Here is a 72,089-nt window from a genome sequence, read left to right on the forward strand (position 1 = left end):
AAACAATTCAACTAACTTTAATTTTACCCCGACAGTTTTTTTTTTGTCTTTTTGGAGAGGCAAAAAGGCATTCACCTGTGTAAATAAAGGCTGCTGCATGCTTCTTGTGGTAAAATGCAGAATTTGTGTTATTCAAAAAAAAAAAAAAAATGTAGAATTTGTGCAAGTCTGGCTTTTTAAGTGTTTCCTTCTAATGATGCCTAGAGTGGGGCAATAAAAATTCTACTTGAATTCTTCCTTGACTAAAAAGTGCACAAGATAGTGGAAAAAACTCAAAAAGAGTCATTTACTTATGTGGATAGAAAAGGCTTGCTTTTAGTATGTTGTAGAGAACTTGTGTTTTATGCACTGGACTTGATGCAATACAATTATATATGTTGTAAATATCGGACACTTGGCTGTATTGTATTGAGTCCGGTGCATAAGACACTAGACTTAAGTCATGTCCTTTAAAAAATGCCTTCAACAGCTGTGCAATCAAAATTTTATTTGAGTCCTTCCCTTGACTAGAATGCAAGATAGATAGATACAAATGGTTATTAGGTTAGCACCTAATTAGCATTAGGAACTAATGATCTTACCCTTCACTTTTTTCTTACTATGAAAAGAAATGGTCAAATCAAACTCTACAATTTTTGGTCTATTGTACCTGTAGCAAATGTCATTAGACTTGAAGTGCATTGCCCTTAGGCACGAACATGAAAGCAAGAAATATATATATATATATATATATTAGAAGAATGAAAGCAAGAAATATAATTGCATTGCCAATGAACTCTAATTCAATTAGTCAAATAATGGTATCTCTTTTCATAGTAAGAAAAAAAGTGAAGGATGTGATCATTAATTCGAATTAAAACCCATAGATTATATGTGTAACGTAACTTAACTTCTTCTTTTTTTCTTTTTTCTTTCTTTAAAAAAAAAAAAAAGGAAACGGTAACTGTCTTTTAGCACCACCATCAAAACATAAATTCTAAGATTGCAATTGTTGGCCACGGGTCTCACCACCAAATGTACTTTGATGGGAATTTCCTTTTTGTAACCCTAAATCTACTGAAAAGAAAACAAAAAATTAACTGCTAAGTCAGGTTAAAGCATCAAACATGCATTTCACACACATTGCTTTGGTCCTTCAGAATACAAAGACGTTGCTTCCAAGACATTGTTACTTAGTAAATTATTTATCTTGACCATTTGATTCTAAACAAAATTCTGTATATATAACATTTCAAATAACATAGAGTGTTTCCCAAATAATTGTGAGGATGTTATAAAGACACAAAATATTAATTAGTGATTTAGTTTATGTAAAAGGACAAATTATAATGAACTTGTATAGTTTTTTTTTTTTTTTTTATTAAGATAATTACAATATGATGCTAACTCTACAATCTGAACATTTTCTCCCATAAACCTTCAAACACTTTGTACATGGAGAGGTGTTAATCCAGCTACAAGACTCTTGGCTTTTGTTTAACCTTAAAGTTAAATAGTGAAAAGACAAAAAAATGGAAAAAGAAAGTTTTAATAAGTCTATTGTCATAGTCATAGGGATTACAATAATTTGATTAATCACACAATTATTTGGGAATTGTAAATGGTACTATCGGCAGATAATAAATTCAAGACAAAAAAACCATTGGTGAGTGTGGCTCAATGGTAAGAAACCATCGAAAGCCCTTCTTGCTCAAAGGTTAGAGTTCCATCCAGCTCTTGCAACTTTATGTTATGGGTTGCTTCGGCGTTTGGTCCAAGCTAACTCAGCAATATAAAATATGGGTGCGAATAGTGGTGTGTCATGTTATGCACTGGTGGTACCCTTGAGCTTACCTGACTTGTACCTTAGGACGTGGAGCGATAATTATTCATGTGTGATAGGCCAAGAATGTATTGACCCATTTGGTAAATTAATCAATTAATTAACCAAGTTAATTAATTAGATTCAATTACATTCAATAAGTATGGTAACACAAACAAATCACCAACTAAGTTAAATGCAGCGGAAAATAAATTTGAAATATGTGATTTGTCGAGGCAAAACCCCACTGGGTGAATTTAAGGTCACCATTCTTGAGAATCCACTATTATCAAAACAAACGGTTACAAGTAAAAGAAATCTTGGTACCTAATACCAACCTACAATTGAACCTTTACCCCAATACCCAATTGAACTTGTAATGTAATGACAATCTCTCATTTCAACGGCTCCCAGTACGTGACTAACCATTCGATGCACATATTCAAGTACGTGACTAATACACTAACTTTGAGAAAGATGTTAGCAGCAAAGTTCTTCAGTTCATTCAGACGATAAAGATCAAGAAGCTCCTTAGTTACAAAACCCTCGGCGCAAAGACGCAATAGCTTCTACAAAGAAGATGATGAACTAGGGCAATTGTCTCTAGTTACAATTTGCATGCACAATGACTTTGCATCAAGTTGCATAACCTTGCATCACCTTTGATGACCCTTAAAATAATCCTTATATATGTCTAGGATTGTGAGAAAAGAAACTTTACACAAATAACTTGGATATGCGTGAAAAACAAATCTAAAAATTTGAATTTCGTAATTTTTGAAAGATACTGTTTCTGTCGAGCAGCGGTCAAGATTCCTTATTAAACTTGATAGATATTATCTGTCGAGATATTTGTCGAGATATTTGTCGAGCTTTAATGAACAACACTTCTTCACTTGTTTCTTGGATAGACTAGCATGGTTTCAATACTAGACTTGAACTATTATTCCTTGAAGTACTAAACTCATCCTAGATCTATCCAATTACAAGTAAGGTGAGTTTTGTCAAAGAATTAGTCAATTTATAATAACATATGTTCTAACAAGTTCCACATATGTCCTAACAATCTCCCCATTTGGCAATCTTTGAAAAAACCACAACAAACAAATAAACTATGAGAGAAGTCATAAAACACTAAACTCATAATCACTTGTTGAATACAATAAAATTTAATCCTAGCACAAACTTTTGAAAAACTCTACAAGAAGAGAGTTCATGGCATGATAAATTTTGACAACTTGTCTTTCTGAAACATTTTAAACAAAACTCATCAAGGCATCTTAGTATAAAACAGAAATAAAAGATTGCATACATTAATAGAAATACGTGTATAAAGAGAGAAAAGAAACAACATATAGAGAGATAGGTGAAATGATAACAACATCATCATATATATAAAAGATAAATAAGTACAATATTTGTTATCATTAAATGGTCATAAGACCGATGTACAAAAGGATAATGTAACTACAAAGAAAGAAAATAAAAGTATATATATCCTCACTACATCCCTCAAAAACAAACACTCCCCTTATAAAAAAATGTCCTATGCTAAGACTCCCCCTTAAAACATGACTACTCTCAACCCAAAACTACTCTTCTTCTTTTTTTGTCACGAATGACAAAGGGTAAGTCACTAAGAAGCGGTTATCTCCTCATCACTGGAAGAGCTAGCATCCTCATCCTTATCATCATTAGCATCACCGGAACCATCATCAGCATCCTCGTCCTCATAAGCCTCTGAAGAAGGAAAGGGAGATGAAGACGCGGCGAAGCCACCCATGCAAGCACGAGGCTTGGTAATGGAGTTATAGTGAGACAAATGATGGAGAACAAAAGTCATCACCATGTTTAGGAACCTCGGACCTTTTGCAAAGCCCGAGCATAAGGTGTTTTGACACTCACCCCATGAAGAAGGTGTCTCACAAAAAAGAAACAGAAGTTCGTCTTTGGACACAATCCTTAGATGTGGACAAGTAGGGTAATCAGGATGCGAAACTCGCGGAATATGTAGTATCTCAGAAATAATATCCGGAGTGACAACGATACGTGTACCTCGAACCTGCGTAACAAACCGAGGTATAGAAGTATTGAAACCATGCATATTGGAGTAGAACTCCTATATGATCATAGTGGGACAACTCACGGGTATCTCACAAAGAGATTCTCATCCCCAACTGTGAATGACAGTGGGTAGAGTAGTATTGAAAAAGTTCGATAGAATCACGCGACGTTCCGAATGAATCCCATATTTGGAGAAGTTCTCCGAGAAGTCCTAACAAGCCTTCTCATCATGGAACCGAACGTGAAGAGAAGTAGGATCAGAGGAAGATGCCCCGAAACGAAGAGGGTTTCGAGACGAAGTGGATTTGCGCTTGGGTGCCATGCGCAGACTATCCGAGAGAGAGAGAGGGAGGCAAACAGAAAAAGCACCATCACAACAGAGTACCAAAAGATAGAAAAGAAAGGGTACATTTGTATGAAAAATGCATGAACATGCGATATGCAAAACAAAATTGCATCATGAGTTCAACCCAATCCAAACCTATCAGCACACAATTTTCAACATATAAATATACATCTAAATGTATGAAACATTATGAAAATGCACATGGAATGCAATGTATGATCATAAAACATCAAATAAGCAAAAGCCAACCCAAAAATTCACAAGAATCTCAAAAGTTTTCAAAAAAAACCCAAAAATTTCAAGAAAACCCAAAACTTAGGTCTAAATGCGTGAAATGCATGGAGAGTAAAGGGTTTAGAACACTTACCAAGTGATTTGATCTTGGACAACGCCAAAATTCTCGTGGGTAAGGAGTTTTGAGAGAGAAAATAGTGTTTGGAGGGAGAGAGATAGCTTTTCTATTGAGAGAGATATGAAAATGTGAAAACTGATTTCGTGCTGAAGCTATTTAAAGAAATCACAACTCGATGGATTGAGGATCTGTTGAGCACTAAATCTCGACATATAGAATCTGAGAATCTGTTGAGGTGCTGTTGAGAATCTATCAACGGCAACAATACCTTGACAAATCGAATAGCTATTGAGCAGCTATCAGCCAGACAGAAACTTTCTCGATGAATTGAGAATCTGTCGAGAAGCTATCGAGACAAATTCCAAATAGCTCGATGGATCAAAGATGTGATAAGATCTATCGAGAAAAGAAGTCCAAGGGTCTCGACAGATAGCTATCTATCAAGGATCTGTCAAGAAGCTGTCATGCTAGATAAGAAGCAGTTTTACAAAGAGATAAAAAAAAATACACAAAAATGAATGCAATCAAGTAAGCTACTCAACCAAAGATCCAAACAACATTTTAAGCTTTCAAACACATCTCTCAACAAAAAAAAAAATGCAAAGCATTCATGATCCAAAACTCTCACACACACACACTAAACAAGTCTAACCAATTTTATATTTCAAAAACAAGTCAATACAATTTAGTGAGCACACATTTGTACATGTATCCCTTGTGATGGTCAAATCATATTGTACTTGCACATCTATCAAAAGTAACAAAGAATATGCGTGTTATGTGTGAAAACATCGCAAAAGTGCATAAGTGTCTCAAGTTATGACGATTTGAGATATGAGAAAATTAATTTTAACTCACACATAATCATAACTGCTTGATAGGGACTATCACTTTCAAGGTACATCCTATAACTCACACATCTCCTAGAAACACGTTTGCAACTATATTTAAAAGCATTTTGATTTTTTTTACTTTTATATTTCTTCGCATATTTATCTTTTTGAGCATATCATGCCTAGGCATATAAAAGAGAGAAGAAATACCCAATTATGTTAAGCTTTAAACATCAATTTTGTTATGCCGAAGCATACAGATGTTATTCATGATTGGTGGGTTTTAGTGGTGAGATGGTTATTTATACCTTTCTCTTTAGATTTTTTTAGTCATTTCCGTCAAAAAGAGTTATATGAGTGTTAAGTACAAGAGATTACTTAATTGTACTCATCACAAACACGAGCCACAAAACTCACTTGCTTAGTTGTGCATAGAGATGCTCATCTAAGTTACAAAAGATACAAAGTTTAGAAAATTTTGTTTCAATAACCATCTAAAGTACACAAGTATTAATGTACACAAAACATATACTGTTTTTGTATTTTTCTAATTTTTCAATTTTTTTAAAATTTTTATAAAAAACAAAATAAAGCAAAACTAAAAACAAACAAACAAAAACATATTAATCATAACATAGCATAAAACTAGACTCAAATGCATGAGGAATGAGGAGAAGGAGAAAAGATCACTCCATGGAGATCACACCAATGTTTTTGCATAGGAATTCAAATCATTTGCTATCGAGAGGCTTAGTGAACAAATCAACCTTCTAATCATCAGTGTGAATGAACTCAAGAGTGAGAGTACCATCTTTGACAAGCTTTCAAATGAAGTAGCGTCAAATCTCTATATGTTTTGTTCGAGAATGTTGAATAAAATTCTTAGAGATATTAATAGCACTGGTATTGTCATAATAGATGGTAAGATGTTCTTGACGAATACCATAATCAAACAACGATATATTTAGCCTTAGCAGTGGATAAAGAGATGGAATTCTACTTTTTGCTCATCTAGGAGATAAGATTATTATCCACATAAAAACAACCCCCGAAGTATTTTTTCTATCATCAGCATTATCAGCCCAGTCTACATCAAAATACCCAGCTAAGATATCATTGGTGTCCTTACTATACCACATACCGAAATTAGCAGTGGATTTGACATACTTTATGATTATTTTCAAAACAATCATATGAGACTCATTGGAATTAGCCTGATATCTAGCACACATTCCCACACTGTAACTAATGTTAGGTCTACTAGCAGTAAGGTAAAGAAGACTACTTATCATGCTTCTATATAGAAAAGAATCAACACTTTTTCCTAACAAATCAACAGTGAATTTAACATTTGGGCTTATAGGGGTTATAACAGAACTAACAGATTTCAATCCAAACTTTTTCGCAAGATTTTTAGCATATTTAGATTGAGATATGAATATACCTGACTCTTGCTGGCGGATCTGCAATCCAAGGAAGTGATTCAGCTTTCCTATCATGCTCATCTCGAACTCGGCTTGCATAAGCTCGGAAAAATTATGAGCAAGTTCATCCTTAGTAGACCTAAAGATGATATCATCAACATAGACTTGAGTAACTATCAACTCGCCATTTTCCTTTTTGATAAAGAGAGTTTGATCAATTTGTCCTCTTGTGAAACCATGTGAGACCAAATATTGTGGAAGCCGGTCATATCAAGCTCTAGGTGCTTGCTTTAGTTCATATAGTGCCTTCTTGAGGTACAACATATGATATAGAAAGTGTGGATCAACAAATCCTTTAGGCTGAGCATAGACACCTTCTTTAAGGAACCCGTTCAAGAATGCAGTCTTCATATCCATTTGGTAAAACTTGAACTTCAAGTGACAAGCTAGGGCCAAGAGAACCCTAATGGATTCCATACGAGCTACAAGAGTAAATGTCTCATCGAAATCTACTCCTTCCACTTGAGAGGATCCTTGAGCCACAAGGCGAGCCTTATTGCGGATCACATTTCCCTCCTTATCAATTTTATTGTGGAATATCCACTTTGTGCCAATGATGTGCTTTCCTTCCGGTCTAGGTACTAGGGTCCAGATATCATTCATTTGAAACTAAAGCAATTCATCATGCATGGACTCAACCCAGCTTTCATCCTGGAGAGCATTCTCAACCTTGGTGGGTTCAACCTGCGACAAATAGAAAGAATAAGACACAAAGTTAGTTACACATTTATCAACTGTACGCTTTCTTAGTGTAAATTTATTCATGTTTCTCACAATAACTTCAAGAGGGTGGTTCAACTTAATCCTTGAAGAAGGTCCTTTCTCTTTATGAGATTTAGAATCAAGTGAGGTAGGAATGTCTGTTGAGACTTCTACAACACTTAGAGTACTTGGAGAAACGGGCTCTTGATCAACTATTTCTTGAACAACCTTAGGCTCTAAGGGAAGAATTTCCTAAGGTATTTCCTCACCAATTTTCTCAAAACTAGAATCTGAAACTTCATCAATAACAGCATTGACTGTTTCCATCACTTTCTTGGTTCTTTTATTATACACCCGATAAGCTTTGCTAGTGGATGAGTATCCCAAAATTATTATTTCATCACTTTGGGAGTCAAATTTTTCCACATTCTCTCTATCCTTAAGAATGAAGCAAGTACTTCCAAAGATTCTGAAGTACTTTACATTTGGTTTTCTTCCCTTCCACAATTCATAGGGAGTCTTCTTTGCATCGGGTCTAAAATACACCCTATTAACCTTATGACATGCGGTATTGACTGTTTCTCCCCATAAATTTTTAGCCATATCCTTGTTGTGCAATATGGCTCTAGCCATCTCCTGAATGACTATATTCTTTCTTTCTACTACACTATTTTGCTGAGAAGTAATAGGAGCGGAGAATTCTTGAGATATATCAGATCTAGTGCAAAAGGATTCCATGTAAGAGTTCTCAAATTCTTTACCATGATCACTTTGAATTTGATCAATCTTCAAATTTTTCTCATTTTGCAATCTTGTACACAAGGCTTCAATGTGCTCAGGAGCACTTGACTTGGATCTTAGAAAAATGACCCAAGTATACCTGGTGAAATCGTCTACCAAAACCATGATGTATCTATTTCTTCCAAGAGACTCAGTTCTAGTTGGACTCATGAGATCTAGATGTAGTAGCTCTAAAGGTCTAGATGTAGCTGATGTCCGAGTGCTTGGATGTTTTGCTTTTGTTTGTTTTCCAAACTAACACGGTCCACACACAACATTGTTATCTTTGCTGAGTTTTGGTATCCCCAAGACTGATTCATGTTTAGATACACTTAACAAATCACTACAAGAAATCTGAGTTTAGGCGGCATTTTTTTTAGCGACGTTTTTAAATCCGCCACTATAAGTAGTATATTGTGACGTTTTTAAAAAACGCCGCTAAAGAGAGAGCCTTTCACGACGTTTTTTAAAAATGTCACTGTAACCCAAAACAATAGCAGCGTTTTCTAAAACGCCGCAAAAAGTAAGTTTTAATGGCGTATTTTTGATTATAGTGACGTTTTTCAAAACGTCGCTATAGTTATTAAAGAACACCCCAGCTCCAGGTCAAAAAATTTTGGGAATACATATAGTGACATTTTTTTGTAAACATATAGCGACGTTTGCAAAACGTCGCTATATTTTTCCCCATAATTTTATCCTTTTCCCACTCAAAAATTCGCTGAGTGGGAAAGTTCCTGCTGTTATTTTTTTATTTTTTTATTTATTTATTTTTTTTTGTGGTCTCTATTTTGTCCTTTCCCCACTCAAAATTTCGTTGAGTGGGAAATTCCCACCGTTTTTTTTTTTTTAATGGTCTGCTTTTTGTCCTTTTCCCACTCAAAATTTCACTGAGTGGGAAAATTCCCACCATTTCGTCATTTCTTTATTTATTTTTTTTGGTCTCGTTTTCCTACACATTTTTTCATTCCTTTTTCCTTCTTATCATTCCTTTTTTTTTCTCAGACAAACTTTCCTTCTTGCTTCTATATTCTCTCTACTCCCCACCTCCACCCCTATCACTTCTTCACACTTAGCCAACAGCAGCCATTGCTGCCCTTGCCACTGCTGACCCACCGATCTACAATCTCTTCCCTCTCTAGCCACTACCCACTGCCAGCTCCATACATTTTTTCCTTTTTTTTGGTATTCAAGTTTCTTTAAAGTGTAAGTCTTTGTATTTTAGCTTATAGGTTTGCTTTGATTTGTTTTTTTTTTAATGGGTCATGGAGGCTTTGTGTTTTGGTTTATGAGTTTGCTTTGATTTCGTTTTTCTTTAATGGGATATGGAATTTTTGTGCTAATTTTTGTTGTTTGCTTGTTTGGTTGGATTTTGGTACAGAAAACTCTTATTCAAATTTGCATTTTTGAGCAAAAAGACCTGAGCATCAAAGGCTAAATCATTGTAAGTTTATGTATAAGTTAGTAAATCTTGTATATTTTTTTTCTACAATTTTTCTATAATGAAGATTTTGAATTTTTCTATTGTACTTTGTTTTAATATTGTCATAGCTTGAGTGGTTGTTTTTTTTTTTTTTTTGGTGTAGGTAGACAAGTGTTTTGTTACAACCCCATTTATTTTGAAAGTATTCTACTTTGTTTAATATTGTCATAGTTTAGATGGTTTTTTTTTTCTTTTTTGGCAAGTAGACAAGTGTTTTGCTCAATTAAAGATGATACATGTATTGAATCTATGGTTAATGTGTTAGTGTGGACATTTGATATTGTAGAATATTGATGATAGGTATATTTGATCTATTATAAGCTAATTTTAGGCTTATGTTGAATTTTAAGTAGGTTTACATAGCATTTTTAATTTATTTTTTTTTTAAAAAATGAGCAGGTTTTGCGACGTTTTTGAAACGTCGTTATTGGTGTGATTATTTGCGACGTTTACAAAACGTCGCTAAATGTATTTTCTTACATTATTTACGAAAATGTTATATTATTTAGTGACGTTTTATAAAACGTCACTAAAAGTTTTTGAATGCCACTAAAGAGACATCTATAGCGACGTTTTTAGAAACGTCACAATAGACCTATAGCGACGGCTCTATTGCGACGTTTTTTAGTGTCGCAAAAAAAAAAAACGTCCCTGTAGACCATTTGTGTCTATAGTGACGTTTTTTTGGGTTTTTAGTGACGTTTTACAAACGTCGCCTATACCCAGATTTCTTGTAGTGAATGTTTGTAGCTTCCCATAATTTGGTGCCATAGATCTTTATTTGGCAAACGAATGCTGTTGCACATAATATCAGCATCAGGTACCAATTCATAGCAGTTATCTAAAGTGCGAACACCGTTTATGAGTTTCTTCCCAAACTTATTCAACACAAGGCATTTTCCTTTCGAGAACAGCACCATAAAGTCTTGATCACATATCTGACTTATGCTCAACAAGTTCACTCTCAGGCCTTCTACATATAATACATTTGAAATGTCTGGTAGTTCAGGTAGAGAGATGGTTCCCGTCCCTTTAATTTGTGATTTGCTCCCATCACCAAAAATGACATTTCCACCTTTCTTAGACTCAAAAACCTTAAAGAGAGAACGGTCTCCATTCATGTGTCTTGAGCATCCACTATCAAGGTACTACAAACATGTGTCAATTACCTTAAATGCAGATTTCATCATAAAGCACACCTCATGCTTACATGACAAATCAGTAGGAATGATTTTCTCTCTCATTTGCTATTTAAGAAGGAAGCCTTTAAGTTTCACCATTCTCAGACGAAATCCTCTGCACATTTTCATTCTGAGACAGCCTAGTTTCTTTTTTGTTATACTAAGACCTTTTTCAATAATTCTCAAGATAGCTTTCAAATAACTTTTAGACTTGCATTTTCTGAAACACTCGATCAAATAGAGATTAGAAAAGTAAGATGTATTTGAAATGAAAGATTTTTTCATGCCATTTGCTGCCATGACAACAAGTGTCAATAGATCACATAACAAAAATTAATCCTAATCAAAGTGTGCTCACTCTAATACCACTCGATAGGCCAAGAATGTGTATTGAACCATTTGGTAAATTAATCAATTAATTAGCCAAGTTAATTAATTAGATTCACTTATATGCAATAAGCATGGTAGCACAAAAAAATCACCAACTAAGTTAAATGCAACAGAAAATAAATTTGACATAAGTGATTTGTTTACGAATGAGAAAAACCACTGAGGCAAAACTCCACAAGGTGAATTTAAGGTCACCACTTCCAATAATCCACTATTATCAAAACAAGCGGTTACAAGTAAAAGGAATTCCAGTGCCTAATACCAACCTACAGTTGAACCCTTATCCCAATACCTAATTGGACTTGTAATGTAGTGACAATATCTCATTTCAATGCATGACTTCCAATACGTGACTAACCAATCGATGTACGGATCTAAGTACGTGACTAACACATCAACTTTGAGAAAGATGTTGACTGTAAAGTTATTCAGTTCATCCAGATGATAAAGATTAAGAAACTCCTTGGTTACAAAACCCTCAGAGTAAAGACGCAGTAGCTTCTATAAAGAAGATGATAAACTAGGGCAATTGTCTCCAATTACAATTTGCATGCACAATAACTTTGCATCAAGTTGCATAACCTTGTATCATCTTTGTCGATCCTTAAAATAATCCTTATAAATGTCTAGAGTTGTAAGAAAAGAAACCCTATACAAATAACTTGGATATGCGTGAAAAATAAATCTAAAAATCTGAATTTCGTAATTCTCAAAAGATACTGTTTCTGTCGAGCAGTTGTTGAGATTCCTTATTAAACCTCAATATATATTATCTGTCGAGATATCTGCCGAGTTTTAATAAACAACACTTCTTCACTTGTTTCTTGGACAGACTTGCATGACTTCAATACTATATTTGAACTCTTGTTTTTTGAAATACTAAATTCATCATAGATCTACCCAATTACAAGTAAAATATGTTTTGTCAAAAAATTAACCAATTTACAATAACATATATTCTAACAAGTTACACATATGTTCTAACAATGAGACACTTTTCATTTCTCAAAAAAAAGAAAAAAAGATAAAAAAGAAAAAGACAAGGGTGAGGAAAAACATGATCTAGGTGAAGTGACTTTTTTAGCGGACTTCCAAGTACGGATTTCTGATTTTCTTTTTACTGTGTATGGTAAGATCCTAGACACCGTAAAACCATAAGTTTACCAAGCAATCAGGACTGACATTTGGCACACTAAATCATGTTAAACAAGCCCTTGGGCTTCTGTCTCTCTCTCGGTCCCATTAATCCATTGTAAGAGCAGTAGTGGATGAGTATGATAACCCACCTTTCTTTTTGTCATTGTGCTTTCTGCTCATGTGGGCCTTTTCATCACATGCTCGATCGATCCTTTTGATTCGATCGATCACCCATTTTGGCTTCCTTTTTAGTAATCTAATTGCAGCCACAAATAACTGATTTTTAGCTGATAGTGGCACTGAATCTGTCTATCTCAGATTCACAGACTTTCTAATCGAATAGGATGACTGCAAACTGCTAAAGCTACTTGTAGCATTGCTCTTGGACTTTAGTTTGTGTTAATCAGCGCCTTACTTCGAGTACATAGGGCATCGCATAGTGGGTATCAGAACAGAAAAAAAGCATGATTTTTATGGTACTAATGTTATTATAGCTGTGGTCCTCTCATCGTCCCAAACTAGCCTAGTCATTGTTCTTTGCTTTTTGTGCTGAATCATGCATTGTCTTGGTCGTTAACTGCAATGACTCTTAAGCTTTATATGGCTCTTAGCTTTATCTTTCTTTCTTTCCAGCTCGTAATCAAAGCATTTGTCAACAATTGCATGTGCACTGCCGACTGCTGTAAGTTCCCATCATATTGTGCTTTGAAACACTTAACATGATCTTCTTTATTGGCAGCGTGTGACAGCAACTCCAATGAAAATAACTTTGCAATAAACTCATCAGCTTTTTCAACTTTGAATTTTGAAACAGTTTTCCATTAGCTGTCAATATTCATCACTACGTGAAAGACACATGGCAACAAGCGTAGAATCAAGTAGGAGAATCCTAGATTGGAAAGCTAATGTATTTATGTCTTAGCAGCCACATATAAAATGTGTGAGACTTTTTACGTTCATCATATATACAATGATCGATGAGTGGCTAGTCCAGAGTGGGTTCCTCAATGGCCCCATAACTGCCTAACTCCGGATCCCCATAGAGAGAATATAGTAGTAATCAATTCGAAGAACTCATCAACTAGTGTGAAAGTTGTGCTTCTTTACGCCGATTGGAAGCTTATTTTTTTTACAATGATGTAGCAAATAAACAAAGTTGATAAAAGGCAAAGCGAAGGAGTATCAAGTTACAAGTATAATGAATGCAACATTAACTAAATGATCGTGATAGCGGAAACTTTTATACCAGTTTGTTGCACAAAAACTCTCTAAAAGCACTCTCTCACATAAAACTGATTGTGAATAATTAATATAGAATTGAGACAGATCTCACAAACAAATAAAATAAAAATCTATAAAGAAAATAGACACAACTACACTCAAAAGAATAACACTAGCAATATTTTACATGCTTCGGCAATAGAAATGTTTATACACTCTGTTATCTCAAACTAATTCTAAGTCACTCTTTATGTAGTGAAGTAGGGTACATTTGGATTAAAGTCATCGAGCACATTGTGGTATCATCTTTTTTTAAGACCTCAATACATATTTCCTAATAGACATGAATTCTTCACTTACTTATTTGATAAAGAATAAACTTCTTCTATGCCAGAAAATTCAAACCAATTTGGAATAGTACTTTGAGAGTCAAACTCTAAGAAAGCATAATAGAAATTTGAGCATGGTGGAAAATTTAGGTAATTGTCTAAGGCCCCAAGATGGAAGAGGGTCTCATAATTTTATTTTTATAGTATAATACCGTACTTATATAAAATCTAAAATGATATATATTTCATTTTCCCCCTTCTCTATCTTAGAAATAATTATAACAAAAAGTCATTTCATCATTTACTAATTATAAAAAAAAAAAAAGTATTTTTAAATTTCAATGAAACTTTTTTTCTCTCAAAAAGTAGCTCTTACAACCAATCACCAAAAAACCATTAACACATACTGACATACACTTTCACTCTATCTCTAATTAAAGGCATTTTTTACCAATAAGTCATCACCAAATCATTCCTTTCCTCACTTATCCTTTACTTATTAACACAAGTTACATTTTAAGATCAATATGTTTATTTCATTTTTTCTATATGATTCTTTATCAAATAATGTGGAAAAGTCTATTATTAATTAGCTTTTAAGTGAATCCATCTTCAATGTAAATATTAAGGTTATTGAGTGATTTTATTGTTAAATTTTTACTAAAAATACCCAAATTGAACCAAAAAAAATACGTTTAAATTATCGCTTTAGACCTAAAATTGTATCTAGTCTATGCTGAATTTGAGTCAAACTCTAACAAGTACGTAGTAATGAAAAAGAAATCACGCTTCCCTTGTTTTCTTTATTTTTGTCTTTCTTTCCTTCCAAAACCTTTCCTCCCTCGTTGAAGTTAATTTAAAACCATCAAATGTTGGAGATTAAAAAAGAAAGTACGTATAACATTAAGCTATATCCAGATGGATATATGTCAAAGTCATTCCACTCCAACTAGAATCATAATCATTAAACAAATTATGCAAGCGAGTGTTGCAACTTGCAAGTCATTTTTGCATGTCTTACAAATGGGATATCAATGGGTCTTGGAGATCCTATGGCTCGGATTGACATAAATCAATGATAAAACCCTAATAGTGAGTGCAATTCAAAGTCAAAAAAAAAAAAAAAAAATGTAATTGGGCATTTAACTTTGGAAAAGAGCAACTATAATTGTCACAATAATATTGGTCAAACAAGGTGAACCTAAGCATTTGATATGTTGTTGACATGGTATTTTCCTTTTACACGCAAGAGTTTTGAGATTCATTTTCAAGGTCCTCAACCATACCCAGATGAAATGTTAAGTGTACTTGGCCATATAGAGAGCACACAATAATTGCGGTGATTAATCTTGAAAGCAAGCTCATGTGCATCTTGATTGTGATATTACTAGTCTATAGTGGATTAATGTAAATGATTCGGATAAAGATAAGTATAACTAAACTAAGAGCTCCTTTCAGAACCTAATCTCTGGCTAGGTGGGTCTGGGCACCAATAATGATTTTGCCTATTTGAAATTACTAGTAGAAATGACGTCTCTTTTCAGGATTACATGGGCGAGTTTAGTCCGTTGGATGTAATTTGTTGAAAATTGGCTGAAGTATATTTGTACTTGGAAAAAATGAGACTTTAAAAGATTATAAATAAGTTAAAAAGTTAAAAGAAAAATGTAATTTTTTTTTTTAAAAAAAAGAAGAAATTGTAGTGGGAAGCAGTGAACAATAATATAAGCTTGTTAATAGGCTGGATGAGGACCAGTTGGGCTCATTACCAAGCCTTTTAAAGCCCAGGGTAACGAAAGGGCTAAAACACTGTCCATTCATTGAGCTGATATCATTGTGCTCAACTCTCTTTCTTTCAACATATGATGCGAGTGAGAGTTTTGGGTTCACTTTCACAAATCTTTGTTGTAAAAATGCCATAGATATAACATTTACATGCTCTTTATAGGCATATACTTAAGTGACAGGAGAGTATCATCCATAGGCCATATTCACTTCGTGCATTTTGGTATGGATTTGGGCTTATATATAACCCAATGGGCTGCGCCTAGCAAAGCCCATCAATCGAAGAATACAGAAAGTGAACCCAAGCCCATGTGTACAAAGTAAGTCAACGTCTCGCTAATCCCAATACGATTACGACAAAAATTGACTTTCTAAAGCCGAACTTTATAATGAAAAAAAAAAAAAAAAAAAAAAAACATAAAGGGAACAAATATGCCAGCTTGAAGAAATCTGGGCCGTTCGTTGGGGAACGAAAAGTAGAGCTGGTCCAATTTCTTGGTTAGGGGCAGAATCGGAAGCATAGTTTAGGTAGGAAGCCGAGTTTGCTCTCTCTTCCTCTTTAAAAAATGCGCAAACTCCACAACAGTCCATCAACAAAGTGAGAAACAAAGAAAACACAAAAAACACTTTCATACACAGAGAGAGAGAGAGAAAGAAAGAAAACCATGTCTGGAGGTATCGCTCGTGGTCGTCTTGCTGAGGAGCGAAAGGCTTGGCGTAAAAACCATCCACATGTCCGTACTACTCTCTCTCTCTCTCTCTCTCTCTCTCTCTCTCTTTAATAATATTGTTGCATTTGAGGGAATTTATTTTTATTTATTTTAATAATTTGTGGTTTGGGTTTTTGTAATCTAGGGTTTTGTTGCGAAGCCAGAGACTCTGACCGATGGTACGGTCAATTTGATGGTTTGGCATTGCACTATCCCTGGCAAAGCTGGTGTAATCTCTCTCACCTTCTATATCTGAACCCTAACTTTTCCATTTCCTTCTTTTTATCTCAAAAAATATTCATATTCTCTTTGTTGTGTGCTTTTTATTTTGTGAAATGCTATATTTATGTTTGGTTTGTTGGTATATAATTAGTATGGGCATGGACTGTTAAGTTTGAATTGAAGATAATTTAAGGTCAAAAAAAAAAAAATTCATTACCTAGACTGTGAGATTACATGGTACATACTCTAACAGTGTTTTGGATCTTCACTTTGAATTGAGTGATTTTAGGGTTAGGGTGCTACAAATTTTGCCAAGTCAACTTTTAAACACAAAACATAAAGGGTAATTGAGGAATTTACTTATTCTGCGGTTGATGTGGCGATGCGTTTCATTGCCATGTCGGTATGTAAGCCTTTTATGGTTAAATTGGTAGTACCTTTAGCATTTTCCTTTTGAATTTGGTGGGCTTACTGTAATTTTGAATTTTGGTTTTGCTGCTCATTTTTAAAAGATAGAACCGAATCGATTCCTATTCTCACACACTGTTACGAGTCCAGGGAATCGTGTTTCGTAATCCAACTACCATGGGAATATATTTACCACAATTCTTCTTAATTACAAAACCCCAAGTAGTAAGTTCATCAAACAATGAACATAGTACTGCCTCCATCTGGAAGTGAGCATCTCTTTTTGAAGTCACACAATGTTCACTGAAGAAGAAAATGAACATGACTAAAATTAAAGATGAGCATGACTTCGTACTGAGGTTTTTTATTGTATTTTTTTAATGGTGAGGGTTATATCGGATGATAAATAAATGTTTTGACTCACTTTGTGAAGATGAACACTCAATTTGGGAAGGAGGGAGGAGTACAAGCATAAATCCATTTGTTTCTTCCCACATCCTAATAAGCATGCACGCTTATATATTGTATAAAAATTAATTGGTGAACCCTTTTTTTTTTTTTGGGAGAGCAATTTAATTGGTGAACCTAAATTATCCTCAACTCAACCTTAATGGTCCATGTGTTCAAAGAATATGATTTTTTTTTTTTTTACCTTCTGATTTTATTATCTTCAGATCTTTATCTAATTGTGTTCAACGGGTTTTTTTTTTTTTGTATGTACTTTTGATTTATGTATAATTGTATATCCTGAATGATTTATAACCATTTGATAAAGCATTAGCTCCTCTTTTGTACTATTACTGCATCATTGCCATGTCTCATCCTGTTGACATTTAGGTCATTTGCATCTTGTTGTGTAATCCATACAGAGGGAATTCATTCTTTGATAAATATGTCAGCTTTTCTCTGCAGAAGATTGCTGCTATATTATCTGAGAACTGATGGACGTCTGGAACGTCTGGAATTAATTTTGATCTTTGAAAGATAAGGTTGGAAATTTTTCCTTGGAACATTGGTTTCCAGCATGACAGGCTAAATGTTGCAGCTTTTCATTTGGATTTTGAAGCCCCCAAAATTGTCTGCAATTAAGCTTTTCTTTGGGGGTGGTGCAAAAAGGAAATTAAGTATGTTGCACTGCTGCTGTGTGATGTTTCATGGGTTTTTCATCTCATCTTGTGTCTGTTACCCTTAATATGTTCTTTTGGTTCTCTCTTTTTTTCATTTCTAATGTTCACTTTGGTGCATCCATGTCCAATCAGTGATCTTTATGGTTGGTGTTGTAGATGAGATTTGAAAAGTTGCGGACATACTCTTATTTTCGTGGAATTAACTAAAAAAAATTGGTGGAATGGAATTTTGGTATTGTTTAAGTTTGTGGGGTTTGCATTGGTGGAGGAAAGGGTTTAGAGCTTAAAGAATATTTTGTATTATAAAAAGGGCTTATGTCTTATGCTTGATTGTGGGAACATTGATAGAATTGGAAATGGGGCTGCAGGAAATTCTAGATGGCAGATAGTTTAGGGTGGGCTGTTTGGATATAGAGTAGACCTTAAGGCTGTAATACTGGAATTTTGTGATAGAAAAGTAGAGAATTTAAGGGCTTGTTGTGGTATAGTTGAGAGAACATTGGGCTTTAGAGAAAATAGCATGAAGAGAGTTATGAAGTAATGATGATGGCAACAATGCCTTTATATTCAAAAGCACTTAATAATTCCATTATTTAAAAGTCTAGTTTCCTTAAGAGTACAATAAAGCATGTTAGTAGACTCTTGGACATTCTTGGACTCCTAATTTGTTTACTTCCAAATAAACACATGAATAACTAACTTAAAATTTAAGAAAACACTCCTTAAGTATTTTAAATGCTATGAGAAAACTCTAGACCCATCTTTAATGTGAACAAATCCCTAAACAGGCTTAAATATTTTGTGTTGGATTCACATGATACTACAATCCTGCCACTGAATACCATGTGAATGACTCCTAAAACATTTGCTCCTTAAAATTGTTCTAACCCTATACTGCTTGTGACAAAATTTTGAAAATGGGCCTTGTCTTTATATGAGAAGCATGTAGGTCCAACACAATAAACTCAAGAATTCCCAGATTTGAAGCAATTATGCATGACAATTGACAACTGAATCCCTTTCTAAATGCTGCTTTTTAGTTAATGTACATTTGTGTAGACAAAGGAAACATGTCGAAATCGATTATATTGTGGCTAGTAAATTCATAATTCTACTTGCTTAATTTACTTGTGTGGAATCTCTTAAAATTTTAAAGTGAGGCAGATGAGTAGTAAAATTCTTGTGCTGGAAATGAAAGTGCTAATTTTCACAATTTCTTTTCTATTTTAAAGGGTATGACCTTTTTTTTTTTTTCCAAATCATGTAATTGCAGACTGATTGGGAGGGTGGCTACTTCCCATTAACGCTCCACTTCAGTGAAGACTACCCTAGCAAGCCCCCAAAATGTAAATTCCCTCCAAATTTCTTCCACCCTAATGTCTACCCATCTGGAACTGTCTGTCTATCCATTCTTAACGAGGATAGTGTAAGTATCTTTGGCTGCTCTAAAAAGTTTGTAGCTAGTGTTATTCATAGGGGTTAGAGACTAGCCATAATGATGAAGCCCTGGTATAACATAACAAACCTTCTGGTATATGTAGGGGTGGAGACCAGCCATAACAGTGAAACAAATTCTTGTGGGAATTCAGGACTTGCTTGATCAGCCAAATCCTTCTGATCCTGCCCAGACGGAAGGATATCACCTCTTCATCCAGGTATATATGACCTGAAGTACTTTCTGAATTTCTCCTTTGAAAATACCATTTTATTTTCAATGAGCCTCTGTGCTTCATCAGGTCCAGTCATACTATCTCAACAGGATACAAAAGGGACCATGCATTTCTTTCAGAGAGGCAAAGCAGGTGTAGTAATGATGTACATCTGTATTGTCTAGATGCAAAGTCGTCCTTGCCCGATGAGATATGATATGACTGGTTGATATGGTGAACCGGGGAACTCTTCTTACTACCGACCCTGTTCCCATGACTTATGTTGTTGCCAAATATGGGACAGTTGTGTTTAAGTGCAGAGAATTGAATCCATTATAGAAGTAACACATTATAGGGGTTTCACTTTCTGTTTTAATCTTTTCTTTCCCAAGTATATATTCTTATATAAGAGAAACACAACTCTCAACAGGATGCTGCGGAGTACAAGAAAAGAGTTCGACAGCAGGCCAAGCAATACCCACCTATTGTGTAAGGTTAAACCTATGTTTCAGAGACTGTATTATGGTAACTGAGTTGCCACCGCATGTTTGATGCTAAAAATGCTATTCTAATATATTGCTGGGATTTAGCAATTCTAAGAGATTGCATGCTGAAATGTTCCTTCTCTCTATCTAGATTTGCATTTCAGTTTTTATCATATTTAACAGTGTACCCTGGTGGACCAATGAGCTCTTTTTAGTATTTTGGGGATATTCCTGCTGTGTGAATAGGGATTTGCAGTGTGATATCAGCTTGCGCGCTGTGTCTCTCCCCTTGTGGATTTTATTTTATTTTTGTCCCTTTTTTATTGTGGTTCTCCCCGTGTGGATTTTATTTTATTTTGCCCCTTTTTTATTGTTGTTCTTCCCTTGTGGATTTTATTTTATTTTTGCCCCTTTTTTATTGTTGTTCTTCCCTTGTGGATTTTATTTTATTTTTGCCCCTTTTTTATTGCTGTTCGCTGAATACTGTTGAACATAGGATTTCTACCATGTTATTTAACTTCCATTTTGAGATATTGCAGCATTGGCAGTCTAATGCACTGTTTTACCAATTAATAATGGTAAAATGGCTGTGGACTATCATGTCTTAAACAAAGAAATAAAAATCACATGTAAACTTGGAAGAAGCTGATCTTCATATTGATAAATTATATAGAACTTTATTAATGCTAGCAAAATTGTGCAAATGACTTCCAAGTCTTATTTTTTTGGAAAAGTTCGAAGCCTTCTAAAAGCTAAGAGTTAAACCGCACAATAAGCTGGATATTCTTTCCACCATTCATCTCAGCTCCTACCACATTTTAGTGATGTTTGCTCCTTGATCATGCTCATTAAGTTGGACTGAGATGATCCGCTACTTTGTATGGCCCTCCTTGCTGCATTTCCGAGCTCCCTGGTTCAGTTCTTCATCTCTGCAGGATGGACTCCGCTGCCCATCAAAAAGATTACTGCCTTTTCGATCTCCTCCCTCTTAACCACTTCCCTGGCGTCTTCATCCCATTGTCTCCATTCTGTCACACCTTCATCCCATTGTCTCCATTCTGTCACACCCACGGGAACTCCAATTTTTATTACTTGTGTCACAAATTTTTCGTTGTAAAATTGCTCTGCATAAAGAGGCCATGTGATCATTGGCAGACCAGCAGTCGCACCCTCAAACCCGCCAATAGCTTGGTGTTCCAAAATCAGTAGTTGTGGTGCCCAGTCCCGTATTATCAAGCCCCTATTACTTTCTTTAATATGCGTCTCAAAGTCCTCAAGCCATCCTTCAACTTGATCCTTGTCCTTCTGCCTAACTACCCAGATGAATCGGTGACTAGAAGCATCAAGACCATGAGCCAGTTCAATAAGCTTAGCTGTTGAGAACTTGTTCAGGCTTCCAAAACTTACATAAAGAACGGAGTTGCATTCTTTGGAATTTAGCCAATTTAGCCATTCATTTTCTTTGGGAGCCACTTTGTTACCCCTCTCAACCTTGTTTGCTGCATCTCTGTTCACTCACAAAGAAACGGGTCCTACACTCCATGCCTTAATTCCCGTTATACTTGTATAATGCTCTTCATAAGCACTCTCGAGCTCATGGAAGCTATTCACCACTGCTCCATAGCTTTGTCTCTCAGACTCTCTGATTCTACCCATCAATTGATCATATCCGTCTTGGGTTCTAACCCAGCGTGGAAGTTGCAACGTTGTCATCTCTATTGTGTCTGGCAAATCAGGTAGTAAAAATGTGTCGGCATTAGAGTTTACACTCAAATGAGGTGCATACTGTTTGATGCTACTTGCAGCACATTGTGAGAAGTAGCCTGCAGTGTGAAATACTAGCCTTGGGATCCCAAGTTTAGCCGCAGAATCGACAGTCCATGGATAGAACATGTCAGTGATAATGCAGTCTGGTGTCATTTCCTGAAATAGTTGCTCAATTGGTTTTTGGAGCAATGACAATGCGTGATAGAGTTTATGGCTCATGCCATGGGAAGTGATCATGTTGAAGTACTCGATTCCTTCAGGGAGGCCGACTTGGGCAGAAGGGAATTCAAGGATATGAGTTTTGATTTGGTGGCCGGAATTGGCATCACGGTCAATGGCTTTCTGGAAGAGGAGGGCGTTGGCTGGGGTGGTAATAATAGTAACGTTGACACCATGCATGGCAAATAGCCTGGCCAGGTCTACCATGGGAATCATGTGGCCTGAGACCGGGAATGGAAGGAAAAAAACTTTTAGCTGATCAGCTCGAGAGTTCATGGTGATTTTCTCTGCAGATAAATGGTTCTCTAGGAGTAGTAGGAGGAGTAGGAGTAGGAGACGAAGGACGAGCTTTCTTCCTGTTTTTAAAAGCAAGAAAGAATCTCGGCAGTCATGTGTGAAGGTTGGGAGGGAACTTGGGCCAGTTCTCTTTGTTTCACATAAATTATATTCATAATTCGAAGCATGTGCAACTCATAAATCTAGGAGATGTATTTGTGAGCTACTGATTCTTTGTGTCCTTCCATTTCCAATGAGATACGGAATCACAATCTGCGGTTTTGGAACTTGGAGTTCTAGGGAAAGAAAAATACCATCGAAAGCTGAGTGATGGAGAAAATAGTCTTGTAATTTTCAATTTTCATTCTATTATCATGTAACCTACTTTTTCTTTCAATGGAATAAAGATGTATTTCATTTTCCACGTTTTCCCCCCCTTAATTAAACAAGTGGAGGCTCAAAAATATAGAACACTTGATCTAGTGGGTATAGTATTGTCAATTGAGTCATCACCATGAGATTCACTTAACCCGCTGAGTGGTGGTTCTCACAAATATAAAACAAATATTTAGCACTAATCTAAATAATAAATTTCCCGTTGTTATAAAATAAAAAGGAGATAGTAGTTGCAAGAAATAAAACAAAAAAGTAATAGGATTTTTGTATTTAAGTGGTCATCCACTTTCCCTTCTTGTTGCCGAAAGTACAATGAGTAGTTTTTATCTTGAAAGTTATATCGATCCTTTTTTACAACAATGCTCTTATTTATAGCCTTTTTGCATACAGTTGATCTTAACATATTTACTGATTCAAGTGGAATATCATGGATCACTTTGGTGGCACTAAGGACTGAAGTTTAACGCTAAAATTTACACAATACAGAGCTGAAATTGGCCGGTGTTCATAGCAAAGTCCACCTAGCACATTCAGTAAAATCCAGCTGTCAATTGTCTAAATTTCCAACACACATCGAATTATTTAACAAGACTCACAATAACGTCTCAATGTATAACATAAACTGAAATAGCTTTTATTAAGTAATAATACCCATATTCCTAAAAAGAATAAGTAATAATACTCATAAAACACGAGTCTTGTTTCGGTGTTTTCAATAGAAATATTCAAGGTTTTAATTCTCCATCCTCATTGTAACTATCAAATTATAAAATAAAATGAAAAAGTACTAATACTAAATAAAAACTAAATATGTAACATTAACACAAACCACAAATTCCAAACTAAATTATCTAACAAAAAATTAATATAAATAAACTATAAAGTCCTAATGTTTCCAACATTTAATTTAAACAAAGTAAAAAATAGAAACTTATTAATTGTAAGTAATTTTGTAATTACAAAAAATATAAAGGCATTTTACAAAATACACCCAGGGCAAAGTAACCAAAAAATCGATCCTTGCCTCAACTAGATGGTCACGGCAAACATTTGGTCCCGTCCCTACCCCATCATTATGTTGGAGAGGCCGAGTCCAGAGAAAATTGACATTCCTACCTTACAAAAAATGTTCAACTTCAAACATGTTTAGAGTCTTAAATTTCAACCACTAATAAAAAGATGACAATGTTCTTTGTCATGCATTGCGGATAAATTATCTTATAAATCACCTAGTAAGTTGGAGAAAGTGGCTCTGGTTTTAGTTTTGAGCTTTAAATAAAGTGCTAGTATGCTAGATGAGAAAAAATCCATAAAAAGAAGTTGGGTTGGTACTTGGTAGCTGTAGTTACATGGGCCTTTAAAAAAGGTGCCAAAAAAAAAAAAAAAAAAAAAAAAAAGGTTGAAGACCCAAAACCTAGAGCTTTCCTCCCCAGTCAGAATCACCACCGAATGGACGCCTACTACCCCCCTCCTCCTCACTACCCTTACTACCAGCCGCCTCCACCGCAAGCTCCTCCGCCTCCTCCGCCGAACTCACACCATCCTCCTCCACCTCCTCCACAGCACCACTATCTAGCTCACGCGCAGGCCCCATTCGGCTTTTACGTCCCCACTCTCCTCCCTCAGGCCTCGCACGACGCCGTTCGAACCCTGTTCATCGCCGGGCTCCCGGAGGACGTCAAGCCTCGCGAAATCTACAATCTCTTTCGCGAGTTCCCCGGCTATGAGTCCTCCCATCTTCGCACCCCTACACAAACCTCTCAGGTTCTCTCTTTCTTTTTCCCTAATTCCTAAAAATTAGGGCTCGTTTCTGTTTTGCTTTAGCCTAGTTTTCTCTTTTTTTGGCTAATTGGTGTTCAAATTGGAGATTGGGATTACTTATATGGAATCTGATAATGTGGCTGAGGTTTTGAACTTTGTGTTACTGTTACTTATGATTTAATTAGTTAAATTAAATAAGAGAAAGTTTTGAACTTTTGTACTGGCGTTGAGGACAAAGATGATGAGCTTGTTTCCTTTAACCGTTATAGTGCTGCACAAATAGTAAGAAACTTCTACTTCTATTGTTACAAGTTATATAGTTAACTAACTTGAATGGTGAACTGTAAACTGTAAACTTCCTTTCCCCATTGCAGTGTTGTACAATGCTCCCCATTATGCTATAAACTGCTTAGCCTGTCAGGGGTGAATGCCCCCAGATTACCCGGCAACTGGTTTTGGCGGGTTGGGTTAGTTGCTCATAGGTTTACTTGGTAGAGGTGAGTCCAAAGGGCTCTTCTTTAGAAAGGTTCCCAATGTTGCCGGGAAAAAAAAAAAGGTTAGATTGAAAAATGATTAAATGAACTTCACAAGCAAACAAATACGCACCACTCAAGTGAGTGAAACTAAGGTTAGGAAGTTATATAGGTTTTTCTAGCTAGAGGCGAGGACTTTTCTTTAGAACAATAAAGTTAGATGGGTAACTAACTTGAGTGGTGCGTATTTGTTTGCTTGTGAAGTTCATTTATTCATTTTTCAATCTAAGTGAAACTAAGGCTAATTCTCATGCTCAATTTCTAGATGAACTAAGTTAGAGTAACCCTGGCTTAGAAATAGTTAATATGAGAAATCTGCTTGATTGATATAAGTTGGCAGTTGACATAAAGTGAGCGGAAAATGAGAAGGAATTGAGTTAGCTTTTCAAATGTGTGATCTATTTATTTATTATTTTTTAACTTTTTGATAAGATAGAAAGAAATTTCTGTGAGACTGTGAGGGCTTATTAATGATGTTTAGATGTAAAATATCGATAAAAATAATTTGTAGTTGTCATGCTCATGGAACATTATTTTTCAAATTTCTTTATTGGTGGGGATATACTATACCTGTTTCATTAGTATCTAAAAATCATGTATGTGTTTTTTAAATTTATTGCATTCTTTATATGATCTGTTCTGACATGGTCTTGGATTGGTGACAGTCATTCGCCTTTGCCGTATTCACAGACCAGCAGTCTGCAATTGTGGCTATGCATGCTATGAATGTAAGTATACCTCACCATATACACTTCTCCATTTAGTAGTTGGGAATTGGTATATATAATAACTTGTGAAATTATAGCATCATTTGATATCTTTGTGAGGTAGAGTAAAGATGCCAATCATATTTCATGGTTACAAATGTATGTTGAAGAGTTTATGAAAAATAAAACTGGTTTTCCACTCAAGTTAAGAAACAGAGCACTATGTAGACATACAAAACATTAAGCACAAATAAAATTGAGTTTACAACAAAATGAATATGTATATAACCCTAAATAGCTGAGATATGGCTTGAGTTGGATTTGGTATAGTATTATCAATCAGAAGTGCACTGTTAATGGGTACATTTGTTAATTATGAATGGCAAGTTCGTTATATCATATTGATACTGACTGGTCATATTCATCTCTGATATAAACACATTAAGATTAATGAGGTATTGTGTCTTAATAGCAACTTCAAGGCCAACTCTAAAGGCAAGTTTCCTAACAAAAAGCATGTCCTATGGAGATCTGGCCAATGACTGACTTTATGGAGGCATTTGGTATGGGGTAATGTTTTAGGATTCCTTAACATTCTCACGTTTGGTCGCAAATCTCACAAGGTAATCAGATGCACGAGGTATCTTAATTTCCACTCAATCCCCTTTTTTAAGGGATGTGGATTCCCTTAAAAAAGGTGGGTATCCACATTTCCAAGCCTAGAAAAATTTTCTTATTTATAAATTGACAAATTTTCCCATTCTTCCCTTCCCTTTAACCAATAGAAATAAAAATTTGAAAAAAAAAAACTGCCTCTTCACTCTCCCTAGCAACATATCTAGGGAGGATAGCTCAAGAGGATATATCCCACAAGAAGATTTAGACCATCTAACTGACCTGTGCACTGCATGAGTAGATGGATCCTACTACGTGGGATTCAAATGAATAGATAGGCCATAAATGATCCCGTACGAGACTTATAATTAACTTGTAGATAAGTAGATTGTACATGGTCAAATATTAAAAGACGAAAAAAATTAGGAAGGAGCTAGACAAAAAAAAAAAAAATTAATGCAGATCTTCATTAGGGACGTTGGGGAAGAAAGGAGTTCACAAGGGTAAAGGCCATTCTGATTATAGTGTTTACAAATCTAAACATTGTCAGGTGGTTTTGTTATGGATTTAATGCTCTTTTTAAAAATTATTTTTATTAACAGGACATCATGTTGTAATTGCCATAAAATAAATTATGTTGGACTATAGTTTTTAATGAATTTATCATGATTTATAGTTTATATTGTGTTTACAAATCTACAGATAGTTTGGGAAAAATATATAATTCCTTTAAAATTTTTAGGAATATACCAAGCATAAGAACTCATATCCCCAGGAATCTTATTAGATTCCTAATCAAACAAAACATAGGAATAGTTACAATCCTAGGCATTCAAATTGCAAGACATCACATTCCTAGGATTCTAAATGCCGAGGATAATGTGGATTCACGCACACCAAATTTGTATGTTATGAACAATAGTTATTACAACTATACTTAAGTTCTATTACATTTGGCTGTAAGCAATATATGATCATGTTTGCCATATGTATATCTTTTGTAGGACTCTTCATCTATGTTTCAAGTTATGGTAACCTGTAATTGTCTTCTTGCCAATGAGCTCTAGTTCAAATGACATTCCTACTCCCGTAATAATGAAAGGGAGGGTGAGGTCATGGGTTCAAGTCCCACTATGTGTGTGTGTGTAATTTAAGTAAAAAAGAAAAGAAAAGGAAAGAAAAAAGTGTTCTGGAATTGCTTTCTGCTGATGATTTTTCAATCTAGGTGTGGTGGCAAAGCAATATGGTGCTTTAGCAGTTAGATATAATAACACGAACAGATTAACAACTGTTTTTAATTCTGAATCTTGTTTGCAGGGGATGGTGTTTGATCTTGAGAAGGGATCAACCCTATATATTGATCTAGCAAAATCTAATTCTAGATCCAAGCGTGCAAGAACAGGTCTATTGCTCGTTGGAATTATTTTCTTTGATTTATCTTTATTAGTAATCTATAGTTTAGCAGGTTTGAAATTTAATTATGTGATTTTGTTGATTATGACAATCAGATGATGAAAGATTTCACTCAGATAAAAAAGCTAGAGGGCCTGCATATTCGAGGGGCACTCCTGATTCTGGTAAGATTATTGACTGAATTTTTTTTAGAGATTATGGAAAGCTCCTTACGGAGCCTTTTTTTTCACACTCTTCTCCTAGTTTTCCTGGTGGGCAAAACTTAGTTACTATTTCTTAGGTGTTGTACGTTTAGTTCCCCAATTGAATTCAATTACATGGTTATATTGACCAATGCAACAAAAAACAGTATTTTCTTGTCCAAAGACAATTACATTCAACCATGTAATTCATTGGTTAATGCAACCACAAGGTTGTGTTTTATTGGGGAACCTAAGGTACAATACGTAATGAATTGTACTTAAGTTTTATCCTTCTCCGGCATACTTCATGCCATAGTCTCTATGTGTGTGTGTGTGTGTGTGTGTGTGTACAATTAACGTGCTTTTTCATTAGTTGTGGTGCCTTTTTTTGGGACATCTTACTTGGAGTACATATTAATTACTTAGTCACATGAAGGACACATACTTCGAAAAGCTCACATGACACATGTTTTGCACGCTTGGGCACTAGCAGGTCTTGGCAGCATTCACATGCCTGGAATGGGTAATTCTGCTTACAACACGATTGGTTATCCATCTGCACAAAGGTCATCTGCACTACTTAAGCACATCTTTATTATGTGGGAGTGATTACTTCTAGCTCTATAATAAGCACATTTTTAATTGTAAATGGTTACTTCTAGCTGAAAGGTTGAGGGCTTAGTAAAATCACTTACTAAATGCCCTGTTCCCAGAAGTTGGAGTATATAGAATCTGTGTTCTAAGTTATCACTTCTATTTATCTATTGGACCTCATCTGATAATTTATATACTTTCATCATTCAGTCATGGAAATTTTGATGGCAGAGCCGTAAATGAGACAGCAGCTGCAAATTTGGTAAGGTTACTTCTTAACACATTTCATTTTAAAGCTATATTCTGCTGTACCGCAAGTTATATTTGGCTGTACTGCTTACATTCTTTTTACTTCTGAAGACATAATAACAGCCATTGGTTACTCTCTAATGTGTACCCTGTAAACTACCAATCCTCCTCCTTTTTTTTTTTTTTTTTTTTTGGTAAAAACTTTTCACTTCTTTCTTACCAGAGTTGATCTTGTTTTTTCTTTTTCTTGAATTTTTTCATCTTCTGGATCTGAACACGAATTGCTTTGACAACCTGCATTATATGCAATAAAGTGACTATTTGTGATGATTTTCATATGATTATAAAAAGAAAATATACAAAATGTTCTTGACATGGAAAAAAGGATTTCTTACATTTATCCATGATTTCTAATCATTCATATATACTGTCAAAGATGCTTCTAGAAATTATTCCATACCCATCAAATTTATTCTTGAAGCAGCTTCAGTACTGACTACATGTTTTCCTGGAGTTGTGATTAATGATTGTTATGCAATAAATTCACTGTGCTGCTTTAAAAATTATTTATTTGAACCACCACTTCTGGATGGCTGGTTTCATTTCAAATTTAATGGCATATGATGTGCACTTGAACTATTCTCTAATTCTAAAATTTCTGGTGATGTCTCTTACACAACAGAATGGTACTTCAGCACCTCATGCTCCACAACATGCTAGCCCATGTCCAACACTCTTTGTGGCTAATTTGGGGCCAACATGTACAGAGCAAGAGCTAATTCAAGTATTTTCAAGGTTTGTAGGCATTTCTATTTTTGATAATTCAATGTCGAACCTTGGACATCTTCATTGAAAACATCAAGAAGTGCCAGTTGAGCTACAAGGCTCTTGCCATTTATATTTTCATGTATCTATTTGTAAAGTCTTTATAACTTGGGTGTAAATTTTTTTCTTTTTTTGTTTGCATTAGATGTCCAGGGTTTCTAAAATTGAAGATGCAGAACACATATGGGGCTCCTGTTGCCTTTGTCGATTTTCAGGTACTTTATTACCGTCTTTTTTGGTGTTAGGTATAATTTTGATGTGAATTATTGTAGAGTTTCTTTGATGATGGCAGGCCTGGTAACTTGATATTCTTCCTTTTCAGATTACTTAGTCTATATGCTATTTTGCATGCTGAGTAGATATGATTGAGACAAAAAGATGTGTGAATAGCTGACATTTTTTAATTAGTAGCAAATGACATCCAAGGGTAGTGCAATCGGTTGGGGACTACCCCTCATGAAGTGGAGTTCATTTGTTTTAATCTCCCTATTCCCCTCCCCTTGGGGCCAAATGTCACCTATCCAATAGATAAATAAAAGGCTAAGTTGTTACAGATTCTTTGTGCAATGCATTTATATTTTCTTAATTAAATGCACGCAATAAGAGGATAGCAAACATCTGCACACTCTCTCTCTCTCTCTCTCATATATGCTTATTGGCATGTGTGTGCTAGAGGCTCTTTTAAGATAGGAAGGAAAGAGAAATTATGGATTAGAAGAATGAAAAGAGAGAAGCTGAGAGAGGAGAAAAGAACGTGGAGATGGGAGAGAAAAGCTGAAAAGTAGATTGTTATACACGTACACACACACACAGACAGATGGATAGATATGTATCTTGATGTATGTCCAAATGTATTGTTTGATTAGGAATCAAACTGCAGCCCTCCCACAGGGGAGGGCTAGATGTGCCAACTAGCTGTGAGGCTCTTGGCCTTTTGGTTGCTTTGTTAGATTATGTGAGGACGGCCAGATTTATGTTCCTGTTACTGTGGTTCACTTACTAATTTAGTGGAGCCATCTCAGTTGTTTGATCTATTTTGGTCACTGCTAAGTGCTAACAGCATGTTACCATTTTGAAATGTTTGGTCAACTTGTTATCATGCAATAAACTAGTGGTTAGTCAAATTATTTCATGGAACAGTTGTTGCAATGATTCTTGCTTCTTTAATAGGTTGGTACTTTGCTTTACATTGGATCCAGAATGCATTCATTTGATCAATGACATAGCATTTCCATTGGATATTTTCTTTACTGCTTTCACAATGTATCTTGTGCTTCAAAAATTTCTAGTTTCCGTTTATGTTTTTGTACGATATGTGTAAAAGTCTAGTACTCAGCAATAATTGGATGTTGCAATGCTGACTTTGCTTGTGTACCAAAATCTGAAGGATACCCCCAGTTCAACTGGAGCTATGAATCATCTGCAAGGCACGATTCTTTACTCATCACCAGCTGGTGAGGGCATGCGGCTAGAGTATCCTTTTTTATAATTGATGCATTTTATTCTATCTATTTATTGGTTTTGTTTTCAAAGGTTTTGCTTAACAAGAGCTCCAGGTATGCGAAATCACGGATGGGAATGCGTAAGAAGTCAAAGTAAATTGCACAGGACAAGGAGACAAATTAGCCATTTAATTGTGCAATTATCTTGACTGTATGCTTATTTATAGTAACTTGGAACCTGGATAGGTTGCGTGAATTCTCAGTATAGCTGTTATCACGTTTTCATTTGCTGTTCATCACTTCATTGAATCAAATATTTCATCTTTTTGACATTAATTTTGACATTTTCATAATGGATAGACATAGAAGCATGTCAAGGAGATTCCCTTTGTGTGATGCTTCCTTCTTGTTCCTGCGTGTTGCAAACGATACAACAGAATTAATGAAGGATAGCAATAAAAATAAGGAATGAAAACAAAGCCAGAACGTTTTATTTCTGCTATAAATAATTCATTTGCCGGGTCAAGATTAACTGAGAAATACAGTCCAAATTCAGGCTTATAACTATATAAGTTATATCTGATTATTTCTGCGAGGGTTATAGAAATAATTCCTCTTTTTTTCTCATGATTTAGAGTTTATTAAATATCGCTTATTACTGAAAACTAAAAATTGAAAATACTGTAACAAAATAAATTTTAAATGTATAAATAATGTCATGGAACTTATTTTTAATGAAAATTTTGTTGAAAAAGAAGTTTGTGAGTCTTGTGAATAATGCACAGGACTCAAGTTTGGACACAAATGCTGGACGCGTTTGCTATCCAAACGCACACCGAATTACACAATGGGAGCAAGCGTTTTGCCTTCTTCTTTTTTCAACATTTCAATCTGTAATAGATGGAATTTGCTCAATAGGAAGGGAAATGCTTGTACAGTAAGGTAATGTGGAGAAATTTGGTTTTTACTTATTCTTCAATCAATAAGTAAAAATAATGTTACCTCTTTAACATTTGTTATCCCACCATCTATCGCTTTCACGTGTAAATGTGTAATCGATCTCATTATGTCTTTTAAAAATTTAAAGGCTTCATCATTTTCTCACACCTAACCAAAAGCCTTGGGAAATAGGAAATTATATGAATGAAATGAGTGGGGGCCTAAAATATGATTTATCAAAGGTCACCATTTGAGATTGTGAAAATAGTGGCATAGGCAAAGCCTAATTATATAAATAAATAATATATTAATTGGGATGCAATATGCAACAGATTCATAAGATACCATTTCCAATACATAATATATAGATCTGTAATATATATATATATTAAAACTCCGATTATATTAATTATTCATTTTATAAAACTTTTTATGAAAATTTGAAATAATTATAAAAAAATAAAAAGTTAAGTCACATTTTTTCATAATTTTTTTTTCAAAATAGTTTATATTAATATATGCCTTAGAATATACATTACTAAAACTTCTATATATATATATATATATAAAGGTGATTGGACCCGCATGTTACTCCCCTCGGCAAATTTGCTTCATTGCTAAATGACATGCGTGAATTTACACGAATAGAAAATTACTATATGCATCGCATGGTCCAGTACTAGCGGGTGTTTGTTTTTTTGGAGAGTAGTTGCGTGTGTTTGATGTGACTTGTGTTGTGTGTTAAACAACTTAAACTGCAAACTACTGTTTTTTTCTATTTACGAGGGAACACAGTTACACAAGTCCACCAACAAATAACAGAAACAAAGAAAAAAAAAAAGTCAAGTCTCTTAAAATCTTTATCTAGCTATATCCTATATTCCTATATATGTGTTAACCAGGAAAGTTCCTGGAATATGTATCAGCTTTACTACCTTGTTGTAAAACATGGATTCAATGTATATGAACAATTTTAAGAGTTAACTTTAATATGACAAGGAGTTGACTACAATTAAGTCTATGTATTCACCTAAATTTGACTTTAAGCTCCTTCATTGGCCGGCCATGTGTAACTCTCTGTGTCTCTTTGGTCATCCTGAAAATAATGTCTAAAGGCCTCGATCCCAAGATTTCCACACAATTCAATGACTTCTTTCTAGTCAGTACTCTCACACGACTCTCTCTATTAATTGACATGTGGTCTCATCATTAGGTTCAATGTTGATAATTATTGATCTTATCCTTTTTTGCAACTATACAAATTGCGTATAAGTCAAAATGCTTTTAAAACTTAAAAAAGGTTTTCTTCATTTTGGTCTACCTATAGCAGCTTCTACCATTGTACATTGTTCACGTCGTAATTAAACAACCATTGCATGCTTCATCATGGCACAAAATGTGGTTCATAAAACAAATGATTTTCTTAATCCACCGGACCATAAACGTGTGTCACGAAACTTGTCCTTTGTTGCACGTGCTTTTATTTATTTTATTTTATTTTTCTTTATTTAGTTCTTTCATTGCCCATTTCATGTTGAATCTGAATATATAAAAGATGTACTAACTCAGATATGAATAGAATTTTGATAGGGGATCATTTTAAAGTCATAGATTGTATCGATTGAGATTTGAGAGGCCAATGCGTCTTGTGGAAAGCCAAAAAAGAAAAAAGAAAAAAAATTGAAACTCTTTTTAATTTTTTAATCCTTTGATAGTCACTAGGATTATCAAAGGACATGATCATCTGGCTTGTTAAATATATGGGCGATAAAGAGAACAATTTGTCAATTTCAGCCATTATTATGTCCTTGCTTGATTGATTTAGTATATTAGGTATAGCTAAGGTGACTTTCCATAACAAATTTTAATGACATCAATTTCATCACAACTTTTTTTTTTTTCATAATTTATAGACTAAATTATACTAATTTTTATTTGTTTTTATTTTGGTTCCTCAAGTTTGAAGTGTTTTGCTGAGCTTACGTAGGCTTGTCACCAAGTGGGACATTAAAGTGATTAAATCTATGTATGAATTTCTAAGTTAGTATTACTAAACTGGCATGGTGGGATTTACCTTGTGTTAGTATTGTTGAGACCCAAAGTCCCCTGATCCTATTAGCTAAGAGCACTAGCATTGGCCCATTGGAGGTGTAAAAACCCCCAGATGCTATTTTAGCAACTAGACTCTTAAAAGCAAGCTCCATCTGAGTATGTAAACCCAAAAAATATCCATCCTAGCTACAGTAAGGTTGCATATTTGCAACCTTACTATTCATGAGATTGTAAAGAAAAAACTACTTTTTTAATCTCTCACACACTCTTTCTTCCTCTCACACACTCTCTCTCTCTCTTCTTACTTTTTTATTTTTTTATTAGGTAGTTTATATTATTTTATTAAGTTGTATGTAAAAATAAAAATTGCGATGTTGGGTGTATTGTTGGATACAAAGATGGCAATTTTGCCCCGCCCTGCTTAACTTGCCCCTCCCCGCTTTGCTCTATGCAGGTTTTCCCGCCCCGCAAAGGTAGTGAGGCGGGGATGGGGTAAGATTTGAGCCCCGCATCACAGGGCGGGGATGGGTTTAGACTTTTTAGACCTATCCCGCCTCGCCCCTCATTGCTAAGGGTTATAACTGTAAATTTTTTATACCCTAAAACCCTACTATTTAAACAAATATATCAATATTAGCTTATTTTATTCTACCCAATGTGGTTCTCTACCTTTATTTTGTTATATTTTATGCTTTGAGATTTTTTTTTTGTGATTATCTTGTTAAACGCTTAGATATATTATTCAATTTTTTTCTAAAATTTGATTTGATTTGATGGGATAAATTTAGTTGTAATTTCAAATATATTTTTATTAATGAAATAAGTTTCATTAAAAAAAATTGTACTAGTTGAAGGACAAATTAATAAAAAGTAGAGTTTTATGGGGTGGGGTGGGGTTTCACAGAGCCCCAAGAGGCGGGGATGGAGTTAAAAAGTTTTCCCCGTCGTGCAGGGCAAGGCAAGGATGGAGCAAGACAAAACCATGCGAGGCGGGCAGTGCCGGCTGAACAGTGGAGCAAAAAATGCGGTCGCCTAAGGCCCCAAGTAAAAAAAAGGCCCCCAAATTTTAACTAATAGGATTATTTATAATCAATAAATAAAATAATATTTTTTTACCAGATGAAAAACAAATAAAAAATAGAGAAAAATGCAATATTCACAATATTTTTTACAACACTTTTACAATTATGGTAAGTGGCAGGTTGTTACAACATGTTATTGATGGCAAAAAAATAATTATAGTTATATTTTCAAAGAAAAAAAAGGCAACTTAAAACTTAAGATTTGTTGTAAAAAAATATTGTGAATGTTGTACTTCTAAAAAAAATAAGAATAATAATAAGAGCTTAGTTAGCAAACTTTTACTAGTTCTCACCATAAGTCCACCACTAACACCACTCTTTTACTTACTATTATCAATCTACCATATCAACAAGTATGAAAAATTTTGTTAAATTTTTTCTGTTTATAAAATTTCTAAAAAAAGAAAAAATTCTACATAGTTTATGTTAATTAGTAATAATTTTGCATCTAAAATAAAATAATCAATTTTCGCCTTAGGCCCCTAAATATATCAAGCCGCCCCTGGAGGCGGGGACAAAGACCCCATCCTTCAACCCTGCTCTGCCCCGCCCCATTGCCATCCCTAATTAGATGAGTTGATAAAATAGATAAAGTAGTATTTAAAAATGTAAAATATGTGTTTTTTTACATCCCCATTGCTACACAGATGGGTAACAACCACAAGTTTGAGGTATTTTATTTTTTGTCCACCAAATTTGATTTTATTTAGAAAATGACTATTTCTCCATTGACTTGTAACTAGTTTGGCCATCAAGTTAACACAAAAAACACTCTCCAAAAAAAAAAAGTTAACCCAAAAAATAAAAAATAAAAATCATAAAATAAAATAAAATTAAGTGATGAGTAGGCGTGGAAGAAATTGCCCGATGCCTTACCATTTATTACCCTTTGAACAAACGGATAATCAGATCTCATTGTCAAATATTTTGACTTGCTTTTCTTCTTAATTAAACATATTCTTACTTTTCTTCCCTCTTTAATTGTTGTCTTTTTCCCGTACATGCATCAGACAAGGTGAATAGCACTATGCTTTTCAGTTTAATTTTATGTGGTTCTGCTGCCTCCTCGTCTACTAGATACGACCGGAAGTGTCCACAGAAATATGTGCATGCATTTAATGAAGAAGAACGATAAATCCCATACCAAATCACAAAGGCATTTCTTTCTTTTGCTTCCAACTTTCCATAGCCGAGCATTCACGTTCGTAAATGCCAAAATTTAAATTAAAAAAAAAAAAAAAAATTGCATTGCCAAAGAGTTTATTCTATATTCTTTTTGTTGGATTAAAATAATTGGGGTGGAATAAAATAATGGTATTTAATATATAAATAATGCTACAATGGAGCTATAGCTAGGCTTGTGAGGCCTCAAAATTTTTAAAAATTCTTTTATATTATGTATAAGTATTAAAAATTTTAAATACTTAGCTACAAAAATTGAAGTTGGTCCTCCCAAATATTCGAGCTAGTCTAATGATGTTCTTTAAAACCAATAGAATTTGTCAATCAATTTAGTAGTTATAGAGACAAGGTAGTTTTTGTTTTATCAAATTCATTTTTTATACATGTTTGATATCAAACTAGATAGCTTTTGTGTACTCGTTGGAGTTTGAAAGATAATAAGTGCCTTTAAAAAATTATCTTGCAAATATACATATGTGAAAATTGATAACTTTATATAATATATATATATATATATAAATTATGACCTACTCTAGTATCAAAATATTAATATTTATATGTGTATGTGCGTTTACGCATGTATACGTGCAAGTTAGATTTGAGCTTATATAAAGAATAAAATAAGTTATTTAACAGTACATCTACATGAAAAAACTTATGAGTGACAAAGGTACAAGCTTTGACATCACAAAGATTAGAAAAGAAGAAAGTGATAGCAAGAATAAAAATGACGCAAGATATACGTGGAAAACCCTAAGAAATGGATGAAAAGCCACGGTTTGAGCAAGAATAACATTCTTGCTCTATTCAACTTTGTATTATGTGAAAAGAAGAGGTAACTCTTGTACAATAAGGGTATTCTTCCTTAAAAGAGAGACCTTATTTTCTGCTTTCCTATCTTATTAACTTTCTACTCTCTTCTCAAAAGATTTACTTGAGTTCTTATCTTAAAAATCCAGCTGCATGTTCCTCTTATAATTTTAGGAATATGGCTTAAGTACAAAGACATGTGTTAAGTCATCATTTTCTTATTTTGGATCTTTTCATAGCTGTGGTATTATTAGGTGACTGAAGGAAAGAGAATGTGCCAACATGGCACTGTGGCTTGTGGGTAGGTGACTTTGCCATTGCCTGTGCATAGGGACATCCTAAATAATACGTGTCAAAAAAGTGGTCCAACATGCATTCAACCAATAACGGGTGTTCTCGTAACTGCTGATCTTAGAAAGTCACTGTCTCCCTTTTTGTGAGTGCTTGAGTACCATGTCAGGTGCATATCTTACTTCCTTCCCAAGACAGTCACGCCTTTAGCACAAACCAAGGATAGGATTTTGTAACCAACACTTCATCTTCCTTTGCTCACAACCACTTCATGTGTAAGGTCCAGATCCAACCACATATACATTCCCCCGTAACTTGGTTGGTGTAATGTACAACATGTGTGTGATGGTTTATCTTGACTTGTGACTACTATATTAGGAACAAAATTTGGCCCCTTGAAACAAAAAATCCTAGCTCCGCCCTTGGCTACAATAGACCTTTACTTTTAGATGTTAATTATGTTACTGTAGTAAAATGCAAAATTCTCAACAGTGATAAAACACCAAATGTATGTTTTTATTTTTATTTTTTTTAGCATTAAATACCATGGTAACATGTAAAATAGATTTTTTTTTTTTTTTTGAAAGGATGTAAAATAGATAAAAACACAAAATAGAGCAAGATGGGAATGCTCTTAGGTCTGTATGCTACTCATTGTCATACATCAATACCTAATTATGGCATCAAATTCTCAATATATCTATCTATAATATATATATATATATATATATAGATAGATAGATATTTGAAATTATTTAAATTTTGGTTAGCTTCATATAATTATAGGCGATTTTTGGTTCATTTGGCTAAAATGTAGGAGTACTGGATTAATCACCACAACAAATTGGCCTAGGGCAGAATCCACGTGTTATTTTCAGCTTTAAAAAAAAAATTATAGAAAAGAAGGATCCTTTTGGGACATAAAAAATTCATAACTTTCTCAAATTATGTCAAATTAGCCTATCACCTTATATAAGGGCCATTAAAAAAAATTTAAAATTACATATTGTGGTGAGTCATGTATGAGTTTTTCTTTTTTCTTTTTAAAATTAAAAAAAAAAAATTCATGAGAGGATAGTCATGTGTGAGTTAATAAGGTGATTTGGGAAATTATGAATTTGTTGTATCCCTAACTTAATTGAAAAAGAATCCACTTGCTATAAAAGAAATAAAGTTTTTTTTTCCTTTGTTTTTACTGAGAAACAAAATAAAATTTGAATGCTCTAGATAGCATGTGTTTATATCAAATAACTAGTCTGTAAGTTTAATACAATACGATTTTTCTTCTTTTTGTTTAAATATGAAATTTGATAATTATAGTAACTCTTAATATATATTTTATTATGACGATATTTGTTATGGAAGAATGGAACTATATATTCTATTGTTAGACGTTTGTTATAATTGTGTTTTGATAGGAAATTCTAGACTCAATTAAAGAAAACATGATGCACCAAGATTCATATTAGGGGTGTGCAAAAAACCGACGAACCGAACAAACCGACTGAAACCGACCGAACCGTTGCCAAATTTTCGGTTCGGTTTCGGTTCAGTTCGGTTTCGGTTTCATTTTTTAAAAACCGAAATTTTCGGTTTCGGTTTCGGTGCTGGATTTTTTCACCCGAAACCGAACCGAACCAACCGAATATATATATATTTATGTAGTGATAATACACAACTGATCAGTTGCCTTAATGGTATGCTCTTTATGATTCAGCTACCTGATCCCAGGTTCTAGCCTTCGCGCTGGACGTGTGGGTTTTTTTTGCTTCTTTAATTTTTTAAAACCCTAGTACTAGCATAAATACTGAAATACCCTTATTTATTTTTGTCCCTCTCTTTCTTCAGCCGCCCCTCTCCATTCTTTCTTCTCTCAATTATTTCTTTAGCCGCCCCTTTCCCCATTTTTTTTCTCTCAATTCTTTCTTCTTCAGCTTGTTCCCTTCGGTCCTTCCATTTTTTTCTCTCTACCCTTCGGTCCTTCCCCAGTTTTCTCTCTGGTCTCTGCCTTTCTCAGTCCAGCCGCCTCATTCTTTTCTTTTCTTTTCGCTCTCTAAGTCCCATTGGCCATGGCCATGATTTTCTCTTCTCTCTAAGTCACATGTCTCTGTTCTTTCTTCAATTCAGATTGAAAAATCATTACAGAGACATGGTGGTAGGCTCAAGCATGGTGGTAGGATCCTGCTATGGTGCAACAACGGTAAAGTTTTGTCTGGACCCTTTTGCTAATTAAAAATATTTTCAATTTTTTGTTGGATTCTGTATGTAATACTGTAAATTGTTGAACAAATATTGTTGGAAATTTTTCTTTCTCTGTCGTTCTGATTTGTTCATCAGCTCTCTCTCTGTTGCTCTGTTATTTTGTTTTTTATATGGGGTTAAATTTAGGGTTTTGAAAATCTCAATATCCCTCTCTTTGGAAAACCAATAACCGACCGAAACCGACTGAAACCGATATACACCGAAACCGATGGTTTTCCAGCCATTTCGATCGGTTTCGGTTGAGAATTTCACAAACCGAAATATTCGGTTTCGGTTGGCCATACCTATACAAACCGACCGAAACCGAACCGAGCACACCCCTAATTCATATGAAGGGTTAAAATATAGAATAGGATTTAAATTCAATTAAAAAATATATATTATAATAATGACATGTAAAATTGTGAAGTCGCCTATAATTATATGAAGCTAACCAANTGATGATTTATCTTTAATCTCTGTCTCGTTAGGAGCACGGAATAATTTTGAGACCCAACACTGTCATAATTATATATATTGATTATGACTTATGAGTTACTAACCTTTTTTTTTTTGGGGGGGGGGGGTGGTGAGAGAAAATGAGTTACTATAGCCTGATTTCTATTTATAGGGTCTCATGGCTTCTTGGAAATCAAACAAATTTTGGTTCATTTGGCTAAAATATAGGAGAAATGGATTAATCATCATAACAAATTGGGCCGACACTGTCATAATTATATTGATTATGAGTTACTATAACCTATCATTTCTATTTATAGGGTCTAATGGCTTCTTGGAAATCTAACAATTTTTGGTTCATTTGGCTAAAATGTAGGAGTACTGGATTAATCACCACAACAAATTGGCCTAGGGCAGAATCCACGTGTTATTTTCAGCTTTAAAAAAAAAATTATAGAAAAAGAAGGATCCTTTTGGGACATAAAAAATTCATAACTTTCTCAAATTATGTCAAATTAGCCTATCACCTTATATAAGGGCCATTAAAAAAAATTTAAAATTACATATTGTGGTGAGTCATGTATGAGTTTTTTTTTTTTCTTTTTAAAATTAAAAAAAAAAAATTCATGAGAGGATAGTCATGTGTGAGTTAATAAGGTGATTTGGGAAATTATGAATTTGTTGTATCCCTAACTTAATTGAAAAAGAATCCACTTGCTATAAAAGAAATAAAGTTTTTTTTTCCTTTGTTTTTACTGAGAAACAAAATAAAATTTGAATGCTCTAGATAGCATGTGTTTATATCAAATAACTAGTCTGTAAGTTTAATACAATACGATTTTTCTTCTTTTTGTTTAAATATGAAATTTGATAATTATAGTAACTCTTATATATATTTTATTATGACGATATTTGTTATGGAAGAATGGAACTATATATTCTATTGTTAGACGTTTGTTATAATTGTGTTTTGATAGGAAATTCTAGACTCAATTAAAGAAAACATGATGCACCAAGATTCATATTAGGGGTGTGCAAAAAACCGACGAACCGAACAAACCGACTGAAACCGACCGAACCGTTGCCAAATTTTCGGTTCGGTTTCGGTTCAGTTCGGTTTCGGTTTCATTTTTTAAAAACCGAAATTTTCGGTTTCGGTTTCGGTGCTGGATTTTTTCACCCGAAACCGAACCGAACCAACCGAATATATATATATTTATGTAGTGATAATACACAACTGATCAGTTGCCTTAATGGTATGCTCTTTATGATTCAGCTACCTGATCCCAGGTTCTAGCCTTCGCGCTGGACGTGTGGGTTTTTTTTGCTTCTTTAATTTTTTAAAACCCTAGTACTAGCATAAATACTGAAATACCCTTATTTATTTTTGTCCCTCTCTTTCTTCAGCCGCCCCTCTCCATTCTTTCTTCTCTCAATTATTTCTTTAGCCGCCCCTTTCCCCATTTTTTTTCTCTCAATTCTTTCTTCTTCAGCTTGTTCCCTTCGGTCCTTCCATTTTTTTCTCTCTACCCTTCGGTCCTTCCCCAGTTTTCTCTCTGGTCTCTGCCTTTCTCAGTCCAGCCGCCTCATTCTTTTCTTTTCTTTTCGCTCTCTAAGTCCCATTGGCCATGGCCATGATTTTCTCTTCTCTCTAAGTCACATGTCTCTGTTCTTTCTTCAATTCAGATTGAAAAATCATTACAGAGACATGGTGGTAGGCTCAAGCATGGTGGTAGGATCCTGCTATGGTGCAACAACGGTAAAGTTTTGTCTGGACCCTTTTGCTAATTAAAAATATTTTCAATTTTTTGTTGGATTCTGTATGTAATACTGTAAATTGTTGAACAAATATGTTTAAATGTGAGTTTTTTTTTTTTTTTTTTGTGTGATCCATGCATTTCCTTTCCTTTATCCCGTAGCAAACACAAGTTATTTGTGGAATCTATGGATTGTTTAGGTTCATCCTAAGATATTTCTTTACAATAAAAAATTAAAAATATGTCATGAAACCATTTATTTCATGTTAAAAAAAAGAAAAAGAAAAAAGAACTAGAAGTGGTGGAGGATTAAAGAGAATTACAGTTTTGTCCAATTATTTTCTTTTGATTCATCGATTGGTAGTAGTAGTAGTAGATTATGTAATGAGATTTGCCCTAAGCTTGAGAAACCCCTCATTTGTCATTAATAAATTTTGTATTATTATTATTAAGAACATAGACAGTTAGACTGCTTCACTGAACAAGAGACGTGAGATTACTGAAAATAATTAATCCTATTATTTTCCACAATGATGATAAGTTATGAACTTACCATTAGGTGAAGAGACATAGCAATAATCTTTAACCTCTTTTCGATGCCAAAAGAAATGTATTTCATTTTGTCAAAAATAAATATAAAAATAAAAAATTTATATAAGAGTTTCAAAAAAAAAAATGTAAGCATAAATAATTGAGAAATATTTTGTGCATAATATTTTACAATATTTTTACAAAAAAAATTTAAGTAACAAATTGTTATTAGTAAGAAAAAAATAATTTAAATAATGAATTCAAATTAAAAACAATAATAATTTACTGTATATAATTTATTATAAAAATATATAAAAATATTATTTTATTGATTTTCTAAATAACATTGCCGTCTCCTAAAATGAGAAGCGGCACTCCAGCTGACAAAGTGGCCCACAAAAAACGCGAAATGTCAAATCTCTCCCTTAATTGATCACAAGAACACAAAATTTCATAGGGACAAAAATGGTAATCCATCATATCGTTATTGCGTGGGGGGAAAGTCAATTCCTAACGGTATCTATCCACCGACCACCGACCTACCCCTTTGCTTGCTCCGAAAATATTATAATAATAATTTTATATAAACACTTACAAAAGCCTCAAAATTTAATAATGATAAAACAAGATAATATTATTACTAATCCTTTTCCTCAACCTCTGAATTCCACTTCACTTGCCCACAAAAAGACAATACACGTCGCACCACCAATGATGCCAACTAGAAAATAATATTCTTATCAAAAAAAATTATTATTATCATTATAATGATTAATATAATATTGTTACTTTTGCTATAAATAAATATATATATAAAAAAAAAATTCTAAACCAATTGCTTTTATTGGTAAACGGTGGCCAACAACAAAAACTCACACCCGTGTCAGATATGCAATAATGTTATACATAACTTTGACTTGATATAGAAATCGAACCAAATTCCTTTTCTATAAAGACATTTGGTGAAGAGCTAGCCCAAACAAAAAAGCCCACCTCACATTTCATATTGTCCAGTAATTTATCACGGCCTAGCTTAGATTTACGTCATGACAAATAGGGAAACATAAGCCTTAAAAAAAAAAAAAATTCACAGAGATTTTGTCGGTGAATTTGTTTTTTAGTTTTAAGTTTTCACTATTTGAATTTAGAAAAATTGAAAAGAAAATAAAAGAAAGATAAAAACAACGTGGAGTCTTTACCCAGATGACAGGTTTAGTGGCCAAGTAGCATGGACGAAACAAAATCCTCCCTCTCTCTCTAAAAAAAAAAAAAAAAAAGGCTCTTGCTTCTCTAACTCATCGTTCCTGTATTTTCATGAAGCTTCACCCAGTCCTACAGTCTCACAGTCACAGCAGTCAGAGTCGGTAATTCTATAATTTACAGAGAGTTCTAGAGAGAGAGATGGAGAGGGTTGGAGGAGAGAGAGAGGCGAACAGGAAGAGAGGGTTTGAGAACGAGAGAGAGAGACCGTACAAGGGGATAAGGATGAGGAAGTGGGGGAAGTGGGTGGCTGAGATTAGAGAACCCAATAAGCGTTCGAGGATTTGGCTCGGCTCTTACTCTTCTCCGGTGGCGGCGGCTCGGGCTTACGACACGGCGGTGTTCTATCTCAGAGGCCCATCGGCCCGCCTCAATTTCCCTGAGCTCTTAGCCGGTGAAGCCGGCTGCGGCGGCGCCGAAGACATGTCCGCCGCTTCGATAAGAAAGAAGGCCACCGAAGTCGGCGCACAAGTCGATGCTGTCGAAACCGCTTTACATCATCCTCATCATCAACATCAACATCAGCAACAACAACAACAACATCGTCCTTCGACAGCTAAGACGGAGTTCAAGAGTACATGCGGTAGCTTCGTGGACTTGAATAAGGTACCTGACCCGGAGAATTCAGATGGGGAGTGGGAGAGGAACTAGATTGAAAAGAAAAATATCTTAGGTTTTGGTTTTTTTTTTTTTTTTTTCCTTATGTTTCTATCTGGTACAGTAGTACTTCGTACGTGAATTTGAAGGTGGTTCTCGCAAACATGCGCCGGGGAGGTATGTCACTGACGGCTCAAATGATGAGGCTCTCTCTCTGTGTCCTGTTTTTTGTGTACTTTACCATCAGTTTTAGTTTTTTTCTTTTTTCTTTTTAGCCAAAAAAAAAAAAAAAAAAAAATAAATTTAACCAAAGAAATTTTGGCATTGTAAAAATTATAAATGTTATATTAGCTAGTTATCAGTAGATTTGGGGGTTTTTTTTTAATTACTGTTTTTTTTTTCTTTTCTTTTAATTTGATGCCTCAGAATTTGACCTAAACTGCTAAACTTCTTTATTAGAAATATCAGCCATTTTGTTTAATTTCTTAAGCGAATATATTAGGAAGTATCAGTTAAATTATAAGGTTTTGAGGTATTTATTGTTTGCTTGTTTAATTTCTCGGTGTTGGAATTTTGATTTTTCTTTTGCTATTTCGATGCCGTGTGAAAAGTAATTAGCAAGAGAAAATTGAGGTTGAATTGAGACAGAAGGTTGGTTTAATTATGGAATTGGATAGAAAGAGAGAGGAGTGGAGTGAGAGAATAAGTGGAGAATGGGAACAGCGGTGGCCTACATGCATCACACAGCAGTTGGGCGCAAAGAGCCATGCTATGCTAACCACTAAAGTTTCATATAACTACTAAAGTGATAAGATTTTATGAGTTAGGTATTTTCTGGTTTTGCACTATCGCTGATTATGAGCTGTGGGGCACCTGAGACTGAGAGAGAAAGAAAGAGAAAGAACTAGCTGTGGCTTGTGGGGGTGGTGTGGTTGTGGTTGTGATGATGATGATGATGGATGCACAGCTTGGTCGGTGTTGTCTTCACTCTCTTCTTTCATACCTGAGAATTTTTTGCAAAACTCGTGTGGGTCAAATCCCACCCCCCAAAATATCTCTTTCTCTCTTTTCTCTCTAAACAAAGAAAAAATTAGCAAAGCTAGCTAATACTTAGGAGGCTACACCCAGATCTGATGGAAAGTTTTTGACTTATGCTTTAGCTGTTATCCATGTATAGTTGACGATTTCTATGCGTTTTCTAGTACAAGACAAAGGTTTTTGTCCACAATTAGCGGGTGATTAAGCTGCTTTTTAGACATGTCATATATATTATTATACATTTTTTCATGTCATCATTGGAAACTGTGAAAGGGTATGGACTACGGAGATATTTTAGTGTTTTTTTTTTCTTTTTTCTTTTTTGAGAAAGGATATTTTAGTTTTGTTGAAACGAAAGTCATGATCCAAATATTATTGGAGAGGGTTCGATGCCTATAATAAGCTATAAACCGTCTTAATAACTTAGTATTATAGAGAGTTTGGGTTGGCAAAAAAACAATAAAACGTACTTCTATCTTAGACAGTTGCCCATTGTGTCCGGTTTGTTTGTGGGGAATATCTGGTTCCCAATTCTCTTCTCCTATTTTTGTCTGCAATGGATATTTGAACAAGGATTTGGATAGGTATTGCAGCCGGGGCAATTCATCTGTCCCCATGTATAAATATTTTTATCATTTTTACTTTTTAACTTTTTTTTTAATCATATTTTTTATTTAAGGATTTAGATTGAAAGTTGTTTTTTTTAATTCTCAATCTCAATCCTTGATAGCTATTACATCGGGTAAATTATTGCACCTGATTTTAATCTTTTCAACAACACTTTTAATCTTTTTAAAAATATATATATAAATTTTAGTACATTAATTGAAGCATTTTTTTTTAATACATCTCAATTTTGAAATAAATTTAAAATAATATAAGAAAATTTTCATGTTTGAGAAAACATTGAATATTTATTTGATTTATCTCTCAATTAAATACAAGACAACAAAAAAAGTGAGTTTTATGGATTTATTCCTAGACAATAACCAATTTAACAAAGTAGGTATGAGATATATTTTGTTTTACATTTTAAAGTATTGTATTAATTTTTGTATTCTACCATAGGACTAAATATAGGCCTTCTTATCATTCTCAAAAAAAAAATAAAAATATATATATATATATATATAGGCCTTATTCTTATCATTCTCAAAAAAAAAAAAAAATATATATATATATATATATAGGCCTTCTTATATTAGAGGATATTAAGCAAATGCTTAAGTGGCTTGGTGGAAGAACAGCCATTAATGGCTATGCCTTAATGATTTTTGTACACCACATTCATGCTTCCTTGTAAGGGTGTATACAGTCGAATTAAGTCTTAGGATAATAAAATTATCTTTGGCATGCCTAAGGGGAGAGATAGAGAGGGCCAAACAAATGTCATTTGACTAGAAATAGGGAGAGGAGGGAGACCCTTTGGTAATCAGGGTTTGCTGAAAGGAAATGTAAGATATAAAGTGAAGTTATATTTATCATTTACATTTTTTTAGGTTAATTACAAATTGCACCCTCTAATTTTGTCTAAAGTTCATTCAATTCAATCCTCCTGTCCACTTTCATTAGAAAATTGTCATTAAGTGTCCTAAAACGAGACCAAAAAATGACGTTTTAAGGGTTATTAACAGCGCAATTTTAATAGTAATTGATGAGATAACTAAATTGAATAAAATTGAAACTTAACTGACTAAATTGAATTTTGACAAATTTAAAAAGATGAATGTTATTTAGCCTGTTTCTAATTATATAAATAATATATTACATATTTTGAAAATATTGGTAAAATACTTAAGTCGAGTTTGAGTTGGAAGGAGCTAATACCCGAGTTGAAGGAGCTAATACCAACCTCCTCCTAAACCCATAAGGGTTGGGGAAAAAAACCCAAAAAAAAAAACAAACAAAGTTCACTCTTGAATCTTGAACAGCTTGGGGAAAGCTAGTCCCCATTCAGGGCGAGATGGGTCGGCCTGTTGAGCTGAAACACCATCCCAGCCGAAGACTTCGGACAATCTCATCATCTTCATGCCCTACGCCCCTTTTCTCCTTTTGGTTCAAAAAAGAAGCGGCAATTAAGGACCAAATCAAATCACTTCTACAGGCTACTCAACCACCGCACCTTCCAAATGAAAAAAAAAAAAAATACAATACTCAAAAATACTTTGAAGATATATAATAATGTTGTACAAATAATGGGTCTTACCGTGGATTCAATTAATAAGATCTACTATCGTGTGAGATTTTTTTTTTTTTTTTTTTACAATACTCAAAAATACTTTGAAGATATATAATAATGTTGTACAAATAATGGGTCTTACCGTGGATTCAATTAATAAGATCTACTATCGTGTGAGATAAAAAAAAAAAAAAAAAAAACATTATTATACTCCCATACTAGTGGATTCTAATTAGATCAACTAGTCAAATCTTTTAGCATTGAGATAGAGATTTGAAATCCAAATTTTGCTTATACTAAAAATCAATTAATGTCTTGATCTGGTAATAAAAAGTAATTACTATAGAGTAGGTGCCATAAATTAAAATTCTATCGCATATAAAATATAGAGTCATGCTAACGAATTCTCTTAGGACAATGGTTAACAATCCATTTTATGAAAATTTTAACACCACTTTTATGAGAAATAAAAAAGCTGTCAATTTTTTTTTTATATATATAAATTTTTTTTAAAAATAAATTATTAACTATTACCCTAAAAACATCCGTTAACATTTCTCTAAAATATATAATAATAATCATAACCATCCTACTGTATAATTACTCCTAAAATACTTCATTGCAAGGACGTATAGGTGCGCATTGGTTATCTGTTTAAATAACCAGTACAGCAGCTTTCATAAAGTCAGGTTTTAACTCTAGTATTTAATAGCATTATTCCACGCCATCCACCATTGGGTGGTCTAGAATGACGTTCGCCTTTATTATACTCAAAGCATAGCAGATTCACAATATTCCATTATAATAGCCTCTCTTTTGTTGTTTCTTTCTCATTTTTCCCCTTTTTTTTTTTTGGATGGAGAAGGTTGGAATGGAGGAGATAGTCTTGTGTAACGGTTACATGAAACCGATCTTTAAGCTAATTCTTCTTAATGGAAAGATTCAAGAGAATTATTGGTACCTAACTGGCTTTGGTCATTGGATACTACTCAATTTTACAAAGAACACTCACATTGATGTCTCATACATACATATGCCAAAATTGTTCATAGAAAGAAGCTGATATCCTCTGACCTCTCTCTCTTTATACTCTCAGTGCTTGCAAGAATTGACTGTTCCCTGCTTGCCAATTTGGGCCACCTCAAATCCACATGGCAATGTCTAGATATTATGCTTTTTCGCTAGCACGTTTTATTTGAAGGGCAGCTCTAACAACATTTCCTCTAGTGATAATCCCAACCTTCAAGTTATAATTTATAACTAATTAAGAACCAGAAGAAGCAAAACCAATAAAAAGAGAGAGAGAATGGATGGGAAGTCACTTACCAGCTTACCATCAGCATCTACAACCGGAAGTCGACGATATTTTGTCTCAAGCAATATCCTACATTAAATATGCCAATTCAGAAATGTCATCTTTTAGCTGCAGGTACTCAGGATTGCATGTGGAACTCATGGAATAAGCAGTAGTAGAGGGAAAAAGAGGATAGAAAGAACATTGGAAAAAGAAGAGGAATTAAATAACCTAGCAGCATCCTCAAGATTAGAGGTTTCACGAACAACAACTGGGGCAGGCGTCATCAGATCACCAACCACTTTCCCATTGGTTTTACTGAGCAAATTCTGTACCTCATTAAAAGTCTGCAATGGCATATGCAATTGGAGAATTACATAGTTGGACAATCTAACAATTGGGGGGGGGGTTGTTGAGGGAAGGAAAAAGCCAAAAAGGAACTCATTCAGGACCGTAAAGTTTCTCTGTTTGCTAGTTAACAATTAGGCTGTCCACCCTAGTATATGGTTCTATAATCAACACCTTAATTCAAGGTAAACTTGCAACCATTAATCCATCTAAAATCAGTGTTAAAATCAACAAACTAGTGGGCTGATTACAAACTAAAGAGAAGTAATATGTTAATTTTGACATATTAGTTTACTCCACCATCCATTAAGCCCACTAATTTGCTAAATTTGACTCTATTGAATGATGAGATAGACATTGCAAACAAATCTCAAATTAGGTTGTCAATTAAAAAAAATGTAGTTTGAGGTGGACATTGCAAATGAACCTACAGTTTAAGGTGGATAACAGCAAAGTAATCCTAACAATTAGAAATAATACACAACCAAAACATTATGCCTTCCCGGTCTTATTAGTACGTTGATTGTGTTAATGCATTTCTTTAACAAGGTCACTAGATCATGATGCTTCACCACACTGCTCTAAACCACAGGAAAGCACAGATTTGAGACATTATGTTATCATTGCAACCCTATCTTCTGATAATGAGATGCAGCTCTCAACTTACAGAGTTTCTTTATCAGGTTCCTTCTACACTACAGAGCCCTTTAAAGCTATTTATTATGTTTCCTTAATCATTCCCATGACTGACAGCACTACAAATAATCTAACAGAATCAAACGACTTGAGGACTCACTACAGCAGAGGGACTAGACAAATTAGGCACAGAAAGAGCTTTAGTCAATTTCCAGAGAGAGAGAGAGTGCGTTTTAAACGTCACTGAATCTTCAGGGAAAGAGTCTGAAATGGAACTTTTGCTACAAAAAAACCACATGATCTAACCGTAGTAAGGAGGAATGACTTCATTCAAGTCAACCACCCCCAAAAGACTTTAGGAAACCCAAAAATAAGGTGGCACATGGCTAGAGAAGGCGTGGATGTAGCAGATGATTAAAGCAGCAATCATATAGATACCCTAAATACTCAACATTTTTTTTTTGATTAGTAAACCTAAATAGTAACATATAAGGCACTATTTGAATTACAAAATGTTTTGTTATTCAGGTCAGATCCACATCAATAAAATACCCCCCCCCCCCCACCCCTTTTCCTAAAAGTTTACAGGAAAAAAGTGATGGAAAGAAGACCAAAACGGAACCTCAAGTCCTCAACACAAAACCTCTTTATAACTTTGGGGTTAAAACCACAAAATTCATTTGGTCAGACCCACATCAATGAAACACCCCACCCCCTGTTTCTAGAAGTCTAGAAGGAAAAAGGTGATGGAAAGAAGACCAAAACAGAACCTCAAGTCCTCAACACAAACCCTCTTTATAACTTTGGGGTTAAAACCACAAAATTCATTTGGTCAGATCCACATCAATGAAACACCCCACCCCCTGTTTCTAGAAGTCTAGAAGGAAAAAAGTGATGGAAAGAAGACCAAAACAGAATCTCAACTAATCCAACCCTAGAATCAACCCTACAGAGTTCCCTGTTAGGCAGTTCTCTACTGGTCTGGTTGCATGGTCAGGGGCCTTACTGCCATCAGGTCAATAATGTCATCTGATTTAGCAATGCCTGTGCTGCAAGTCAATTTTTCTTTTACCCCTAAATTCTGCCACTATTTTTCCAATTTTCCTGCCCTCATGATTCTATTTAACAAAAAGCAAATTCTTGAGAATTCTCTTTTGTCTTATGTGGAACATTTAGCAAAACGGCAAAACCCCCTGGTCTTTAATTGCCTCTATCAAGATATGCAAAAGACAATAATAGTTCTGCAAAGCTAATATTCATCAACCTTTAATCTTTACCCAATGTAAAGATTGATTTTATGAATGCCAATTATAAACAATATAAAATAAATGTAAAAAACATGGAAAATCATGAAAAGAGAGTTTATTTCAGAGAAATAAAGTTTCTCACATACTTTCCAAGTGCTGTCAACTTCAGGAAACATGATAGTGTCGCTTCGTGTGCCACCTAATTAGAATATTGGAAACTTTTCCATCACATATGAAATCAATAAAAATCGGTGTACACACAAAATTTTCAGTTTCAGGACTGTACAGAGTTCATTCAAAAGGTAAGATGTAGCTTGAAATTTTGAATTTACCAGATATGGAGTCCAATGCTAAGAGGTCATAATCTGAAACTAGCCCAACCTGCAACCAAAGAGAACCTTGCAAAATCATTCCCACAATATATTGTACTAACACAATGGAACCTCTTCAGGTCACTTATATAATGTGAATTTGCAAAAAAGACCCAATGGTGGCGTTAAATAGAAGTCAGGGTGTTCATGAACACCCTGACTTGCCCAAAACAAATTATACTTGCGAAAAAAATGTATATACATAATTATTTTTATATTAAGCTATCCTGACTTAAGAATCTGAAGAAATTGGGTTCAACAAAAATAAGAGTAATACTCACAAAGAGAATCTTGGCCCCCCAAACATAATTCTTAACCCATTAAACAACAACAAATGAACAAAATACTCAACAAAAAGCTCATTCAAAATAAAAACCCCTAATCATTCAGATTCGTTACTCGTTCAACCCATTTAATAAAAAAAAAAAAAATCATTTCTAATTTCATTTTTCCTAAATAGGGTATCAAGAGAGATAATGCGGTTATGACTTCTCCTCAGCAGTGCTGCCAGCTTTGCTCTCTTGGGCTTCGCAGTCACAGCTAGAGAGAGAGAGAGAGAGAGAGAGAGAGAGAGAGAGAGAGAGAGAGAGAGTCTCCATTTTTATCTTCTCCATCATCACTTCAGACTCTAATTTTATTAATCTCATCTCAGCATTCTTAGTTTTTGCATTTTAATTTTATTAGTAGAAGGAAATTATAAAACTTCAAGTATTTGCGTTTTTTTATTTTTTATTTTTTTATATATGTCAATATATTCAAATTCTCTTTATTAAATTTTATATAATTTAAGTTTCTTAATGAATATCCTAGAAAAAATTCCTAAAGCCACCACTGAGAAAGCCAACAAGGAAAAGTCAAGAAACTGAAATTAGCTATGGAAAGATGTGAAAACTTCTAGAAAAGAAAATGCATGATTATAGCTACAAAAGCAATAGAGGATTTAAACAATAATCTGGAGTTTGGATATTTGTTTCAGTACAGCTAGCAGTTGTGTCACTATGCTGAACTAATTAAAGTGAAGCCCCTAATCCCAATGAAGCTAAGCTATTATTTTCAGTAGTTCACAAGCTTTATTTCATTGTTACTTTCAAAGACATGAGCTGGCCACTGACCCTCAGATTTGGGGTCCACTGGGAACAATTTCAATACCTAATCCTGGTACATGACTGATAATGTTCTCAGTAATTAAGAGATAGTGATGTATGAAACTATTACAAATTAGTAAGAAGTTGTTAAGCCTGATATTGGAGTTTAAATCATATATAATACACGAATCAGGAAACTGATTATAGCCAAAGACTGAAATATACTAACAAATTTCTGCCACGTCAAAAAAGAACAGAGGGACTCACAAAGCAGCGTATGCAAATCTTACCAATTTCCAGTTGTCATCAATGACAGGAAAACCAGTGATTCTGTTTTCCACAAGAGCTTCCAGTGCTGTTGGCAGAAAGGCTGATGCATTAGGGAATCAAAACTGTACAACATAGCCTGAGATGAAACCCAAGTATAACAACTACCTTCATCCACAGTTGTTGTAGGCTTTACCACATGCAAATCTTCCTTTCTTGTCATAAAATCACCAACAGTGTATACTCCATTTCTTGGCTGAAAGTTAAGAAGTCAATGTGACAAACAAAAAGATATGGAAATAATACTCCTTTTTTTTTATAAGCAATAAAACTTTATTGCTGAAAACTTAAGAGCAACAAGCAATCCTTCTTAGTACACAACACAGGTAGTATACCAAGGAAGGATAGGAAAGGACATTATACTCTTTAAATGGATCTTGATTGAGTATTTGTTACTTCTTTTGTGTATATATATAGATTTAGTACTTCACGATTAATTAAGGGAAAGGAAAACAAAATAACATTTGTCAACTACAAATCAATCTGGATTCAAAACAAGATGCATACCACTCCAACACCCCCCAACCTGGCAAAAAAATCATTGGCTGCAAATGGATTTACAAAATCAAATACAATTCAGATTGTTCTGGGGGAAACCACCACCACACCTCCCCACGCACGCGTGCGCGCACACACATAGACTGTGAGAGAGATCACATGACTAAATAAAGCGTGTTAGTATCCACATCCCTAACTTAAAATATATATCAACTATTTTCTGAACTTAATTATATATATTCTATATGATCAGTCTCGTCAATAATTTGCGCAATAGTTAACAAAATCCTTTCAACATTTGTTTCAAAAAATATTTTTTGGAAAGGCAAGTGCATAATTTCATTAAGAAAGCAAAAGGGGTGATACTCTTGTACACAGGGTGTGTACAAAGGTGACCCAAAAGAAAATTTTAACATCTAAAAAATATGAATCAGAATTCAATGCAACTTCTACTAGTTTTATCGTCACCTTCTTCCAGTTAACAAACTATTGAATAAGAGCGAATTCTGCAATACTCCAATTCGAATTCCAATAATAAGTTACCAAAGCAGAGACCCTTTGCCATGGCTCTAAACCAGAATTCAAATTTCAAAAACTCTAAAACTTATAGTACATTAACAAACATAAAATTTGGTCAGAGAGTCATAGAAATGTTAAACAAAACAAATTGATAAAGACATTGCCAATCCCCTTCCTATATTAAAAATATCGATCTTAGCTTAGATTAATATCCGCTTTCTAAAAGGCAAAGAGTCGTTAATTAATGCAAAAAAAAAAAAAAAAGCCAGTACGAAATTTGACAAACATAAACACGCAAATTTAGAAAGATAAACGGAGAAGACAACAACGTACGGGTACCGAATTGGCCGTCAAGGTGCCGCTAGCGGAGACTGAGAAAGAGCCGCGGGGGCCCGAAACAAGTGTCCGCCAGGGACGCGGTGGTACCGGACACGGCAGTTGGTAGCTGAATGAACGGAGAGACACGGCGGGGGTGCGGTGGTTTGCGAGGGCTAGAGGAGGTTCCGGGAGAAGAAGAATTGAGTCCATCGTGTCCGGTTCGGTTTGTTCCTTGTAATTGACGAAGTTTTTGGGTAGTTGAAGTGGAGAGAAACTGTGGACTGCGAAGGTCGGAGAAGCCGAAAACAATATTAAATATCAATGGCCCCCCTCTTTTTTTATCTTTTCTTTCATCTTCATCTATAAAAGGGGTCCAAATCTTCTGTCTCATCAATTATGATCCACTTCATGCTCCATTAATAAAATTTGGATAATTAGCATGTTTCATTAAATGAGATAACTTTGACTTTAATAAGAGAGGCTAGTTGTCTCATTTAATGAAAAAAGTTAGTTGTCCAAATTTTATTGGTGGAGTATAAAGTGGAGCACAATTAATGAGACAGAGGATTTTGACTCGTATAAAAGTGCCCAGGCCGACCCAACCTCATTATTTGTATTGGACCACGCATATCGTGAGAGAAAACATAACATGTGACCGTTTAATAATATTGTTTCCTTCTTCTTTTTTGTCCGATGGTAAAAAACTATTATCAAAGATAGGCACTATAAATTAAAATTTTTTATAAAAAAAAATTACTTTATATATAGATTTATTGCAACATCAATAATGGTCGCTTGCAAACAAATCAAATCACTAACCCTCTTATGCTTAAGTAGCAAGATAAGATTTTTATTTTTCGACAGTTTCAGATGTGTACCAGTGTTGTTACTTATGGAGGACCGTTAATGTGGTATATAACAGTTATAATCGTTGGCGTGATTACGGGGTCCTAATTAATATTTAGGTTGATTCGTCTGTACTCTATAGGCCTTTTGAAGCTTTTGAGCTGAAGTGTTTTAATGAGCTAGTAGTTGAGCTAAGCAGGTGATAAGGTCTAACCAAGCTGAGCAAATGATGTAAATCATGCATTCCCGAGTCTAACATGTCTCATTAAGAGAATCGTATCGCACAGCATTTTCATGGTTACATAACAGTAGTAATCGCCTATGTATATGGAAAGTGGCAATTTATTGTGTAATGTATGGATGATCACGACCACATTTGCTTTAGTCACATTTTTCACAAGGTCTTTTCTTTTTTTCAAATTTTCTCATTTGGACTTGCTGAAATATTCCCTCGTTATTATTTATTCCAGAAATATATTACAGTAATGAGGAACGGATCTTCATTTATCGGTGATGACTGATGATGCTTGATGCAAAAGATGATTTTAAAGAACTAAAGTGATTTAGGTGTGTGTGTGTGTGTGTGTGGTGTGATGTATGTATGCTAAAATATATAGAACATGTGCATAATGAAAATTTGTAGTGTGAGGAAGGAAGCTGAAACTAGGAAGCAGAGGCGGCTCCCTAAGTATGTGAAAAATAATATCTTTTCAATATCACATACCTTGTCTCTTTATAGAAATGGGGGGTCCCTCGTTTTCAGGTACCAAAAGTTGTACTAAAATAAGAAGTTTAGAGTATAGAGTTTTATCTAAGTTTTACTAAAGTGCTTATGGTCAAACTTTTCATATTTTTAAAGTATAACCTTGTGCATATATACGAGTTCAATTAAACATAATTATAATTACATATATATAAGGTCAAATTATACCTTGTATAAAAATTACATATTTTATAAGTTATATATATATATATATACATGAGATTTACTCTTTCTTTCATATATATATATATATATATATTTTGAAGTACGCATAAGTTTACTCCTTTTTTTTTTTAAGGGTAAAATATCATTTTCGTTCCTAAACACTTTCTTTCATATATATATATATATATATATTTTGAAGTACGCATAAGTTTACTCCTTTTTTTTTTTAAGGGTAAAATATCATTTTCGTTCCTAAACTATCACAAAAGTTCGTTTTTCGTCCCTAAACTTTCAAAAGTTCTATTTTCGCCCCTAAACTTTTCCAAATGTATTGATTTTCATCCCTCTCACATCAGCACACTGTCAAAGCCACGTCAGCATTCCGTCAGACAGAGGGACGAAAATCAATACGTTTGGAAAAGTTTAGGGACGAAAATAGAAATTTTGAAAGTTTAGGGACGAAAAACGAACTTTTATGATAGTTCAGGGACGAAAAATGAACTTTTGAAAGTTTAGGGACGAAAAACGAACTTTTGTGATAGTTTAGAGACGAAAATGATATTTTACCCTTTCTTTAATTATTAGGTTTTTAATGGGTTATTTATATTAGACTCTTCTTTTTTTGCACCACATTAACTCACCTAGAACAATTTTTTTAAAACCAAGAATTAAAAAAAAAAAACTTAGATAGGACATACGGTGCAAAATTAAAAAAACAATTGAAATCCAATTTAAAATCTAATTAGAATTTCTCTCAACTTTGGCTTTAATTTTATATATATATATATATATTTGACTTTGACCTTTTCCCTTTTTAAGAAGGGCCTTGTTATTAAGTATCATTGGGGTATTTGTTAATATACTGTGAAAGCAAGAAATTAAGCCAAGCTCAATGACTTGGCTAAGAGCACAATTAATTTAGATTATGAGCTTATAACAATCCGCAATGGGAAGTTTGAACAAAAATCTAGAATTTATCTCATTTTCACACAAGTATGTTCAAAAAGAAAATTCTTATTTATATCTTCCTCCTTTCATTACAATTTTCTACTCTTAATCTTTCAGACTTAGTATTTTCTATGCCCTTTTCATTTTCTCTATCTCTGCCTTTATATGAGTCATCTCCTTCTTTTTTATGTTTTTGTCATTATCCACTTAGATAACTTCTGGTCTTATCGAGCTATTCTTTCTTGGTTTTTCATCATTTACTGAGTTTTTCAAGGCTTCTTCTTATTGTTCAGGCGTCCACCTTGATAACTTCTGATCTTATCGGGCTCTCCTTTTTTGGTTATTCATCATGGATTGAGACTTTTGGGGTCATTCTTACTATTCAAACTTGTCCCTCTATATTAAATGCGGTGATGCCAAGTTGGTGACCTTCTTTTAATGCGGGGGTTGTTGTGGAAGTATCTGGAAATCTCAGACAGCTTCCTTGGTGAAGTTGATCTTCTCTGGTGCTTACCTTGGTAGTTCGGACATTACCTCAGAACTAGGCTAGGACTTACCTTGGAAGTTCAAACATTAGTTAAGAAGTAGGTTAGGAAGGTGACTAGGCTTAATCAATAGTCCAAGGTTCTGTATCTATTGTTAGAATGGGCCGGTCCATGTTGGATTTGTTTCTTGCAATTAGGCCACAACTTGAAATGGGCCCAATATTTATCCTATTATAATAAGGCCCAATGTTTACCCCACTACATATACTATTTTAGGGAAAATTTTATAGCATTTTTATGAGAAATATAATAAGTTGTCAACAAAGTCAGTTAGTACTTTTTTTATTTTATTATAAAGAGTTTCTAAATTATCACATAAACTAATGTCTTAAGGGCATTTGTTAACTTTACCATTTTAAAAGATGCTTAAACCTTTTAAGCATGCTTGGAATTTATCTTTAAATATGTTCTTCTATGATTCAAATTATAAGTGATTACAATAAATGCACTATCCACCAGATATATACAATTATTTTTACATTATCTACATGAAATTATCATGCACATGCTTTGTCTACCATAATTAAAATGAACAATGAATAAGATTCTAAAAATAAAAATAAAAATTCATTCACAATTTTAATTAATCTTTTTATTGACAAGTCAACTATAATTTTAGATAATTATATGCATGCCTGCCTATGGTAGGATTATGGATCAACCAATCATATCTGAGCATTAATAATAAATAAATAAAATTGCATTATTTTAAACACAAAAGGAGACCAGTCTTCTTGAGGATATGCACTGTGACCGCTTGTGACTTGGAATTTATGGTCAAGGTAATCTTTGAATTTGTATATATGCAAAATTACCATTTTGCCCTTAGTGCTTAAAAAGTGAAAAGCAATTAAAATAAGGGACCATAAAAAGTGTTTCAAAATGAGGTGTCTACACATATAAGTATAATTATATCTATTAATAACCAAAATAATTTTAAACAAAATAAACTAATAATAATAAATTACTCCACACGCACTCATGTGATTAAAGTATGGTTGGACAGTTACCTAAATGCGTAGGTAATAAATTTGAAGATATTTTATAAGGTTGAAGAGATAGTTCAATGGTAATGGTATTATTTGTGGTTTGAAGTCCACACTGGCCTCCTCCATTGCACACACACACACATATATATACACATGTATAATTTATAACTTTTAATTTACATATAATCTAAAGTGTTTGACTTTTTGTTGACTTGTTCATATTGTGCCACATAAGTTTTGAAGGTCTTACAACTTTACATCATTATATATAAAGTTCTGTACGGCACTGGGATATCTAGGCCCATTTAGGCCTTGAGCTCCAACTTGACAGTATAACCCATACCGCCCTTAGGCCCAGGCCTCAGACCACCTTAAAGCCTATTGGGCAAACGATCTTAATTAGTACGCACTATGCTTTATCACCCGCATCATGCCCGGTGAACCACTTACCGAACATTAGGACAGCTGCTCGGGTTTACCTCTTCTTGGCTGCCTGGCAGTGCCTTGGTGAACATCGCTGCCGAGCAGTTCTACTTAAGTGGGAACCAGTTCCAATGCGTTCTTACCACACCCCACTCTCAACTAAACACCCACTTAAGGTTAACAACATTGGACTTCTTTTCCCACTAACCATGAAAATAATCATAACTCCCCACTAATTTTTGGCTATAAATATGAGAAGCCAAGGAAGAAATGGGGGATGAAAAAAGTTCTAACAAAGATGAAGAGAGGAAGAAGTGAGAATTAAGTTCGAACAGTAATAGGAGGTAGAGGCAGCTCCGTTAGGTCTCTGTATAAGGAACTACCTAAGGTAGGAAATCCAAAGCCCACGCTACAAATAGATTGTAAGCCCAAGTGAAGGTTGGCCCATTAACCTCGCTTTTGGCTCGCACAAGTTCATTACATCATCAAAATGTTGTCGTGTTATATTTCCTTTAAATGATATAATATATTGTTCCTTATATGAATATAATCATAATAAATACCTATCACAGTAGTTCAAATAGTTAGCACCTTTTAGTGTTTCCATTGGGTCCATTGTTCAAAAACCCAATTTCCATTATTGTAACCATTGAATTTAAAAAACCCACAATTATCCAATTTCATAATTCCTATTAATTACTACCACAATTATCAAAAGTCATATTATAAAAAAAAAAAAACAAAAAAAAAAAACATATATTGTTAAACTTTTCCATGCATTGCACAAGTTATTGACTAGTCTATAATTTATAATATATAAAATATATAAGACTGAAGACCCTAATCTTATGATATTTTGTCACGTAAGCTTTTAAGGGAAAAAAGAAGAAAAAGAAGCTTTTAAGGCTTCACAATTTTATACTTCAATATTCAAGTATATTTATTTTTAATCGAGTTAAATTATATCATATATTTAAACACTCATAATAAATACCCATTAATAATTACATAGTTGTATATTTAATAGCTCCATATAAAACACAAACATAATAAATACTCACTAATAGCTACCATAATGGTCAAGTTTTATATTTAATAGAATTCCATATACAGACACAATAACAGTAAGAGAAATGCTAAATTGACTGTATTTTTACAATAAATTTCAAGTGTCAAGTTGTTATTGGTTAAAAAAAAAAAAAAGGCAATTATGAACTCAAATTAGAATTAATAATAACCTACCACCTAGGAGTTGTGAAAATTTTATAGACATATCAATAACTTTTATAATATCAAATTTCATATTTACATAAAAAATAAAATAGAGAAAATAAAATTTTAATTTTTTTGAGGAAAAAAATGATATTTTATTAAACGATAAAAGGCCAAATAAATTTAAATTACAATGATTAGACCTAAAGGTAGAAAGAGAAAGAAAAATGGTAAATTACATAAAATGCCATTTATACAATTATAACCTGTACGACACTCTGTACACGAACCCATTTGGGCTTGAAACTCTGATACGAAGGTGCGGCCCACGAACCTGACCTCCTTCTACCTAGAAGCCCAGCCCGAACCCACGCAAACTGCGACCAAAGTTTTGCCATCTGATCCTTGCTTGGCAAACCTTTCCTGAGCAATGAAGAAAGAATGACGTTCAAACACAATATCCCTTGCATACTCGGCACTGCCTTAGGGAACGTCACTGCGAGCATATCTGCGGGAGTGGGAACCAAGTTCCAAGGCCACTTTCACCACATTCCACTCCCACCTAACCACCCACTTATGATTAACGGTATTGGACCTCCCATTGTACTAACCATGGAAGTAATTATAGCCTCTCCACTAATATAGAGCTATAAATATAAGAAGTGGGAGGAAGAAAATGGTTGTTGAAAGGTTCTCAAAGAAATAGAGAGTAGAGAGAAAAGAATGATCCAGAGAGAGAGAGAGAGAGAGAGAGAGAGAGAGAGAGAGAGAGAGAGAGCTTCATCGAGTCTCTATGCCGAGAATAACCCAAAGTAGGAAATCAAAAACCCACTTTACAAATAAGTTGTGAGCCCAGGTGAGGTCAGGCCTAACAGTCTCATTTTAGGCGCGAACATGACCTATTTTAGTTTAGGTAGCATTTTATAGTTTTTCCCATTAAAGTTCCAAACTTATAAAAATAAAACAATGGCATAATCGACTGGTTTTGTTTTTATAAAAACAAGAGATGATAATTTAAGACCAAAGCATCAAAGAAAGGAAAAAAACCCATCTAGTTTTCAAAATGGGTTAAAGAAGAATCCTAGATAAATTAGTAGGGAAAAGCAACAATGAGAAGTTTCAGAAAACAAAAACAACATTTGAAGAGGAATGAGTAGGCTAACCTCCAGAATATACTATTACAGAGAAGAAAAGGGGGCAGAGCACGAACAGAGCAAGATGACAGTTAGAGTGATGAACGAATGGGTTTAACTTTTGTGTGAGATCTGGCTTTGAGTTTTTAGGCATGTTTGTTTCGTACGGTACAACCTTTTGCATTTTAATTGTAAATGTGGTAGAATTTTAGATAGACTTTTTTCCTACATGGCAACATAGCCTTAATTGTAGGAAAAGACTTTTGGTTGAATCAGTGAATATGGGCACAAATGGTTTGGGGTTGCATTGTTTCAGAGTTTGTTTTTTTGAGTGTGACTATTTTTTTTTTTTTTCCTCCTTATAAAGAATCCTCAAACAATGTAAAGTGCGAGCTTTTGAACCTTTAAACTGTGTTCGCGACAAATTTTTAGATGGACAGTTTTCTTATGTGCCAGCACGACCTTAATTGCAGGGAAAGACTTCTGCTTTTATATATAGTATTAGATTAGACATTTCAATTTGAGACCTTTGTGCATACTTATTATCATGGGAGGTAATGAAGTAGAGAAAAAAAGAAAAAAGAAAGAAAGAGAGAATCTATTAATAAAACATTACATTTCTTAGGTAACCAATTTTGATTTATGGCCAAGAAGATTCATTTTCATTTTTTCATAATAAGATAACCTTTTTCTTTTAGTTTAAACAGAGTTTTATATCCTCCATGTTCAATTGTTGCAAAATCAATTTACAGACAAGTTATAGATGAAATGCACAATATCATCAATGATTTCTACATTTTTTTTTAGAAATATTTTGTCACTCAAAATAACAAAGAGGATTTAAATAATAGAGATGGACATAACGTTTAAAATAAAATCATTTACCAAAAAAAAAAAAAAGAACCGGCTTCATAAATTTGAGACTTAAAAAAAGTAAAAACCAAAAACCTCCACGCTAGTGCAGCATAGATCCAGCAATGGGGTGGGGCGGGGCTGAAGATGGGGTCTTTGTCCCTGCCCCACACGGTTTTGTCTTGTCCCATCCCCGCCCCGCCTCGCATGATGGGGAAAACTTTATCACCCCATCCCCGCCCCTTGCGGCCCCACGAAGTCTCGCCTCACCCCGTAAAACTCTACTTTTTGTTAATTTGCCCTACAACTAGTACAATTTTTTTAATGAAACCTATTTCATTAATAAAAATATGCTTGAAATTACAACTAAATTTATCCCATCATCAAATCAATTTTTAGAAAAAAATTGAATAATATATCTAAGTGTTTAACAAGACAATCATAAAAAAATAAAAAATAAAAATCTCGTAGTATAACACATAACAAAATAAAGGCAGAAAACCATATTAGGTAGAATTAAATAAGTTAATATTGATATGTTTGTTTAAATGGTAAAGTTTTAGGGTATGAAAAATTTACAATTATAACCCTTAGCAATGCGGAGCGGGGCGGGGACGAGGAGGGGAGGGGCGGGGCGGGTTTAAAAGGTTTAAACCCATCCCCGCCTCGCCCCGTGGTGCGGGGCTAAAATCTTGTCATATCCCCGCCCCAGCACCTTTGCAGGGTGGGGAAAACCCACGCGAGGTGAAGCCAGGAGGGGTGGGTTAAGCGGGGCGGGCACGGGGCAGGGCTAAAATCTTGTCATATCCTCGCCCCACCACCTTTGCAGGGCGGGGAAAACCCGCGCGAGGTGAAGCTAGGAGGGGCGGGGAAAAATTGCCATCCCTAGTGCAGCACACGCTAGTCTAAGATAAATTAGATAATAGAAACATCATGATTGGGAGTGATAAAGTCAGGTGAGACCATGTAAAAATATCCAACAGTGGAGATTAGGTCATTGGATTCAACTAATAATATATTGTTTGTTGTATAAAAACAATCATAATACATACATATTAATAATTACCAGTTGAGTTTGATATTCTTTCCATTGGAGATATCCATGGTTCAATTAAAAAAAAAAAAAAAACACAATTATCCAATTTCATAATTCCTATAAATTTTTGGTACATATAATTCCTATAAATTACTACCATAATTATCAAAAGTAATATTATAGAAAAAGAGGGGGGAAAATCATTTATTGCTAAACTTTTTCATGCATTACACAAGTTACTAAATACTAAATAGTCTATACTGTAGATAGTATTTTGCGTGAAAATTAAAGAAACATTTTTACAAAGTTTTGCCCTAACTTAAATGTAGGGTTTAGGAGTATTTTTTAACAAAAAAAAAAAAAAAATCCGAATCAAATAGGAGAAGCCCTTTAAATAGCAATATAGATTAAAATCGAAAACATTTAACTTTTGGGTGACCTTATGATATTTTGTCGTATAAACTTTTGAGGTTTCCTAAATAAATAAATAAAAACTTTTGAGACTTCACAACTTTACACATCAATATTCAATTATATAATCTTGATAAGAAATGTTACGTTTATAATATTTTATAATAAATAGGGTAAAATGCAAAACTAACTCTCTTAATTTCTTTAAAATTTCATTTCAGTCCTCTAACTTTGTGTTTGTTTATTTCAGTTCTCTAACTTTCAAATTTATTCAATTAATATTTGTCCATCAACTTTTGTTATATGTTGTGGTTAATTTTTCAATTTTATAAAATTTTCTTCAAATTTTTAAATTAAAAAAATTCAATTAATAATTGAAAAATATTTTCCAGATTTTTTTTCCAAAAATTTTAACAAAAGTTAACGGAAGTGCCTTAATTGAATAAATCTGAAATTTAGAGGACTGAAATGAATGAACATGAAATTGGAGGATTGAAATGAAATCTGAAGAAAGTTAGTGGGTCAGTTTTTCATTTTAGTCTAATAAATATATAACAAATCTTACGTGGTCAGCTATTACTAGTGGGTAAAATAGTGATGTTAATGGAAGGTCATATTGAAACCAATAACCATTTGTCACTTAGAATTTGTTGTGAAAATGTTGTGGATGTAGACTAATTTTTAATCAAGTTCAATTATAAGTGCAATGGTCACTCTATAAGTATAAGTGTTTATGGTGCGTGAAGGTAAGAGCTGTGGCACAAGTCTCTAGGAGAGAGTTTCACACATATATACACTTAGATTATGCTAGACTAAAAAAATTTATCTTGTATAAAAAAAAAAACACTAATAATAAATACCTATTAATAATGACCATAATTATATATTTAATAATTTAATGTAAAACACAATTACAATAAATACTCATTAATGACTATCATAATAATCAAAATTTTTATTTAATAGTATTCCATATACAAACGTAACTAGAATAACTTATTAATATATATCATAATAACAAATTTCATATATATATACAAAGAGATTAAATTCTATAAGGACGTGGTGTAAAACTCATGTTTTACCCCTCCAATCCCAACATGCCACATCATCTTATCACATATTTAAGAATAAACACAATCACACTCAATCAATTCTAATACCCATATATAAATCCAACCAAATTAGAAATCTATCGAGATGTTATTAGGTGTGGTAGGATGTATTGAATTTTAATAAATTATAAGTAAAATGTTAATGTGACAATCACTTATTGGATGGTGTAAAACATAGGTTTTACACCCCATCCTTATAGAATTTAATCTCATATACAAAATAAAAGAGAGAGAAATTTTATTTATTATTATTAAATGATAAAGGCCAAATAAGTTTTGATATAAAATTGAAAGATATTCATTCAAATTTGTTTAGTGTTGGTTTAGGAACAAGCTATCTAGTTTTTTTTGCTAAAAGCATGGTAGATTAGAGGCATATGCTAAATAAAATAAGTAGGAGACGCATATGAGACCCTAAAATAGTTGAAAAAAATAGTTGACTTGTAATCAAGATTCAAGTAGACATTTAAAGGAGAATTTTATACTAAAATTACCAAATTTATATAGTGGAAATTAGAAATGATCAAATAGACTTTGATTACTGCGATTAGATCTACAAATAGAAAAAGAAAGAAAATGTTAAATTACACAAAAGGCCATTTATATCCCATTTTAGTTTAGATGACATTTTTAATTTTGTTCTTTAAAGTTCAAAACTTAAAAAAACCGTTCTAATTTGAGATCTAGTACATTTCGTAGGTAACTAATTTCGATTTATGGCATAGAAGAATTTGTTAATCACTTTCTCTCTTTAGAAGTAGTTTTATTTTTCTAACCTTCATGTTCAATTGTTGCCAAATCAATTTATGAACAAGTCAAAGATGAAATGCACATATCATAGGCTCAATTTCTACAAAACTTGTTTATAATAAAAATATTTTGTTACTCAAAATAACAAAGAGGATATAAATAATAAAGATACACATAATATTTTAAAATAAAATCAATTTCATAAATTTGAAACTTTGGGTCTGGTTAAAATCTGCTTATTTTATTGGAACTGAAATTTTTTTGATGGAAGTAATGTAGATAAAAGTAAAAATTAGTTGAAATAGTACAGTGAAATTTATAAATAGTATTAAAAAGTACAATGAAATTCATAAATAGTAACAAAAATAAACTTAAATTAATTTTTTAATTTTTACCAAATACTCACTTCCCGAAAAAAAAAAAACCCAAAAACCAAAAACAAAAAAAGCGTGATAAAGTCTTATCAAAAAAAAAAAAAGTGTGATAAATTAATCAGGATCAGGAGAGATAGTGGCAGGTGGGGGCCACGTAAGAAAAGATCCAACGGTGGAGATTAGGGTCATTGGACATAGCTAGGGTTTGGGTTGAATATAAAAGCAAGGCTTGTGTAACAAAGCCGGTGCGGTGCCGCTAGTGCAGCCCTGCCCCTCTCTCTATAGTTTCTTTCTATCTATATTTTTCTGTCTTATCACAGTGCGTCGTCTTTATCTCCGACCACTTATCCCCCAAAAATCACTAAAAATCAAACAAATCTAACAAAACCAGAAAAAAAATACAGCAAAGACCAAACACAAACACTCATTTTTCAACCAGTTTGTGTTACTATCTCTTTTTGTTGCTTCATTTTTTATTAGGAAAAAAAAAAAGAGAAAAAAAAAGGGAGAGAATTTTTAGGGGGTTGAAAGTTTTTAGAAATGGCTCAGGTTCAGGTTCAAGTTCAGGCTCAGGCTCCTCCGCCTCAGCCACAGGCTCAGGTGGTGAATGGAGTGGCGGTGGCCAATGGGTCGGGCCAGTTCGTGTCGACGTCGTTGTACGTTGGAGATCTTGACCAGAATGTGACGGACTCGCAGCTCTACGACTTCTTTAACCAGATGGGTCAGGTCGTGTCGGTTCGAGTCTGTAGGGACCTCAGCACTCGCCGCTCGCTCGGCTATGGTTATGTCAATTATAGCAACACCCAAGATGGTTTGTCTCTCTTTTGGGTCTCGTTGTTTGGATTAAAGATTTCATTTTTATTTGGGTTTTGTATTGATTTGGTAGTGTTCTTATTGGTTACTTAGTTTGTGCACTTATAAGTTGAACTTGTGTTGTATTTTTGCCAAGCCTTACTTTAGACTAAATTGGGGTTAGCTCCGTTGGTATGTTTGTTGAACACCCAAGACGGATTCTTTTCTTTTGGGTCTCATTGTTTGGGTTAAATAGATCATTTTTGTTTGGCATTTGCATTGAGTACCGAATTTGTGCACCTATACGTTGAACTTGTGTAGTATTTTTTGCCTCATTTTAACTAAGCCTTACTTCAAACTAAATTGGGTTTAGCTCCATTGTTATATTGTTTTAACACCCAAGACGGATTCTTTTCTTTTGGGTCTCATTGTTTGGGTTAAATATATCATTTTTGTTTGGCATTTGCATTGAGTACTGAATTTGTGCACTTATAAGCTGAACTTGTGTAGTATTTTTGCCTCATTTTTACTAAGCCTTACTTCAAACTGAATTGGGTTTAGCTCCATTGTTATATTGATTTAACACCCAAGACGGTTTGTCTTTTTGTCTCATTGTGGGAGTTTAATGTTTCAAACATCTGGAATGTATGCTGTGTGTGTAAATATTTAATTCGTGTTTGGCATTTGAATTGATTTGGAACTATTCTTATTAGCAACAAATGTTGGTACTGAACATGTACACTTTTAAGCCTTACTTCAATCTGAATTGGGTTAATTCCATGGGTTTATTTATGTTGTTGTTATCTACTAAATTGGGTTTAGCTCCATTGGTTTATATATTGGTTTATTCTCTGTGCTGTTTGGTGACCGTCTATGTTATATGTAATTTTTTTTTGTACATCTATTGTTGTTGATCACAGCGGCACGTGCGTTGGATACTTTGAATTTTACTCCTCTCAATGGCAAGCCAATTAGGATTATGTATTCTTATCGTGACCCTAGTATCCGTAAAAGTGGGGCAGGGAATATATTTATTAAGGTACTTGGAGTTCTAAAATTTTGGTTGTTACTTGACACTCTACTCGGTTTGTTAGTTTTTGTTTTTAATATGGTTGAATCTGATGTGTGGATTCTGTATTCTGTTACGAAGAATTTGGACAGGGCCATTGACAACAAGGCACTACATGAGACATTTTCATCATTTGGGAATATCTTGTCTTGCAAGATAGCTACTGATCAGTCAGGTCAATCAAAAGGATACGGTTTTGTGCAATTCGATAATGAGGAGTCTGCCAAAAGTGCTATTGAAAAGCTGAATGGCATGCTATTGAATGACAAACAAGTATTTGTTGGACCCTTTCTCCGTAAGCAAGAAAGAGATTCTGGGACAGATAAGATCAAATTCAACAATGTCTATGTCAAGAATCTGTCAGAATCAACCACTGAAGGAGATCTGCAGAAAACTTTTGGTGAATATGGAACTATTACCAGTGTTGTAGTTATGAGAGATGGAGATGGAAAATCTAAATGTTTTGGATTTGTCAACTTTGAGAACCCAGATGATGCAGCTCTTGCTGTCGATGCTCTCAATGGAAAGAAGGATGAAGATAAGGAGTGGTATGTAGGAAAAGCACAGAAAAAATCTGAAAGAGAGAATGAACTGAAAGGACGAATTGAGCAAAATTTGAGGGAGAAGGTTGACAAATATGAGGGGCTGAATTTATATGTTAAAAACCTAGATGATAGCATCACTGATGATAAGCTCAGGGAATTGTTCTTAGAATATGGTACAGTTACTTCGTGCAAGGTTTGTCTTAGCTCTTGATAAGGAATTCAATCTGTTCAATGTTGTGTGAATCTTTTTTTTTCTAGTTGTAGCTTATCTCTCTATTTCTATTGTTTGTTTGATAGGTCATGTGTGACCCTAATGGTATAAGTAGAGGATCAGGATTTGTTGCCTTTTCAACTGCTGAAGAAGCATCTCGAGCTGTGAGTTATTTTTTCTGTTTGAATTCTGTAGATTAAAAAATGAACCATTTTTCCTGGTCTTGTTTACTTATTTCTTTGTCCTCCTTGTACTTTATTGCTAAATGTATAGTTTATTTCTCCTTTTTATGGTTGCAGCTTCAGGAGATGAATGGTAAAATGATTGTCAGCAAACCATTATATGTCGCACTTGCACAACGTAAAGAAGATAGAAGAGCAAAGTTGCAGGTATTTATTCTAAGTATGGTAATAAGTCATTGGGAGATATTTACAGAGCTCACTCAACATTAATGTCACTAAGTAGTAATACTGTAATTGCTATCCCTTTCATTTTGGGAAAAGGAAGGGGTGCAACAGACATGCATGTTATTTAGGGGAGACAGACTCTTTTCTGTAAGGTTTTTGGATAACAATTGAAACATAGTAATTGATACATATTTCCTTTCAAAGACTGGTCTTGCTGCTATGGCGTACCTGCTAAGATGGAGAATATTACTGTTTTGTTTCTCTGTTCTGTGCAGGCACAGTTTCAACAACTGCGTCCTTCTGCAATCGCAACTCCTGTTGCCCCTCGGATGCCCTTGTATCCCCCAGGTGCCCCAGGTCTTGGACAGCAACTATTCTATGGGCAGGGCCCTCCTGCTATTCTCCCTCCACAGGTAATTGCTATTTTCCTCAGTCAATTCATTTTTATGTTCAATTACTGTTTTATTTTTACACCTGGGAATGTTCTTTTCTACCTATTTCCCTTTATTTTCTCTTGGCTCAATATTAGTTTATTATTTTAACTCACTGATATATATCAGTTGTATGTTATTTATTAAATGGTTTCCTATAATTTCTCTTTCCATTGCATACCTGAAGTTCAGTTACACTGACTTTTTTCCTCATCTCAATGTATTTTATGCCATTTAACATATCATCTTTTGGGTTTAGTGGCGGTGTGTGTAAATTATTGGAGTAATCTTTTTATGTTGCATTTTTTCTGTTCAACCTATTCTAATATTGCTAGTTTTATCATCTGATAGGAAAAAGGAGAGGTGCTTGCTTGTGTTTTTTTCTTGTATGTGTGGGGGAGCACATGAAATTGATTTAGTTCTATCACATATTATTCTGGATTTTTTTTCCAGATTTATTAGGCGGTTAGTAGGAATATCAAGAAAGATAAGATACAAAATGAAGATATTCGATTTAAGATAAGGGTGGCTTTAATTGAAGAAAATTTGAGGGAGTTGCTTGAGATAATTTGGGTGCAAATGATAATAATTAATGAACCATTGAGGAAAACTGATTTGATTCAAGTCGAGGGAACAAAAGAGGTAAAGAGAGACCTAGAATATTGTTAGTAGTAGTAATAAATGACAGCAAATGTGACTTTAGATAGGATAAAATGATAGAGAAAAATACATGTGGTTGACCTTGATTAGTTTGTTAAGGATGCATAGTTGACTCCAAAAGTCCTGGGACCAATTTTTTGTTATTGTTAGGCAATGAATTCATTTGATTAGATGAGTTAAATGTTGGTTTTTTAAATTTATATTTTATTTTCACCCCCTTTCTTTTCTCCCATGCGGCATTCCGTTATGTAGTCCACATCACTTGTTATTATTATTGATTGGGTGGTGTTAATAAGCCCTTATCTTGTTGTATCTATTGGTTATTGTCTCTCTTAATGTTGTTCTTGAGTTCTGAAGAGGTTCTAGTCACATTGCCAATAATACATTTAAATGTCAGCAATTGATCCTCTTACTGTAAATTTGTCAGCCTGGTTTTGGGTATCAGCAGCAATTAGTTCCTGGGATGAGGCCAAACTTTTTTGTGCCAATGGTCCAACCAGGTCCACAGGGCCAGCGTCCTGGAGGCAGACGATCCGGAGGAGGGGTGGGGCAACAAAACCAGCAACCACTCTCACTGATGCAGCCACAGGTGGGTGGTAATCTGACATCTTACTGTTGTAGTTGCTGATATATTTTATCTATGTTAATAACATTTTTTCTTTTTTTTTTTCCTTCTTTGTCCTGATGCTTGGTAACAGATGGTTCCTAGGGGACGTGCCTATCGTTACCCTCCTGGTCGTAACATGCCTGATGTTCCTATTACTGGTGTTCCTGGGGGAATGCTCTCTGTTCCTTATGACATGGGTGGAATGACATTTAGAGATGGTTCATTTTCACAACCTATGGCAACTGGGGCTTTGGCTACTGCGCTTGCTAATGCTCCACCTGAGCAGCAGAGGACAGTAAGTTTTCTTTATTATGAGTTAAATGCATCTATTGAATGCTAGTTGGCCAGTATCATGGCTACTTCAATGTTTTGTTTTTGCGGTGATGGATGCTCATGGTTCAATCAGATATATGAATATTATTATGGTAAAAAGTCCTTGATCATTTTAACCAAAATTTATTATTATTATTATTATTTTTTTTTTTTGTAGTTGTTGGGTGAAAATTTATACCCACTTGTAGACCAGCTGGAGCATGAAAATGCTGCAAAAGTAACAGGCATGCTTCTGGAAATGGACCAGACTGAGGTCCTGCATTTGCTAGAATCACCAGAGGCTTTGAAAGCAAAGGTCTCAGAGGCTATGGATGTTCTGAGGAATGTCAATCAGCAGCAACAGGTCAATAGTCCGACTGATCGGATGGCCTCACTCTCGCTGAATGATAACCTTGTTTCTTGAGTTTTCTAGGCATTGGTTTTCAGAATAAGTTGCTTGTCTTTGGAGCTGTTAAATGCAGACTTTTTAAATTTTTATTTCTTAAAGTAGACCCGATTTTAATTGATATTTAAACATGCTGTTATTGTGGCTATAGTTTTGGCCAAAGCATCTTATCTTTTGATTTACATAACTTTTGAATGCCTTAACAGCGTCCAGAGAGTTTAATTCCATGGCATTATATTTTCTGATGCCTTGTCTACTAAATCCTGAGGCCAACAAATTAGTTTTGTGGGTCGAGTAGGAAGCTGTGCAATTGGTTTATATGTGCGTGTGTGTGTTTGTTTATCAATAAGTCTGTGCATGCATAATTTACAATCAATTTGACACCTGCTTCGGTGGCAAGTTGTTAATAGTAGGTAAAAAAGTATTGCTTACACGAGAATTAGTAGAAACTTGGTTTGTGAAAAAGTTGTGAAAATTGTTATCAATATGTAGTGTTGCTCATTATGGCACTTTGTATGGGAGCAAACAATTGATGGTCTCTTGGTCAAGTAGAAATGG

The 72,089-nt window shown here is 34.1% G+C and overlaps 5 protein-coding genes across 6 annotated transcripts; 4 read left to right on the forward strand and 1 right to left on the reverse strand.

Annotated features, from left to right (window-relative positions):
* The first annotated feature begins 16,376 nt into the window (after positions 1 to 16,376).
* Positions 16,377 to 20,843, forward strand: LOC111995760 (SUMO-conjugating enzyme SCE1). Its single transcript, XM_024027690.2, has 5 exons — positions 16,377 to 16,622; positions 16,744 to 16,827; positions 19,629 to 19,781; positions 19,897 to 20,010; positions 20,435 to 20,843. Exons 1-5 carry the CDS (start codon positions 16,554 to 16,556, stop codon positions 20,495 to 20,497), a joined length of 483 nt encoding a protein of 160 aa, XP_023883458.1. The 5' UTR covers positions 16,377 to 16,553; the 3' UTR covers positions 20,498 to 20,843.
* Positions 20,844 to 24,505: 3,662 nt separating this feature from the next.
* On the forward strand, positions 24,506 to 31,804 carry LOC111995799 (RNA-binding protein L). Of its 2 annotated transcripts, none has more exons than XM_024027737.2 (10): positions 24,506 to 24,911; positions 26,107 to 26,169; positions 28,081 to 28,165; positions 28,272 to 28,340; positions 28,849 to 28,924; positions 29,163 to 29,214; positions 29,884 to 29,996; positions 30,172 to 30,241; positions 31,414 to 31,499; positions 31,583 to 31,804. In XM_024027737.2, the coding sequence occupies exons 1-10, from the start codon at positions 24,597 to 24,599 to the stop codon at positions 31,623 to 31,625; spliced, it is 972 nt and encodes a 323-aa protein (XP_023883505.1). In that variant the 5' UTR covers positions 24,506 to 24,596; the 3' UTR covers positions 31,626 to 31,804. The 2 variants fall into 2 exon arrangements, with proteins under 2 accessions (XP_023883505.1, XP_023883506.1); XM_024027738.2 differs by having other exon boundaries at positions 24,507 to 24,911; positions 28,852 to 28,924.
* Positions 31,805 to 43,869: 12,065 nt separating this feature from the next.
* On the forward strand, positions 43,870 to 44,941 carry LOC111995794 (ethylene-responsive transcription factor ERF011-like). The gene has a single exon (XM_024027732.2). It carries the CDS (start codon positions 44,214 to 44,216, stop codon positions 44,721 to 44,723), a length of 510 nt encoding a protein of 169 aa, XP_023883500.1. The 5' UTR covers positions 43,870 to 44,213; the 3' UTR covers positions 44,724 to 44,941.
* A 3,831-nt stretch (positions 44,942 to 48,772) lies between these two features.
* Positions 48,773 to 54,879, reverse strand: LOC111995804 (CBS domain-containing protein CBSX1, chloroplastic). Its single transcript, XM_024027744.2, has 8 exons — positions 54,545 to 54,879; positions 53,303 to 53,390; positions 53,158 to 53,222; positions 51,744 to 51,792; positions 51,558 to 51,610; positions 49,412 to 49,527; positions 49,213 to 49,270; positions 48,773 to 49,126 (listed from the first exon to the last, which is right to left on the reverse strand). Exons 1-8 carry the CDS (start codon positions 54,737 to 54,739, stop codon positions 49,055 to 49,057), a joined length of 696 nt encoding a protein of 231 aa, XP_023883512.1. The 5' UTR covers positions 54,740 to 54,879; the 3' UTR covers positions 48,773 to 49,054.
* An 11,434-nt stretch (positions 54,880 to 66,313) lies between these two features.
* LOC111995783 (polyadenylate-binding protein 2) lies at positions 66,314 to 71,776 on the forward strand. Its single transcript, XM_024027716.2, has 9 exons — positions 66,314 to 66,902; positions 67,804 to 67,922; positions 68,034 to 68,690; positions 68,795 to 68,872; positions 69,008 to 69,097; positions 69,391 to 69,528; positions 70,634 to 70,795; positions 70,905 to 71,108; positions 71,304 to 71,776. The coding sequence occupies exons 1-9, from the start codon at positions 66,632 to 66,634 to the stop codon at positions 71,547 to 71,549; spliced, it is 1,965 nt and encodes a 654-aa protein (XP_023883484.1). The 5' UTR covers positions 66,314 to 66,631; the 3' UTR covers positions 71,550 to 71,776.
* The last annotated feature ends 313 nt before the right edge of the window (positions 71,777 to 72,089 follow it).

Source organism: Quercus suber, unplaced genomic scaffold (assembly GCF_002906115.3).
Source record: "Quercus suber isolate HL8 unplaced genomic scaffold, Cork oak 2.0 scaffold_748, whole genome shotgun sequence".
NCBI classification, from domain to species: Eukaryota; Viridiplantae; Streptophyta; class Magnoliopsida; order Fagales; family Fagaceae; genus Quercus; species Quercus suber.

Excerpts from the sequence above, each read along its gene's own strand:
- LOC111995804 (XM_024027744.2), bottom strand. The coding sequence starts at position 54,739 with ATGGACTCAATTCTTCTTCTCCCGGAACCTCCTCTAGCCCTCGCAAAC. Across the intron at positions 51,793-53,157 it reads TTGATGACAACTGGAAATTG|GTTGGGCTAGTTTCAGATTA; the intron begins GTAAGATTTGCA and ends CTTTGGTTGCAG. Across the intron at positions 49,271-49,411 it reads AATCTTGAGGATGCTGCTAG|GATATTGCTTGAGACAAAAT; the intron begins GTTATTTAATTC and ends TATTTAATGTAG.
- LOC111995760 (XM_024027690.2), top strand. The coding sequence starts at position 16,554 with ATGTCTGGAGGTATCGCTCGTGGTCGTCTTGCTGAGGAGCGAAAGGCT. Across the intron at positions 16,828-19,628 it reads CTATCCCTGGCAAAGCTGGT|ACTGATTGGGAGGGTGGCTA; the intron begins GTAATCTCTCTC and ends ATGTAATTGCAG. Across the intron at positions 20,011-20,434 it reads GATATCACCTCTTCATCCAG|GATGCTGCGGAGTACAAGAA; the intron begins GTATATATGACC and ends AACTCTCAACAG.
- LOC111995794 (XM_024027732.2), top strand. The coding sequence starts at position 44,214 with ATGGAGAGGGTTGGAGGAGAGAGAGAGGCGAACAGGAAGAGAGGGTTT.
- LOC111995799 (XM_024027737.2), top strand. The coding sequence starts at position 24,597 with ATGGACGCCTACTACCCCCCTCCTCCTCACTACCCTTACTACCAGCCG. Across the intron at positions 28,166-28,271 it reads ATCCAAGCGTGCAAGAACAG|ATGATGAAAGATTTCACTCA; the intron begins GTCTATTGCTCG and ends TATGACAATCAG. Across the intron at positions 31,500-31,582 it reads GGTGAGGGCATGCGGCTAGA|GTATGCGAAATCACGGATGG; the intron begins GTATCCTTTTTT and ends CAAGAGCTCCAG.
- LOC111995783 (XM_024027716.2), top strand. The coding sequence starts at position 66,632 with ATGGCTCAGGTTCAGGTTCAAGTTCAGGCTCAGGCTCCTCCGCCTCAG. Across the intron at positions 69,098-69,390 it reads ATAGAAGAGCAAAGTTGCAG|GCACAGTTTCAACAACTGCG; the intron begins GTATTTATTCTA and ends TGTTCTGTGCAG. Across the intron at positions 71,109-71,303 it reads CACCTGAGCAGCAGAGGACA|TTGTTGGGTGAAAATTTATA; the intron begins GTAAGTTTTCTT and ends TTTTTTTTGTAG.